The sequence below is a fragment of the Zingiber officinale genome, chromosome 6A, assembly GCF_018446385.1.
Source record: "Zingiber officinale cultivar Zhangliang chromosome 6A, Zo_v1.1, whole genome shotgun sequence".
Taxonomy (NCBI): Eukaryota; Viridiplantae; Streptophyta; class Magnoliopsida; order Zingiberales; family Zingiberaceae; genus Zingiber; species Zingiber officinale.
This window is the reverse complement of record NC_055997.1, coordinates 85511955-85584043: the sequence shown is the minus strand read 5'-3', so window position 1 is coordinate 85584043 and position 72089 is coordinate 85511955. Positions and strand designations below refer to the sequence as shown.

The 72089-nt window shown below is 43.6% G+C and overlaps 3 protein-coding genes, 1 long non-coding RNA gene and 1 pseudogene across 8 annotated transcripts; 4 read left to right on the top strand and 1 right to left on the bottom strand.

Annotated features, from left to right (window-relative positions):
- The first annotated feature begins 3965 nt into the window (after window positions 1-3965).
- Window positions 3966-4640, top strand: LOC121994998 (protein IQ-DOMAIN 5-like). The gene is made up of 2 exons (XM_042548861.1): window positions 3966-4235; window positions 4410-4640. Exons 1-2 carry the CDS (start codon window positions 3966-3968, stop codon window positions 4584-4586), a joined length of 447 nt encoding a protein of 148 aa, XP_042404795.1. The 3' UTR covers window positions 4587-4640.
- A 22-nt stretch (window positions 4641-4662) lies between these two features.
- Window positions 4663-8577, bottom strand: LOC121996787 (annotated as a pseudogene).
- Window positions 8578-28102: 19525 nt separating this feature from the next.
- LOC121994997 (serine/arginine-rich splicing factor SR45a-like) lies at window positions 28103-28695 on the top strand. Its single transcript, XM_042548860.1, has 4 exons — window positions 28103-28113; window positions 28206-28305; window positions 28396-28545; window positions 28636-28695. The coding sequence occupies exons 1-4, from the start codon at window positions 28103-28105 to the stop codon at window positions 28693-28695; spliced, it is 321 nt and encodes a 106-aa protein (XP_042404794.1).
- An 18190-nt stretch (window positions 28696-46885) lies between these two features.
- On the top strand, window positions 46886-56123 carry LOC121994154. Of its 5 annotated transcripts, none has more exons than XR_006115611.1 (4): window positions 46886-47157; window positions 47267-47436; window positions 47511-47678; window positions 56102-56123. It is a non-coding gene; the product is annotated as an uncharacterized LOC121994154 (long non-coding RNA). The 5 variants fall into 5 exon arrangements; XR_006115607.1 differs by lacking the exon at window positions 56102-56123 and adding an exon at window positions 49263-49318; XR_006115608.1 differs by lacking the exon at window positions 56102-56123 and adding an exon at window positions 47997-48056.
- An 11962-nt stretch (window positions 56124-68085) lies between these two features.
- LOC121996786 (24-methylenesterol C-methyltransferase 2-like) lies at window positions 68086-70274 on the top strand. The gene has a single exon (XM_042550900.1). The coding sequence runs from the start codon at window positions 68495-68497 to the stop codon at window positions 69587-69589; it is 1095 nt and encodes a 364-aa protein (XP_042406834.1). The 5' UTR covers window positions 68086-68494; the 3' UTR covers window positions 69590-70274.
- The last annotated feature ends 1815 nt before the right edge of the window (window positions 70275-72089 follow it).

The window sequence follows — 72089 nt, the reverse complement described above, 5'->3', positions numbered from 1 at the left end:
GATCTCCTTTCTATCCTTTGAACGGGGCTCCTTTGTCGATGTCGCCGATCTGGTGAAGGTGATCGGCGGCGGTAGCTCCTTGGCGCAGGATGAGCGATGGGGGGGAGGCTCCGACAGTCGTGGGTGTTGTGAGTAGCTGACCGATGGAGTAAACAAAACATTGGGTCCATACCTTCCCCTTGGGCTTGGGTCGATCAGCCGCAACTTGCTGGACGGCGTACGACCGAGTGTGCTGATGAGGACGGGCGGCTTCGGCTCGCGGTCCTCTGGGGGGCTGGTGGCTGACGGGCTGCTTCCACTTGGCGGAAGCTAGTTGGTCCGTCTGGGCTTCCTTTCTTCTCGCCGCCTGGGCTTCCTCCACATTGATGTATTCGTTGGCCTTATGCAACATATGTTCGTAGTCCCGGGGAGGCTTCCGGATGAGCGAGCGGAAGAAGTCACCGTCCATGAGCCCTTGCGTGAACGTGTTCATCATTGTTTCCGAGGTGACCGTTGGAATGTCCATGGCCACCTGGTTGAAGCGCTGGATGTACGCTCGGAGCGACTCCCTCGCGCCTTGCTTGATGGCAAACAGATTGACGCTTGTCTTCTGGTGGCGCCTGCTGCTTGCAAAATGACGGAGGAACGCCATTCAGAATTCCTTAAAACTTGTGATAGATCCGTCCGGCAGTCTCCGAAACCACCGATGCGCCGATCCCGAAAGCGTGGTGAGGAACACTCGGCATTTCACACAATCTGTGTATTGATGTAGAGTAGCGGTGCTGTCGAACTTACCCAGATGGTCGTCTGGGTCGGTTGTCCCGTTATATTCCCCGATTGCAGGGGCACATAATGCTTCGGCAGTGGATCACGAAGAATGACATATGAAAACTGCCGGTTGATCCGCTCGGGTGACGTGTCCGTTCGGGGCGCATTTCCTTTTCTGACATCCCGAATGGGTGCTTCGTCCGATGAAGATCCCTTGTCTTGATTAGCTTGCGCTACCTCCGAGGGCGTCTGGAACAGAGCCCGATGAAAAGGTATCGGGGCGGGCGGCGCCCCCATTTGGGTGCCTGCCGGTCCCTTATTTTGCCCCCATATTGAGAGCTGCTCCTGCCTGTCTTCGAGTGGGGTTCGGCCCCCCGAGGCTGATGTCGCCTGCTGTGCTGCCCGCTCGGCCTGAGCTTTCTTCTGCTGCTCCACGATTTTTGCTGCTCGCGCCTGGATGAGTGCTTCGAGCTCCTCAGGAGAGAGCGTTACCAGAAGTTGACATCCAGCTTCTTCCATCTTCTTGGCTCGGATTCAGGTGTGTTCCCACAGACGGCGCCAATTTGATCATGTTCGAGCGCTGAGTCGACGGACGTTGGGGACGTGGCACGCTCCGCTGCTGATCCGACTGGTGGTGTAGATCTCCGGCGAACCTACAAAGAAGCCGAGCCGGGAGAGGTTTCCCGGCGACGACCCTCCGACGCTCAAGTCAGGCGAGAAATAAGAGAGGCAGCGTAACTGTGGCTACAGTGAGATCGCGCATACCTTCGTCGACGTCTGGGAGTCCTTATATAGGACCCCGGGGAGGCGTGGGCACGCTTCTTTATGCGTGCACGTTTCCCCAAACATACCTTAATGAGCCCCTGTCAGAAAAGTACCTCTGGCGCCATTCCACAATCGTCCGAGCATATCCCGGATGTGACGGTGGAAGCTTCCACCGTACGATCCTGTGTACGGCTCGGCTGCCAACCCTGCTGCCTGTCGGCGACAGACGTATCGAGGATGATGTTATCCCCTGTCTCTTTTGTCCTCTTGCGCTTCCTGTCTGTTCCAGGGCCGAGCGATTAGGCCGCTCGACGGGCATATCACTTCTGCCTCGGTCGTATGCTCGGATGAGACTGCTCCTGCCTGTCTTTGTTGCCTTGTGCACCGACCGAACGGACAACCCGCTCGGCCCTGAAACCTTTTTACCTTAAGCATCGGAAACCCGACCCCTAGTCGGGTTGTCTTTCATTCGACGGGGGGATTCACGGTCGGTCGACCTGCTTCGTCCGGTCGGTCGGCTTGCTTCGTCCGGTCGGCCGGGTCTCAGGGTTGAATTTCTTGACCTTTGACCTCCACGTGTCATTGACCTTCCGTCCACGAGGATCCCCCGTCCTTACCACCGGATCAATGATCATTTTCATATGTTATATATTTCTATCACCATATCTAAATATCCAAAATCTAAAGTGAGGTTTGTTTTTATTATTTTGTATTAAATTTTCATCAGGATGGCTTATATGAGTGATATAAACTTTGTCCCTAAATTTTAGATTTATTATGCAATAGATTGCATTAGTTTTGAATGTTTTTTTTTTTTTGTGTATTGATTGTATTGTTTAAGTTGATATTGATGTTTGTTAATGTGATTTTGTGTTGTAAGTTTGTTGATATGGATTGTGTTGTAAGTTTGTTGTGAAAATTAATGTTTGTGATTATTTGTATTTGATTATATTTGGATATAAATAAGGAAAATGGACAAAATTTAGATTTGTTTTTATAAAGATTAGCAACGAAATCCGTTGCTAATATATTAATACATTCCATTCATCTAATTAGCAACGGATATTAACGTTCAATCACTATTTAGCGATGAATTTATATAAATCTATCGTTAATGTGTTTACGGAATTTAAATTTCATTTAGGATACTAGCGATGAATAATAATTCACTATCACTAATTAGCGATAGATTTATTTGAATCCATCAGTAAATAACTTACGGATTTATTTAAATTCATCATTGACTAGCAATAAAACTGACGCTATTTTTAGCGACAACATATATATTTCGTCGCTAACAATAACGGTGTTGTATAAAAATCTAAACGACGAAATATATTCCGTCATCAATCCGTTGCTAATTACTTATAGCGACGAAAATTGTCCGTCGTTAAACACTATATTTTTTGTAATGATATACACATAACTTACCATAGAAATGTCAGAAATAGACATGGATACCATAAATACCTTTGCTGAACTACCCTCTTTTATTGTATGTCAACTTTTCAGAAATCTAAATTTCTTAATCTATCAATAAGTTTTGGTGAAATTCTAAAATTTATCGATGGATCTAGAGAGCTTTGATTGGACTCATTTTAATTCTGGTAAATTTCTGCAATGTTTCATAGTCTAAATATGTGTTTTTTTATTATTTTTAAAAAATCAATACTCAACAATACTAGTGTTTAAGTTATGGTGTTGATTTTTAAAAACCAATGCCACTGTCTGCGGTGCTTGTGTTTAAAAATCAACACTATTAAATTGTGATGTTGATGTTTAAAAATTAGCAATATAACGATATTGATATTTAGTATTTAATCTGTGATACTCAGCAACAAAATGATTTTTCAAAAAAAATTTATTAAAAAAATCAGCTCTATTTAGTAATTTTAATTTTTTTTAACTCTTTTATAATTACATATTAAAATTAGATAAAATATTTTAATATTTTAATTTTCATTAACCTTCTTTTATATTATTATATTTTTTATTAAATTTTTAAAAATAAAATTAGTTCTGCTACTGATTGAAATTTAAATTTAATTTAATTTAGAATGAAGGAGGGGAGAGAAAAATAAGCAAAGATATTGCAAGAAGTAAAAGTGCTTGGTGTGATTTTGAGAATTCTGAAATCTCAGTGCGTTTTTGAGAATTCAAAAAAATTTAGATGCTCTACTTTGAGAAATTATCTCATTAATGATTTACTTTTTTTTTTCTAACAATGATATAAATACTTTTTTCCCCCTTGTTTTTTATTTCCTCTACCACCGTTTTAAAATATAGAAACCTGACTTGGATGTAGCTCATAATTATTGTACGTGGAATGCACGTAAAACATTTATCATAATTCACCAAACCCACAGAACGAGCCATCGATGCCACCACGTCCCGTCTCTAAACTTCCTTCATAAACTCACCTCCTCTCCCTCTCCCTCCAACTGTTCGACACCATGGCCAGGCACTGGCGGTTGCTCAACGCCGTCCGCCGCCTGCTCGTGCGGTCATCCTGCACGTCATCCGCCGCCGACCTCGACGCCATCAAGCACAATGTCGCCGCCACCACCATCTACAACCCGATGGTCGTGGAGGAAGGCGAAGATCACCGCCGGTCGTCCGACGCCGCCAAATACGGCTCCGGCGCGGTGGCGGTCTATGAGCAAGTTTCTGACAGAGAGCAATCGGCGGCCACCACTATCCAAGCCTACTTCAGGGGGCATTTGGTAATAATAATATTCTAAGATTTTTCTTTCTCAACTTTATTATTTTACATCGGCAATCGATGGCCATTTAAAATTATGAAATTCCAAAAAAATATACTTAATTTTCAGATTTGGCGCACTTGTTTTTCACTTATGTATTAAAACAATCGACACAATCACTCGAGTTATGTTCAGGCAAGGCGAGCATTTCGAGCGCTGAAGAGCCTGGTGAGGCTGCAAGCGATGGTGCGAGGGGCGAGCGTGCGACGGCAAGCGCGCGTGGCGGTTCACTGCATGCAGGCGCTCGTTCGTCTCCAGGTCCGCGTGCGAGCCAGGCAGCTTTCTCGGTCAAGGGACTTCGACCGTTCCTAAGCCATCAAGTCCAAATCCCCACCGTTCATCTTCATCTTCATCTTCTCTTCATCCCTAGCAACAAATCAATTATTTTTCTTGTTTGAAATGAATGAGCAATCGATTTGAATTAAATCGTGAAGTTGTTTATGTAAGTTCGTTTGTTATTGCGTTTATAATCCTTCCATGTGTACCAGGTAATAGAATAGACCCGCTTCTTGTGAACCAAATGACTCGATTAAACTGAAGAGTTGAATCCTCCGCGGGTCGAATTGGGTTTAACCATGCATAACTGCTCACACTAATATACAATATTGACATAGTAGGAAGACACCCAATTGTTAGGAGTGATCACTGGAAGACACCCAATTGTTAGGAGTGAACTCTAAGACGAAGTTCGATGATGATCGGTATCCTACCCTTTGCTAGTACCAAAATGGCCTCAGCCGTGAGATTTGGAAGCCTGGAGAGGTCCAACACTTGCAAGCTCTGATTGAATGAGCCACCGCCAAATAGAGATGAAATGCCATTTGATGTGATTCTCCGATAACCTCTAAGAGACAATGAAAGCAGTGAACAAACTGCCATTTCCCTGGTAAAATAATCCTTTATCAGTTGTATCACTGCCATCCAACAACAATACTTGTAATTTAGGCAGATAGCTTAAAGCCTTCACAGCCTCATCACCCAGGTTCCGACAATCTCTCAGGTCGAGAACCATCAGCTGCTTGTTATCTGGCAAACCAACAACACCGTTATTGCTCAACAGATTAAACCACCTCAAGCTAACATGCATTAGCAGAAGGAAAGTGGCAGAGATGTCATGAAAGACAAGATCTGTGAGTTGACTCCCATGAGACACCCTGAATTTGCGAAGATTAGGGTAAGAGTGTATTATCACCCTGAAGCCAGTATCTGTAACACAGCAAAAACCTCCAAGACAGATACTTTCCATCGTGGAGCAGCCATCAGACATTAAAAGAAAACCTACATCATTGACTCGACGGAAATAGGTGAACATGAAAACCTGGCTGAGGATAAGAGAAATGTGCTTCAGTTTACCATGTGAGTTTATCTGTTGAAGGCCGGTATTCGTGAGATCCGTTGTTAATATAGGTTCCATGATAGGGGCCTCTTGAAGGTCTAGTGAAGACAGTAATGGGAAGCCCTTTGTAATAAAGCCAACCAAGTGATCTGTGATATAGTCCACCGAAAGACAACATCTGAAGGCTGGGAAATATCGACAGTTTGAGTGATGAAGTGAATTCACTGTTTCATTGAGCAGTTCCATCAACATTGTTGCGGGTATGTATCCAATCTCCAGACAAGAAAGAACTTCAGAGGCATTTGCCCACACTTTGGCCAAAATTAGGATGGTCGAATGAGGAACAATCAAGTGCCAAAGTGAGAGTCTAAAAAAAGAAAAAGGAAAATTAGATCATTTCTTCAATATTATCGCAAGATGTACTAAAAGAAAGCATTTAACACCGCATAAAAGCATGATTATAACGTAATGGGACAGATGGTGCTGTGCACAATCTCAGCACAACCTTCTAAGTCATCCTCAATTATAGTATATGAGAAAAAATAAATTATAAGTTTTTCTTCTCAATTTCTTTTCAAACATTGAAATATGCATTTACATTGTGCAGAGATTTATGAAAAGCAACAACACATAAATGTGCCATTTCCATCAGTAAGTTGTTCTTCTCAGCTTCTTTTCAAAAACTGAAATGTGCATTTCCCTCAACAGGGACTTGCAAAATTGAATGGTGCATAAATGCACCACAAGATCCATATGTTATATTAACCACACATCAGGATCACAAGCTAGTTAACAATATTTATCAGGTCAACTTCTATAAACAGTTTAAAGAAGTATCTAGATGATTTACTTTGTGATCATTTCTATTTTTCTATGGGTATATCTATGTTTTCTTAAACAACAATCTATTTTTCTTTGTTTTCTATTTAAATAATTATCTTTATTTAAGTATCGATTCGTTATTCCCTCTCTCTCCCTCTTTCTCAGTGTGAAATCAGCATCTACAACAAAGTTAATTGGATTAAATAGTTTTAACCCACCTCTAACTGTGAACAACCAGTAAGCAATGCTTCTAGATCAGCAAAAACAAATGAGAGACCTCGACGTTCAGCTAGAGAGCTTAAAGTGAGACCTGCCAAAAGCAAATTCAATTAATACTGGAGATACATTCTTAGATTGAGTTTAAGGATATGATTAGTCAAACACAAGTAGTTGGGACTCATGATTTGTGTTGCACTAAAAATGGAATTTTACATTATTGCATTAGACAATGAGAAAACATGGAACTAATATCAGAGTAAGTCGAACTAAATTTTCTTTAAAAAGTACAATTATTAATTTTTTAGATTCAAGAACATGTACCACAAAACTGCAAATGAGAAAGTAAATTTAAATTGAATTGGAAACGTTTGAGATCGTCAATTTGATTAAATTAGAAAGCTATGAGGTTATCAATCTGCAAACAAGTTGTGAAAAAAAAGTTAGGAGTTTTTTCCTTAGTGTGGTTTTGTCAAAACCACTAATGTTAGCTGAGTTCTCAAATAACTAACAACTCATGACATTGTAACCAGAAACATGATCCATAATAAAGATCAAGAGAAAGTGGATGTATATAACTGGCACTTGCATTCTGGTCATCTAATATTAGCAATATTTACTACTGAAAAATGGCAAGGGGTTTTCTAGTAGCACATCGAGTACTGCTCCACATTGGACTGATAAAACTGCAAAAGAGCAGGACTTACACCCATCTTTAAGAAACCAAGAAGAGCAGGACTTACACACATTTATAAGAAACTACAAAAGAGTAGGACTTACACCCACGTTTGTTGAAGTTATCTTTCAAATGAAGTGAACTGGTATGAAATAAAGAAGCTTATTTGCAGCAATCCCACCATTGTATTCTCCTAGGATGATCATCAGATTCACAAGTATGGCATAAATATTCCTATATTAGCGATAGTTCTATATTGGAACAAGTTAAAATAACTCGAGTGCAAAGTATGCAGGGTTATGCATGCCCTAAATAGACAAACAGAAAAAAAAAAATTGATCTTAGCTCACCTGGTAAAGTGGAGGGATGCTATTCTTAGGGATGTAATCAATTAAATAAAGAATGGGTGGTTGAAATGGATAAGAACTCTGAACTTCTAAGTTGTGATCATTATGCACCTCATAAATTAAAGAAAATTTTAAGAATGTGATATGAAACATCTCACTTTATGAATTAAAACATTAATGTTTTAATTTTTATGGATTGAAATGTTAAACAATTAGGCAATGGTATGTACAAAAAAAATTATGTAGTAAATACAAGCATACTAAGATGAACATGTGGAATCACAAGAAAAGCCAAAATAGAAATACTCATATTAGAAGATAATTAGATTCTATACTTGGATAAAAATTGACCTCGTTAATGGTAAAGGTATAAGAGGTAAAGGACGATCAAAGAAAATTAAGAAATTATGATATTGTAAATAATAATTATACTTTACATTTAGAATTGATATGAATGAACTATATAAATCATGCCTAACGGGTAGTGTACAAGAAATGTATTCCTCAAATCCTTGCGAAACGAGGCGCCAGAGGATGTAGGAGACGGCTAAAATACGAGGACGTTAAAGGAGGGGAGGAAGTACAGTGCGTGAGAGGCGGCGGCACGAAGGGAGTGGCAGGTAGCGGAGGCGGAGCATAGGGAGCGGGGGTCGAGGCGGGAGAGGATGGAAGCAAGGAGGGCTGAGGGGCTGAGGGGAGGCAGTGCTCGAGAGCCGGAGCCGGTGGAGCAGGGTGGTCTGCTCCTTTTTCGCCGTGGTGGAGCGCGGTGCCGCCCTCGTCGAGCATCTCCAGATACGGCGGACTCGGCAGGCGGCAGCAATGAACGCGGCACAGATGGGGGATCCCCGATCCCTCACGTGCTAACTGAGAACGGGTTACATATCGCGCCGGTATCGTTAAAACCATGAAAAGCGCACCGGTATATCAGCTTGCAGAACACATGGAGCAAGTATCAAGCGGTGAGTGAGGCAGCTCCCGTTGTAGCGGTTCCGGTACCACATCTATGTCGGATCACATATCGCACCGGTATTGTCAGAAGACGCTTCCAAACGCAGGGCCCGACAATTGCAGATCTCGGCGCCGCTGACAAAGCATCGAACCTGCGTTCTTACTCTCCGCTTTCCAATATCGACATGGTGATTCTATCGTGATATGATTACGTTAACATAGTAATATATAATTACATCAATAAATAATAAGTATACAATAAATGATAATAAGAATAAGGTTAAAAATTTATGTATCTCCGGTTGAAGCGTCGGACTTGCCGACTGTCTTTAGAGAATTTATTATCACCCACGGTACAGAGGCTATCCGGCAAAATCCTCCCAAGATCCGACAACTGCTCGCGCCGTTCGTAGGTGCACTCCAAGACGAACGGCGCACTCGGACTCAACCTCAGATCGCAGAATCAAGCCTCAGAACTTGGAAAGAAGAAGAAGAAAGCAGAGAGCAGAGGAATACTTTGTTTTTTCCGAAGTGAATTGAGTAGGAGCAAAGGAAGTGTATTTATACACTTGAAGCAGTGCAGAGGAAGCGACGCACGCTTTGCTTCTGCTTCCTCATCTCACGCGCGGGTGCGCTGCTTCGCATCCTCACGCGACGCGGACAGAACCGAACCACCAGGTGCGAGGGACAGAACCAAACCGGACCAACAAAAATAAACCAGGTCACCAAACTGGCAAAAACAGGCCAGGCCGCCCGCAAACGCGAGGTCCACGAGCTGGGGATTTGTACCCACTGCGCGATGATCACGTGCGTCGCGCCCGATTTATGGATTTCCGGCTCGAACCCCCTGAAACCACCTGATTTGGGCTCAGCCCGCGCATGCGTGTAAGTCCCCTTAACATTGCTAAGCATGGATGGAAGGACTCCATATATAAGATCTTCCAATCTTCTTGGTTTAGCAATATGAGACTAAAAACATAAGGAATAATGTGAATTAAAACTCAACAGATTCCTCCCTCCCATATCAGATTCTCTGTTTCGAACCTGTGTTCTTCCTCTTCGCTTTCCAATATCGACATGGTAATTCTCTGTTTCAAAATTTTCATATCCTCTTATTTTTTCGTTCATCGTTGATCAGATGAGCTAGATCATATTTTAAAGATATAGCACACATCATGAGAATATCATGATCGTCCGATCGATGAGAGGACACGAGGACACGAGAATCTTGTAACAGATAATCTGATTTGCCCCTTTTGCTATTTCTCTATCCCTTTCTCTCATTTTATGTTTAGCCTTTTTTTCTAATGTTCACCTCTTTTACAGGCGGATTCACCGCTGGTAAAACCCCTAGATGTATTCTTGGTTTTAATTACTGATCCATTTGTTTTCCTCTGATATCGCCTCCGCCTCGATTTTGTGATTTGTTGTCATTTTTTGGCATATTCATTCCGTATTCTTTTTTATTATTAATTACGAAAAAGTTAAATATTGGTGTTGGTCGTTTTCAAACTCCTAGTGTGAACCTTTGGTTTTCAACAAACAACTTAGGATTAGATGTTTTTCTATTTCATATATTATGTTACATTCTAGATTTCTTGATAGGAGTTTCTTTAGGTGATCATGTATTCCTTGTGTAGAAGTCATTGACTACTATAGGCTACAGAGTTTAGTATACTGTTCTAGTTTCATAAACATAAGTCTATATACTGAACTATATAACAACTTAATTAAAGTCAATGATTTTACATACACTTCTAGGGCCACTGATATGGACATTACGTTATCTCCTACTATCATTAGAGACTTTTTAGGATTACAATCCTCTGTATGTTCTTTTTTATTCTACCTGCTAGGGATTTACCGTTTGGTGATCCTTATTCGCATATTACTCTCGATACGATATATTTGTATTTTTTAGAGGACAGTATATCTACTATGACCCAGTTTAGATCTGTCACCCTTAGGATCCAGGACTATGTCCTCTATAGGGTCCTAGTCATGTGCATTCTGCCTCTGACTACTCGCGATGTAGCCATGATGCACCCATTTCATTCATTCCTTCTTTATGCATTATGTCAGAGGTTAGACATAGACATCAGTTTGCATATATTTCATATTATCATTTATTTAGTAAGTATTACCACTAACCGACAGGTCCATATGCCTTATTGTTATATTTTGACCTCCTACTTAGCATCATTAGGTATTGATGTCACCGCGGGTGATGTTAGAGTCCTAAATGAGTTCGTCATAATAAGAGCTAGGAACATGTCTTTAGCTGGTATCCATATAGATGATCAGGGTGTCCTATCTTGGAGGAGAGAGACCCAGCATCAGCCTGACCTCGTAGCCCAACCTCAGCTTGACCCCGCTGCCCAGCCTCAGTCTGACCTAGTTCCAGGAGAGGAGGTAGAGATACCTGATATCATTGCTAATCTTTTTAGACTGCCTCCACCTCCAGCTCCTGCTACTCTAGACAATAGAGTTACCAGACTTGAGAAGTCTATAACAAGTCTTCGATAGGAGGTCTTCGATCTTCGACAGGACCTTTCCAGTTTTCGAGAGGAGAAGAGGACTCACCATATCGAGCTGATGGATATGTTTCGATCTGGGAGTTCGGGTCGTTCTGCATCATCTTCTTAGTAGATCATCTTAGCTGCACTTTCTTTAGTCCTTATGGTTATTGATTTTGGATGTCTATTCTATGTTGCACCTTGACTGTTGACATGCTATTATGTCTGCTATATTTTGCTACTTACTTCCTTTCCATTCTATTCTTATGCATTGTTTATTTTCTGCATTAACGTCTGACATTATTGATTACATATTATACTTGTCTTTCTTTTATCTTAGATTTTTTTATGAATGCCAAAGGGGGAGGGTAAGGGTTACGTAGAAAAAGACAAACAAACTTGATCAAGCAAATCAAATTGAAAACTAACTTAGATCATTTATTTGTTGTTTCCATATTGTCTTTCAATATTATTTTTTTCCCTAACTTTAACCCAGATTGTCATTGCATCAAAAAGGGGAGATTGTTAGTGTAATTTGCACTAATGATTTAACAGGTTTTGATAAATGATAAGTGGATTAAATTTAGAGTGTTTGTGATCTAATTGGTTTAGGAGTTGATAGGGTTTGGAGGACCTGACACTAGATTGAAATCCAGCTAGGTCTGTGAGACATGATAGCTGGTACGAAGTGTAAAATACTGGAAAAAAATGACGAATATTAATAAGGGAATTTTCTAGAATTTTTGGATATTTTTCGGGAATTTTTCGGAGCTCGTATGGACGAGTTAGCGGGGACCGGAACGGGGCCCAGAAAAGCCTGTTTGGGCTACCCGATTTAAGTGAGGAATTGTTCCTTTAATAAATTCTTTTATTAAATATTTCTTATTTCTTTATTCTCTCTTATATCGCCGAATCCCTCAGCCCCGATCTGCACCTCATCTCTTCCCCGACGCCGCCGACTACTCCAAGCCCTAACCGCTGCCCTCTCCGCCGCCGAAGCCTTCACCCCTCGGTGCCCTAGCCACCCGGCGCCACCCGACCGCCTACTTTCTGCCCACCGGCGCTGACGCCGAGCACCGCTCCTCCCCGCTGCGTACGGTGATCCCGACTCCTCTGTGCCGGCACCCGAGCCTTAGAGCCGACGACCACCTTGTGCCCTAGCCGACTCCTTCCCGACGCCACTGCCCTAGGTTTGGGCCACAGCTTTGCATTTCCTTTCCTCTTCCCTTTGCTGTGGAGTTTACAGCCGCCGACCACAAATTTGCATTTCCTCTGCCCTTGATTCATTCAGCACCGTCGGCCACAGTTTTTCCTCAGCCTTCTCCACTGCACAGTGCTGACCACGACCTCACCTTGTGCCCTAGTGCTCTTTGCCTTTGATCAAGTCCACGGTGAGGTTTTGTTTGGTTGGAAATTTAGTAGGTGCAAGGATTTTTATTTTTGATCTGGTTTGCTTGTGGTGTGCTTTGGTCCAACGATTCACCTGGTTGCCAGTAGCAACGATCTTGGCAGAGGATCATCAGAAGAGGGGCTGTGAGGAAGAGGTAAGGTGTAGTAATTATGTTCATGAGTACTTGGATTTAGGTTTTTGGATTTCTATCTAATGGTTTGTTTAGAGGTAAGGTGTATAAATTTGTTCTGGTATCAGGTTCGTATTTGGGAGAGTTTAAGTTGATTTAGGTTTAGACCTAAATCAAATTTTATAGTGGAACGAATTAGGGTTCTGGTAAATAAGGAATTTTCTTTAGCTATGTGATATATATGTAGCTAAATTAAATGTGGTTATTACAGGACTGGTCGCGAGACGAGTATCTCGATATCGGATTGGACCTTTCTATTTTCGGAGGCGGGTACTTTTGACTTATGTCATTTGATATGCTTAGTAATTAAATTAACATGCTGCATTAATTGTGTTTCTTATCTGTTTCGGTTAATCACTACCCAAATCTTACATGCTTGATTGATTGATTGGTTTTGCATCTCGGTATATTTTACTGTTTGTACATGCTTATAGGGTAGTGATATGCCATGCTTGACCATGTTCAGGACCTAGGTTTTTATACCTTCTGTGTACCTTGATTTGATATGATTCTTTGACCTAGGGTGCACATTTCTATATATATGGATTAGGTCAGGATGTTTATATGGTTATTGCCATGCATCATTTGCATGATTGCATGCCGTGCGATAGTCCGCTCCATTATTGAGCACATCGCCAGTTACATGGATCTGCACACACCACCACTCATGGGTTAGTGGTCGATTCAGTGAGTGTGTTGCAGCTGTTAGGCATCGTTGGTCCGCTCATGGGTAGTGTGACACAACGTGTTATCCTACAAGGATTCCTCCCGTCTTTGAGTACCGGGAGTTGAGAGCATTGCGCTCCCCATCTATGATTTGGGGTAGGAGGATAGGTGTACTCGACAACATCCCGCCCACCGGTCACTCATCGGGAGTAGTGACGACAGAGTGCACTGTTGTCCTACCCACTCGGCCTCACTATGTGTGTGAGATGATCGACTGGCGTCGGGACGGATCATTGGCATCATATGCATGATGCATTTATTGCTGTGTTTGCTGCATTTATATTATGCATATTGTTTGGATACCTATGTTTGACATGCATACAGATTCCTTATCCTCGGTCTGTTGACCTTATACTCTGACTTGGTTAGTACAGTATTCTCCTGTTTATTTTAGATGCATTCTTATCTTTTATCAGGAGACCGCATGATTAGTGCTAGGTGTTGTTTCTTTACTTTGCATATCAACTGTACCTGCTGAGTGTTGGACTCACCCGCCTCCATTGTTGTTATTTTCAGGTTGATGCTGTCAGGAGGGAGTTCCAGTCCGTAGTGCTACTCCGCTGCTGGTTTCTGAGTTGTTTCATTTTAGCTTTTCGCTATCAGACTTTATTTTAGTTTTGTTTTGGACTTACATATGGAATCTTTCCGTTGGATGGACTTTTCGTATGATTTGGATTTACTCTACTACATGCCTGCCTGGACGGCAGAAGAGGTAAGAAAAATCGGATTTGGGCTTTACGAGTGTAGTTGAGTAGGGTTGATTTCGAGTCAGAGTATTATTACTGCGTGGTTGTGTCAGCCAGAGGCTGAATATATATATATAAACTGCGTGGTGATTGATTTTTATTACTGTTATTATTCCAGCCGCATGTGACTGAGTATTTAGTGCTTGTAGAAAATTTTGATTGTCCGCCGTACAGGGGAGATGCTGCCGAAATTTTCTCGGACAGGGACTCTTCTGGGGGCGTGACAATTTAGTGGTATCAGAGCCAGGTTATGGATACCTGCTTTTGGTTTCTGGAGATTTATCGGATACCGGTTGTTGGTATTCAGGATATTTGGGTTAGCCAGGTTTGCGAGTCAAACTGGGCATTATCGGATTTTCGATATGGTTATGTTTCGGATTTCCGTTTCGGATTTATTTGGATTTCCGGCGATATGTACGTTCGGAATTTTGAGGTCAAATTGGGGATTGGACAGCGACGGAACATCTCCAGACAGCAATTAGGTATGTTGTTATTTTATGTTTGTTATATTGGTAGTAATATCTGTAATTTAATTTAACAGATATGAGACGATCCACTCGTATTGCTGCGAGACGTGGTGCTGGACGATCACGTGCGAGGACCACGGGATCTCTGGATATGCCAGAGATGCCCACTGTTAGTGAGCCTGTCGGTCAGGGACAGACTCAGGATGCAGCGGGAGCATCGGGCTCTCAAATCCCGATAGCTCCTGTAGAGATACATATCTTGGCCACACCGACGGTATCCACGCCTACCCTGTTTACAGTACCATCAGGGGTACCATTGGTGTACCCGACATCTGCTCCAGCGCAGCCTACGACGTATTCAGTGCCACCACCACTTGGACCTACAGGACACCGGCACCTGCATTCTCAAAGGCTTGCTCCACATCCGACCTTTTCCCACTGCACTCCGCTTGCCACCACTTTGTTCCCAGGCAAGACTACGGCTTATGCTCCCAGATATACTGAAGACCGGAGTTCCTCCTCCGGTTTATTCCGCTACCACCGTAGTATCGCCCAAGAGCTGGCCTCGCAACACACCACGATATCAGAGTGCACGAGCTAGGATTCCAGACCGCCGAGTCGATGAAGACTCGTTTCACTCTTTCCGGAGATCTCGATCCGAGTATGGCTCACATGGATAGAGACTATGGAGCGACTTTCTTCTATATGGCTTGCTCGGAGTGGGAGAAAGCGGTGGTGCTTACCATTTACTGGATGAAGCTAATGCCCGTGGGTTACTCTTCTATTATTGGTGAGCGAACGTCACATGGACGAGTTCGAGAGGCTTTTGAGAGCCGCTTTTCCACCGTCCCTATCGATGTCTCACGATGTAATTTTATGAGTCCGAGGCGTAATAACCGCCAAAGGACCGAGTATAATATGTAATTCCTCCGTTGGCTCAGTTTTGTCGAGTTAGTCATGGAGACGTAACTCGCATGATGCGCTTTATAGATTGGATGGTTATCTGCATGTATAGCTTGGATTAGGGATTACATCCTACTCGATGCATTGAATCGAGCTTTGATGATAGAGTTAGCTCTGCAGAGAGCATATCCGGACAGGAAAAGAAAGCATACGGGTCGGACATCGTAGGTGTTCAGACTCAAAGCGATGACAGCCTCGAGTAGTCGCAGCACAGTCGAGTTCTTGGGCGCCTCGTAGGCCTCGTAAATCGTATGTCTTCTTGACGCCCGGTTTTCTCAGAATCCGGCAACCACCTTCCGTGATACTCATTGTTTCGATGTGGATCCGAGATCACCTCACCCCACTTGCTCTCGGGACAACTTTTTATTGCAACCGCCAGGCACGAGCCGAGATTGTCACCGAAGGCTCAGCACACGGCCCGGAGGGTCAGGTCGAGGGGATAGTCTAGTCGGTCAGGGCATATCGAGGAGGGCGAAAGCCCAATCTTCCTGGCCAGAGGAGTAGCTTCCGCAGCAGCATTTGGCATGCTTGGATAGGAGTACTCGGCTTCCTAGCACCCCGAGTTTTGCTCCAGACCTTATTATCCGACTCGTGACGACTCACCACCGCATGATCAGTCACCATCCTCTCGCCTTATCTCGGCGATAGTCCAAGACTGGCGCCTCGATGGCGAGCTTACCGGCAAGATTACCACCTCCTCCTCCGCCAGACTGGTCGTGTTCATGCGATTACAGGGAGGATGCTCAGCGGACGGATCCGTTTTCCGCGGTACGATTTCCATTTATGCATTTACTGCTGATATTTTGATTGATACTGGTAGTTCGCACTCTTTTATATCCCGTACTTTTATGCGGGAGATTGGTAGATTACCTACTGTTAGGTTGCGGCGATTGACTGTCTCCCTACCGTCCGGTGATACTTTGGACGTCACCCAGGAGATCAGAGGTTGCCCGTTAGACTTTGGCAACATGATACTTACGGTAGATCTTCTAGTATTGGAGATGGTCGAGTTTGATGTCATACTTGGCATGGATTGGCTGTCAGTTTATCATGCTACCGTTGATTGCCAGACGAGGGTGGTCACCTTCCGGCCTCCGAACCAACCCTCGTGGAGTTTCACTGGCATTAGAGACGACGGCATCTCGATTATTTCGGCGATTCAGGCGCAGAAGCTGCTGTCTCACGGCTGTCATGGTTTTCTGTTGTCTTTGATCAGTACTGAGGACAGTAGTAGTTCGCAACTCTCCGACGTTCCTGTTGTCCGGGAGTACGCAGATGTATTTCCAGAGGAGCTGCCAGGGTTGCCTCCCAGAAGGCCAGTGGAGTTCGCTATTGAGCTGATTCCGGGAACCGCGCCGACATCGAAAGCTCCGTATCGTATGGCACCAAAAGAGTTGAACGAGCTGAAGGTTCAACTCCAGGAGCTTTTAGACAGGGGATTTATTCGCCCTAGTGTTTCACCATGGGGTTCTCCAGTTCTATTTGTCAAGAAGAAAGACGGCACCATGAGATTATGTATTGACTACAGGCAGCTGAATTCAGTGACCGTCAGAAATAAATATCCATTACCACGGATTGAGGATTTGTTTGATCAGCTCAGAGGTACTTCAGTGTATTCTAAGATTGATCTGCGATCCGGATATCATCAGTTGAGAGTCGAGATTCCGATATCCAGCTTTCCGTACCAGATACGGTCATTATGAGTTTTGGTAATGCCATTTGGGCTTACCAATGCTCCAGCGGTGTTTATGGACTTGATGAACCGGTTTTTCTGGAGTATCTGGATCAGTTTGTTATCGTTTTCATTGATGACATATTGGTCTACTCGCTTCCGAGGAGGAGCATGCACAGCATCTTCGCACGATCTTGGAGATTCTTCGACGACATCACTTGTACGCGAAGTTCAGCAAGTGTGCATTCGGCTATCCTCGGTTGGTTTTCCGGGACACGTGGTTTCTAGCAGAGGTATTTCAGTTGATCCTCGAAGATCGAGGTGTCACCGTTGGGAGCAGCCGAAGTCGTTTAGGAGATCCGCAGTTTCGGGATTAGCGGGATATTACCGACGTTTTGTCGAGGGCTTCTCGCGTATTGCTATGCCGCTGACACGTCTTACCGGAAAGGCGTGAAGTTCATATGGTCCGAGGATTGTGAGACCAGGAGCTGAAGCGGAGATTAGTGTCGGCTCCAGTTTTGGTTTTACCTTCTGGAGAGGATGGATTTGTACTTTACACCGACGCGTCTCTACAGGGTTTGGGCGCTGTTTTGATGCAGCACGGCAGAGTAGTCTCTTATGCTTCTCGTCAGTTGAAGGAGCATGAGAAGAACTATCCAGTTCATGACTTGGAGTTAGCTGCCATCATCTTTGCTCTGAAGCTTTGGCGTCATCATTTATACGGTATCACATTTGAGATTCTCACTGATCATAAGAGTCTCAAATACATTTTCACTCAGAAGGAGCTTAATCTCCGACAGAGGAGATGGATGGAGTTCCTGAAGGACTACGATTGTACCATTAGCTACCACCCGGGAAAAGCTAATGTGGTTGCAGATGCACTCAGCAGGAAGTCCAGAGGGACTTTGGCTTGCCACCGGATTTCAGTCACGGACTTGATTCAGGCTTTCTCAGAGTTAGATCTTGAGGAGCAGGGACCGACAGAGCAGGGTATTCTGGTTACCATGGTTGCTCAGTCGTCGATCAGGACGAGGATCCGAGAGGCACAGGCTAGTGATCAGCATTTGCAGTTTATTAGCAGTCAGATAGCTTCCGGGCAGCAGACCGAATTTACACGAGACGAGGAGGGTATCATATACTTCCGAGGCAGATTATGCGTACCTCAGTCTCATCCGGTCTTACAGGAGTTATTACAGGAGGCACACCGTTCTCGATTTGCGATCCATCCAGGCGGGACCCGTATGTATCGAGACTTGAGACGTTCCTATTGGTGGAACGGTATGAAGAAAGACATCGCGAATTTCGTAGCTAGATGTCTTGTCTGTCAGCAGGTGAAGGCTGAACACCAGAGACCTGCAGGATTACTTCAGCGGATTCCAATTCCTGAGTGGAAGTGGGATCACATTACCATGGACTTTGTGGTAGGGTTGCCGAGGACACGACGAGGTCATGACGCGATTTGGGTAATCGTTGATCGATTAACCAAATCAGCGCACTTCTTAGCGATTCGGAGGACTGATTCCCTGGATCGATTGGCAGATCTGTATTGCCGAGAGATTATCAGACTACATGGTGTTCCATTGAGTATCATTTCGGATAGAGATCCACGGTTCACGTCTCGTTTCTGGCAGAGTCTGCAGCAGACCTTGGGCACACAGCTCCGTTTCAGTACAGCTTTCCATCCACAGACAGATGGACAGTCAGAGCGGACCATTCAGACTTTAGAGGACCTGCTGAGGTCATGTGTTATGGATTTCGGAGGCAGTTGGGAGGACCATCTGCCGTTGGTAGAGTTTGCCTACAACAACAGCTTCCATTCGGCTATCCAGATGGCACCGTTTGAGGCGTTGTATGGTAGACCTTGTCGGACACCCGTCCTTTGGGATGAGGTTGGAGAGGCTCAGTTGTTGGGACCTCATAGAGTTCAGCAGGATGCAGAGTTGGTCCGTACTATCAGACGGAGGATGTCAGAGGCGCAGGATCGTCAGAAGAGTTATGCTGATCGGAGACGCAGACCACTAGAGTTCTCTGTGGGCGACCATGTATTTCTGCGAGTTTCACCCACGAAAGGGGTGAAGAGATTTGGCCTCAGGGGTAAGCTAGCTCCGCGGTATATTGGTCCTTTCGAGATACTGGAGAGGATCGGAGCAGTAGCTTACCGACTGGCACTACCACCGTCCCTGTCAGGCGTGCACGATGTATTTCATGTATCCATGCTGAGGAGATATGTACCCGACCCGACGCATGTACTGGCTGATATTCCAGTTCCAGTTCAGCCTGACATTACCTATGAGGAGGTTCCGGAAGGAGCGTCAGTTGCGGAACAAGACTATCCGGCTGGTTAAAGTCGGATGACAGCATCATTCGGACGAGGAGGCTACTTGGGAGCTCGAGGATACGATCCGAGCTCGATATCCCCATCTTTTCACTTGAGGTATGTGAGTTTATTTACCGTTCAGCATTTATTATTATTGTCTGTTATTAGTACTTGCTGATGGTAGATACTGAAATTTGGGGACCAAATTTTTATTAGTGGGGGAGAATGTAAAATACTGAAAAAATGACGAATATTAATAAGGGAATTTTCTAGAATTTTTGGATATTTTTCGGGAATTTTTCGGAGCTCGTATGGACGAGTTAGCGGGGACCGGAACGGGGCCCAGAAAAGCCTGTTTGGGCTACCCGATTTAAGTGAGGAATTGTTCCTTTAATAAATTCTTTTATTAAATATTTCTTATTTCTTTATTCTCTCTTATATCGCCGAATCCCTCAGCCCCGATCCGCACCTCATCTCTTCCCCGACGCCGCCGACTACTCCAAGCCCTAACCGCTGCCCTCTCCGCCGCCGAAGCCTTCACCCCTCGGTGCCCTAGCCACCCGGCGCCACCCGACCACCTGCTTTCTGCCCACCGGCGCTGACGCCGAGCACCGCTCCTCCCCGCTGCGTACGGTGATCCCGACTCCTCTGTGCCGGCACCCGAGCCTTAGAGCCGACGACCACCTTGTGCCCTAGCCGACTCCTTCCCGACGCCACTGCCCTAGGTTTGGGCCACAGCTTTGCATTTCCTTTCCTCTGCCCTTTGCTGTGGAGTTTACAGCCGCCGACCACAAATTTGCATTTCCTCTGCCCTTGATTCATTCAGCACCGTCGGCCACAGTTTTTCCTCAGCCTTCTCCACTGCACAGTGCTGACCACGACCTCACCTTGTGCCCTAGTGCTCTTTGCCTTTGATCAAGTCCACGGTGAGGTTTTGTTTGGTTGGAAATTTAGTAGGTGCAAGGATTTTTATTTTTGATCTGGTTTGCTTGTGGTGTGCTTTGGTCCAGCGATTCACCTGGTTGCCAGTAGCAACGATCTTGGCAGAGGATCATCAGAAGAGGGGCTGTGAGGAAGAGGTAAGGTGTAGTAATTATGTTCATGAGTACTTGGATTTAGGTTTTTAGATTTCTATCTAATGGTTTGTTTAGAGGTAAGGTGTATAAATTTGTTCTGGTATCAGGTTCGTATTTGGGAGAGTTTAAGTTGATTTAGGTTTAGACCTAAATCAAATTTTATAGTGGAACGAATTAGGGTTCTGGTAAATAAGGAATTTTCTTTAGCTATGTGATATATATGTAGCTAAATTAAATGTGGTTATTACAGGACTGGTCGCGAGACGAGTATCTCGATATCGGATTGGACCTTTCTATTTTCGGAGGCGGGTACTTTTGACTTATGTCATTTGATATGCTTAGTAATTAAATTAACATGTTGCATTAATTGTGTTTCTTATCTGTTTCGGTTAATCACTACCCAAATCTTACATGCTTGATTGATTGATTGGTTTTGCATCTCAGGTATATTTTACCTGTTTGTACATGCTTATAGGGGTAGTGATATGCCATGCTTGACCATGTTCAGGACCTAGGTTTTTATACCTTCTGTGTACCTTGATTTGATATGATTCTTTGACCTAGGGTGCACATTTCTATATATATGGATTAGGTCAGGATGTTTATATGGTTATTGCCATGCATCATTTGCATGATTGCATGCCGTGCGATAGTCCGCTCCATTATTGCTGAGCACATCGCCAGTTACATGGATCTGCACACACCACCACTCATGGGTTAGTGGTCGATTCAGCGAGTGTGTTGCAGCAGGGACTCTGTTAGGCATCGTTGGTCCGCTCATGGGTAGTGTGTTATCCGGCAGGGATTCCTCCCGTCTTTGAGTACCGGGAGTTGAGAGCATTCGCTCCCCCATCTATGATTTGGGGTAGGAGGATAGGTGTACTCGACAACATCCCGTCCACTCGGTCACTCAGGAGTAGTGACGACAGAGTGCACGTTGTCACAGCCCTACCCCTACCTCACTATGTGTGAGATGATCGACTGGCGTCAGGGGTGACCAGGACGATCATTGGCATCATATGCATGATGCATTTATTGCTTGTGTTTGTGTTTCTGCATTTATATGCCGCATATTGTTTGATACCTATGTTTGACATGCATACAGTGACTCCTTACCTTTGGACTGTTGACCTTATACTCTGATAGTACAGTATTCTCCTGCTTATTTCAGATGCATTCTTATCTTTTTATCGAGACCGTACGCATGATTAGTGCTAGGTGTTGTTTCTTTACTTTGCATATCAACTGTACCTGCTGAGTGTTGGACTCACCCCGCCTCCATTGTTGTTATTTTCAGGTTGATGCTGTCAGGAGGGAGTTCCAGTCGCTAGTCCCCACTGCACGTAGTGCTACTCCGCTGCTGGTTTTTGAGTTGTTTCATTTTAGCTTTTCGCTATCAGACTTTATTTTAGTTTTGTTTTGGACTTACATATGGAATCTTTCCGTTGGATGGACTTTTCGTATGATTTGGATTTACTCTACTACATGCCTGCCTGGACGGCAGAAGAGGTAAGAAAAATCGGATTTGGGCTTTACGAGTGTAGTTGAGTAGGGTTGATTTCGAGTCAGAGTATTATTACTGCGTGGTTGTGTCAGCCAGAGGCTGAATATATATATATAAACTGCGTGGTGATTGATTTTTATTACTGTTTTTATTCCAGCCGCATGTGGCTGAGTATTTAGTGCTTGTAGAAAATTTTGATTGTCCGCCGTACAGGGGAGATGCTGCCGAAATTTTCTCGGACAGGGACTCTTCTGGGGGCGTGACACGAAGTCCAGATAGGTCAGCAAGACCCGATATCTAGCGAGAAGTCCTGTTGGGTCCGCGAGACATGACAACTAGCTGAAGTCCAGTTGGGTCTGCGGACCTGACAACTGGAGGGAAGACCTGGTAGGTCAAAGGCAAGTCAAGCGACTGCAGTTGGTAAGTAAAAGGTAAGTAACTGGAGGAGAGAACCAGTGAGAACGTGTTCCTGGTTGAGGGAATAATAGGCGTCGGTCCAACTTATGTTCATTTGAGAAACCTAAGCTGAGACCTTGACTAGATCTTGGTCTCGGGGAGACAAGTGTAGCCTCGTAAGGAAAAAGAACCTTCCTCGAATTTTATAGCTTAATAAATATCAACACTTGCATAAAATAATTAAAAGACTAAAAATGATGAGGCACAAAGAAATTACTTGGTTACAACCGGCGAGGTTGTTAATCTAAGGAAGATGTAAAGCTTACTAAAATTCTCCTCTGGGCGGAGAAGCCTCTTACAGCAGTTAGATCTCACAACTAGAAAGTTAAACAAAAGAAATCATTTACAAGTGTTGTATCTAAGTTTCTGGGATCAGGACTACATTTATAGCCCTGACCGGGATGCTTGGAAGGGGATAAACTTTTATCTCTGTCACAACGGGACACACCACGTCGTGTTCCGGATAATTTTTAGTTCCGGGCGCTTGGACCAGAAAGTCAACATCTAGTTGACTTTTTGGTCTGGGTCTTCCGCTCTGGTCCTGCTCGCATTGGTCTGGATCTTCCGCTCCGGCTTCATTCGCTTGGGTGATCTCGGCCATCCGGAATAGGGCTCACTTGAATCTAACTTCCGGTCTTCTCGTCCCTCGGAAACGCTGCGCACCTCCTTCTCGTCCACCCACGTACTCTTCCGTAGCACCTCGTCCTTCAGACGCACTGAGTCCGTCGACTCTCTTCCGTGTCGTCCTTTTCGCTAGCTGCATCTTTCGCTCGACTTCCTGTGCTCCTAAGTTTCTGCACACTTAGACACAGGGGTTAAATACCAATAGAACCTAACCTAACTTGGTTGATCACATCAAAACTACCTTGGGCTACTAACAATTTTTCCTTTTTTGATGTGATCAAACCCAAGTTAAGTTAGGGTAAACCATAAACAAATAGTTATAATTTTTGCAAAAAAAAAAAATTTACAAGTACAGAAATTAAGTACAAAAATAAAAAGATTAAAATTGTGCTACCTCCCCCTAGACTAAATCTTTACTACTCCCCATTTTGATCACATTAAAAGTGGGTACGTTAAACATATTACTTGGAAAGTCTAAAATGTCAAAGGGAAAAAAATAAAAAAAATATGAAGAGTTAAAAAACTTTGATTTAAAAAAAACTCTAATAATAAAAACTTTAGCAAGGGTTAAATAGAACAAATTTCACAGAAAGTTGAATTTTTGACAAAATCAAAAAATTTATATTTTGATCACTAGTTCATAAAAATTTTTAACGAGAAAAAATTTCAAAAGATTGTTTAGATTAACTTGAACAAATTTAAAGCCCTAAGAAAATAATTAATCTAAATATGATTTTGGAACCTAAAATAGGTTTCTTCCTATAGGATTAATTAGAAATTTCTTAGGAATACATTTTTGTGATATTTTCCTAATTTGACCCTTATGATATTTAAAATACCAGTTTAAATTATTATATCTCCTAATATTTTGATTATTTGAGCATGTATGATTTTTCAAATATTCTATTTCTGTTTTCAATTTGTCATTTTCTATTTTTAAATTATCAAACAAATCTAAGGGGCATGCATTGGCTAATTGTCTTTTCATGTATATATTTTATTTTTCTAATTTTACTAAATCCTTAGAAAGAATCTTAATAAATTGAAATGACTTTTCAGGAGATAAGGTACGTACCTGACTTATCTCATATTCTGATGTTTCTCCTTTATCATAGTTTTCCTCTGATGATCCTCCCCCTTTATCGATGCTCATCTCTGAGCTGCTTTCTTCTTCTTTTTGATGGTCTTCCATTAGGGCTAGTCCGGCATATGCTTCGATTTTGGATTCGGATGACGTGTCGTCTCACGTCGCCTTTAGATTATGCTTGGGCCGAATTGGTTTCTTGTTCTTCTCCTTGTCCTTGTTTTTCAATTTTGGGCAGTCATCCTTGATGTGCCCTTCTTCATTGCAGTTGTAACATTGGATCTTCCTTTTGTTCCGATAATGCGTGCTCGACTGTGATTTAAATTTATTAGATTTAATACATTTATTAAATTTTCTTACTAAAAGCACCGTTTCATCTTCGTCGATTGACGCTTCTGAGTCTGGATTGTCCGTTCTTGCCTTCAGGGTAATGTTCTGACTAGACTCCCTTTTCATCTCTGCACATCTAGATTTGTGAAGTTCAAAGGTGGAAAAAAGATTTTCTAATGAGCTAACTTCTAGGTCTTTAGATATATAAAATGAGTCAACTATAGAGGTCCACTCAAGTGTCCTAGGGAATATATTTAAAGTGTGCCTGAATGAATCTTGGTTCGTTACATTTTCTCCGAGATTCATGAGTCCAGTGATGAGTTCTTTGATCCTTGAGTGCAGATGTGCGACTGTTTCACTTTCTTCCTTTCGGAGGTTCGTTAGTTGGTTCCGAAGCAGATCCCGTTTCACGAGCTTTGCTTCGGAAGTTCCTTCGTGTAGTGCTAGGAACTTCTCCCAAAGTTCCTTTGCTGATTCATAATTTCCAATCCGATTTACTTCCTGGGGTGGAAGTACGCTGAGTAGAAGGAACTTGGCTCGTTCGTTGGCTATGAAGTCTGCTTGCTCCTTCTTGCTCCATTGGTATTCTTCCTTTTCATTTCTTATTGGTCTTTGGGAGCTACAAAATCATATTTAATTATCAAAATAATTTCAAAATCAGTTTTAAAAAAATACCTCCATGTGTTTTTTCCATAACGCAAATTCTCCCTCGAACTTCGGCGAGCAAATGCTCGATCCGGCCATCGTCTCGGTTTTTCAGTCGGCGGTTAGTCCTTCTGAGGCGTTCTGGCTCTGATACCACTTGTAGGACCCTTATGGCTAGAAGGAGGGGGGGGTTGAATAGTCCTGCAAGGAAAATGAACTTTCCTCGAACTTTATAACTTAATAAATATCAACACTTGCATAAAATAATTAAAAGACTAAAAAAGATAAGGCACAAAGAAATTACTTGATTACAACCGGGAGGTTGTTAATCCAAGGAAGATGTAAAACTCACTAAAATTTCCCTTTGGGCGGAGAAGCCTCTTACAGCAGTTAGATCTCACAAGTAGAAAGCTAAATAAAAGAAATCGTTTACAAGTGTTTTATCTAAGCTTCTAAAACCAGGGTTATATTTATAGCTCTAGTCGGAGTGCTTGGAAGGTGTCCAGGTGCCTGAAAGGGGATAAACTTTTTATCCTTATCATAATAGGACGCCCCACGTGGCGTTCCGTATAATTTTAGTTCCGGGCGCACGGACCATAAAGTCAACTTCCAGTTGACTTTTTGGTCCGGGTCTTCCGCTCCGGTCCTGCTCGCATTGATTCGGATCTTCCGCTCTGACTCAGCTCGCTTGGTTGATCTCGGCCATCCAAAATAGGGCTCACCCGAACCCAACTTCCGACCTTTGAGCAATCTTCTGCTCCGGCTTCTCGTCACTCAAAAATGTCGCACGCCTCCTTCTTGTCCGCCCACATACTTTTTCGCAACACCTCGTCACTCAGATGCATCAAGCTCGTGGCTCTCTTCTATGCTGTCATTCTCGCTAGCTGTGTCTTTTGCTCAATTTCTTGTGCACCTATGTTCCTGCACACTTCAACACAAGGGTTAAATACTAACAGAACCTAACCTGACTTGGTTGATCATATCAAAATTACTTTGGGGTACTAACAACAAGATCTAATTACTACTACCTTATTGTATTTTACTAATTCTGTTTTGCAGGGTAATTTTTATGCCTAGACAAACTTTCTATTATAGGAAAGAGAAAGGCAAAAAGTGCTCCGGGCGCCCGGGCAAGCTTCATAGAGGGTGCCTGGGCGCCCGAACTAGGAAAATTATCCAGAAGCTGAGTTGGAGCGCAAGACTAGCCGAACCCACATCAACGGTCCAGACGTCTGAAAGTTGTAAATTTGACGGATCAAGTTTTGACGAGCGATCGCCATGTCCAAGTACCTAGAGGGGTTCCAGGCACCCAAAATGAGCCTATATAAAGGCCTTCGACCAGCAGCTTCAGACAATCATCTGCTACGACTTTCATATTTGGGTGTTGCTATGAAAAGGCTTCGACGATACTGAAAGACTGCTATGAAGTTCAAAGAACGAAGACTTTTTCAAGTTTCCTTTCTGTTTATCAGTAATATTTTCATTTCAGTTCTTATATTCAAATCTTTGTAATTCATTTTCGAACTAATAGTAATTGTCTAACGAAAATATTCAATGAGTATAGATCTTGAAGTAGAAGTCGTTAAAAACTTTGAACCAAATAAAAAATTATTTAAATTTTATATTTTTTTTTAGTTACGTATTCTTGATTTTTTAAAAAGTGACGATCGTTATGCATTCCTTTTCCAATGTCTTCCGATCCAATATAATGTGTTTGTTTTTTTTAATAAAAAAAATGCTTTATCACTTCGCTATCTGACTCTCGCTTTGCTTGTCTCCTAAATTTTCCTTTGCCATTTGAAAATTTTTGGTAGCTATCAGGTTGATCTGAGGTCACTGAATAGTGTTTCTCAATCATTCTATTGAGTAGGCCACTCAATTCAATTTCAGCCTGATTTGGTCTGATTTAGGACTGTTGCTTGAGAGGAAACAATCAGAGAAGTCAGTCGCTGTCAAGTATTCCACCTGGCGTCCAGAGACAGACATACACACACTAGTAAACCCATAAACCCATCATTAATAGGTTACCAGGTCAGGGAAAAGCAAAGGACATGAGGAAGTGTTGGGAGGAGGAATCCACCAAACCGCTGCTGTTTAAAATTGTTATTTTGCCTTCTTTTCTTATTTGTTGTTTCTCAATCCAATTTCCAACTGGTATCAGGCATGCACCAAGTTTATAAACTTTAATATTGTATATTTTATATCCATTCCAGCGATATGTTGATGAGGCCAAGGCCAATTTTTTTTTTAACTACAATTGGTACTATATAATCAACCAATACCAATTTTACTTGCAATAAGAAAGATACCATTTTTTCCATCATCTTATTTATAGTTAAATGAAACATGTGGAAGAGAAGGCAATGCTTGGACTCAGAAAGAGCATATGATTATTCATGCCGTTGTTTTGTGATCCCTCAGCTTCATGTTTCCATCATCTTATCTAGAATTAACTTATGACAGAGAAGGCAAACCTAGGATTCAGAAAGAGTAGCTAATGTTACATGCTGTGTGTATCTTGATCCATCAGCATCATGAGACTTTATTTAATCTCCACTATCTGCATGTTTGGTTAAATGGATTGGTCATGTTGTTTGTACAAATATCTAATATTTTGATAGCAATTGTTTTACGCTCACCCATAGTCCGTCCCAAATTATATAAAAGGAGGTAAATGGATTGGCTTATAACCGACCACCAAATGGTCACGGGTGGAAAGAATTTTTTCCCAAGAACATGCACTCGAGTTGTCAAATCTCGATCACCATTGAGAAGCCATGATTGATAGGTTATTGTGCCTGCTATACCACATCAATACAATTTATGTTAGGTTCCGCTTTAATATATTTTTATATTCTAATGTAAAAGCATGTTTCCCAGGGTCAATGCAACAAACCCTGGAAATACACTTTATGTAACAGGTCTGTCCAGCAGAGTTACTGAAAAGGACCTTGAGATGCACTTCTCAAAGGAAGGGAAGGTATGTGCTTTTCATAGAGCTTATTTATCCGTTTAATGGTGATTTTCGTTTCCCAAGCTTTAGATGGAGTCAAGTGCCATTGTTTCTCAGGTGGTTGAATGCTATTTAATTGTGGAACCACGCACTCGTGCCTCTCGAGGTTTTGCGTTTGTCACCATGAATAATGTTGAAGACGTTGAACGCTGTATCATATATCTCAACAATTCTGTTATGGAGGGCAGATACATTAGTGTTGAGAAGGTATGGCTCTGTCACATGTTACTAGTATGGTATTGAGAAACTCTATCATCCGTTCCTATTCTTGACATGGAGGTTCTTGGTCACATCCAGAAGACAATACTTCAGCTCTGTTGCAGCAACAAGATGATGAGTTCATCCTTTCAATTTTAGTCATACAGCTTGTTGAATGGCCAGACCAGCTTAACAGTTTGTCCACGCATCACATCAACTAACATTACAAACTTGACCAACTTAACAATCTCAGCGTTCAACTTCAACTAACTCAGCAACTAAATCAATGAACACTACCAAGTCTTAGCACTCATCTAATGATGCTGCTAGTCAATCCTTGACACAGTCGTTTACCTAAGTGTTGTTTCCGTTGATTTTTAAGGTATTTTTTTCAGCTGATTTTCTATGAACATGCAGCTTAATACTCTTGCAGAGTATAATTACTTGAATAAAGAACATGTGAAGAATTGTCTTGCTTATGTGTTAGTCATTATTCTAAAGGTTATTAGTCATCCGTGATTTACCTCCTTCGTGTTGGCTCTGAGACGAATTAATAAAAACACTAGAAGCGAAAATATTCGTCTTTTTGCTATCATGTGAAGATTGCCTTGTCTTAGTTCCCCTTCAGTTGAGGAGGAAAAGGGCACGGACGCCCACGCCTGGAAACTACCTCGGGTTGAAAAAAAAACCCTGACACCAGTGAGTTCTTTGTTACAACAGATGTTGAGGCTGGACTGATTACAACATACGTTAGAAAAGTTGATGTCAATCTAAAAGCTATGCTTTCACTTATTCATCTCTTATGTCTTTGATTGTCAGGGTTCGTTATGATTATGGAAGGTGATCTTGTCTGAAATTTGAGTCAGATGAAGACCGGGTGAGTTGTTACTAGCATTAACAGAGGGACGACTTAGACACCTTTCTCGTATGCGTTTTCCAAAATGGACTCCCATGTGGTGTTGACGGACGACGATGATTGAGTCGACAGTACCTGAACTCTGTACACACTCAGACAAGGACACGAGCATTAGAGGTCAGAAAACCAGAGAAAAAGTCTCCGGATCAGGTCCTCCGACGCTCAAGTCAGACACTTTTTTCATAGAAGAATAGTGTACGAAGCAGAAAGAAAATAGAAGACAAGTGCAAATGTGCGAAAAAATCTACCTGTGTGAGGGAGAGGACCTCCCTTTTTATATGATAGTGCGTACCTTTTGGAGCCTGACTGGTGTCAGAGAATGTCAGGTGTCAGGACTTGTCGGGTGATGGACGACACATGACCCCCTCTTGTAGGCTAAAGGAAGGTTCCATTCGCAGATGATCCCAGACCGCTGGAATATGCTCTGACATGCAGCAGTTATTCTCTGACAGACAGTTATGATTCCCTGACCTTATTGTCATGTAGTGTCTTCTGTCCTGATCGGGTATGAGTAGGACAGCTCAGGATGATCAGTCGGGTATAACACCTGGCCTAAACCGTGGGGGGTCGGGAGCCGTGGAGAGATCGCCCAAGAGCAGACTGGGAGTTAGCTGACCGAGAGTTTAGCTTACTGAAAGCGCTAGGCCTAAGTACAACTAGGCCGTGAGAGTCCAGCCTATCAAAGTCAGGTCAGGTATCACCCTGACTGTTTACCCAGGTGTCTCAGGTCTGGAATTCCGGTCTGTGAGAACCCAACTGGGAATCAGGGTGCTGACGTTGTCACCCGGTCTTATTTCTTCTTTCCATACTTGTTGACTGCCACGTCTCCTTGACTTCTGATTGTTACGTCCCCTTGACTTCTGACTGCCACATCCCCCTGACTTCTAACTGCCATGTTCCCTCGACTTCTGACTGTCACGTCCCCTTGACTTTTGACAGTCACGCCCCCTTGACTTCTGCGACCCAATCCTTATCGATCCCACCGTTATGCACAATATCAGAAGGCATCATGGAGGATATAGTCATGATGATTATGGATACCATGCATCTCCAAGGTACTCACCTTTCTGGGTTATTCGTGATTATTCTCCTCGCTGTTCACCTTACGGTGCCGGTCGTTCAAGAAGGGAAAGGTCAAGATCATACTCCCCATCTCAAATGTAGGTTACACTACCATTCCAATGGGTATCATAGGTAACATGGTGTGTGCTATTGTAGGTTCTTACAACTGTTTTCGTCTTTCGTTGTAATTGTAAATGAATTTGCTACTGTCATTCTAATATCGGGGAATTGTAAGGGTGCGATTGTTTTGTTTTTGTTATTGTTTGGCTAATTGTTGTTGTAACCAAATGCAATTATTCTTGTGACATGAGTGTTTTAGTTTTGTGGTAGCATACTGATACGGCGTATAAAGGGGGGCGATAAGGGTAGAGAGTTAGAAGTCAAGGGGGCGTGACAGTCAGAAGTCAAGGGGACATGACAGTCAGAAGTCAAGGGGATGTGGCGATCAGAAATCAAAGGGACGTGACAGTCAAAAGTTAAGAAAAAGAAGAAGTTAGACCGCCTCATGTCACCAGCTACATAATTCCTGGTCGGGTGAATCTGATACATAAGATGCAGCTTGGAGTGATACCTGACCTCCCCCAACTGGTCGATTTTCCTCCCCCAACTATGTCTAGTACTTTCAGTAAGATAACTCCCGGTCGACTCTCTAGCGATTCCAACGTGAAAGATGGAGCCCTCACCACAGCTCGTCTCCCTCATCAAGATTCAAGTCAGATGGCTCATCTGAACGGTCATCCTGAGCTATCCGTAGCTAAACCCGAGTGGGACAGAAGGCACTAAATAACAACAATGTCAGGGAATCACAACCTCCTGTCAGGGAATAACTGTCATATGTCAGGAAATATTCTAATGGTCTGCTATCATCTACGAATGGAATCTTCTTTCAATAAATAAGAGGGTACCACGCGCCCTCCCTCACCCGACAGGCCTTGACATCCAACATTCTCTGATATCGGTCAGGCTCTAGAGGTATGCACTGTCATATAAAAAGGGAGGTCTATGTACGCACGCATTCTCACTCGTCTTCTATAGTTTTTTTTTCCCTTCGTACACTGTTCTTCTGGGGAAAAAGTACCTGACTTGAGCGTCGGAGGGCCTACGCCAGGGACTTTTCTCTTGATTTCTGCTCTCTAATATTTAAGGTGCTTGTCTGAGTGTGCGTAGAGCCTAGGTACCATTGGTTTCGTTAACGCCGTCATTCAGTTTCACATTGGGGGGGGGGGGGGCTTTTTTGTGTGCACATATACTAGGAGTGTCTAAGTCACCTCTCCATCAATACCGACGATATCTCAGTCGATCTTTGTCTGACTCATATTTGTTAGGATCGATGGTCGCGGCTAGAGAGGGGGGTGTGAATAGCCGCCCCAAATTCTTCGCGTTTCTTCCTACGATTAGGGTTAGCGCAGCGGAAATGAAACCGTAGAAACAAAAAGGAAGAAGGCAAACCTCAAACTCGATGGATGTAACGAGGTTTGAAGATGATACTCCTACTCCTCGGCGTGTCCGTAAGGTGGACGAAGCCTATCAATCCGTCGGTGGATGAGACCCCGGATAATCGGCTAATATGAACTCCTTCTGGGTGGAGAAACCTCACCACAAAGTCTTTGCAACAGCAAAACAGAGGAGTACAACAATAGAGGAAACAAACAAGAACAATAGAAATTGTAAACACACTTGCTTGCCTTCTCGTCGAAGTCCGTTGATAAAGCAGCAGCTTCACGGCTCCAGCAGCTAGAAAGCCAGCACGAAGCTCACGCGAAGCTTCAGCAAACCGAGAGCTCAGCAAAGCTCAAGTCGCAGTTAGGAGGAAGAAGAGTTGTTTTTGTAGAGGCCCTCGACCTTGATATATAATCTGCGAAGAAGAAGACAGATAAACTAGCCGTTGTGTCGCAACGGCTAGGGCCTGGACCGATCAGGCACACTCCTGATCGGTCCAGGAGTGTTCTGATCGGTCTTGGGGACCGATCAGCCGAGCTACCGAGCTACCGAGCTACCGAGCCCTATCTGACCTAGTCCGGAGAACGAGCTGTCGAGCCCTCTCCGACTTTGTCCGGTCCAGAGAATGAGCTACCGAGCTATGAGCTACCGAGCCCTCTCCGACTCCATCCGGTCCAGAGAACGAGCTACCGAGCCCTCTCTGACCTAGTCCGGAGAGCGAGCTGCCGAGCTGCCGAGCTACCGAGCTACCGAGCTACCGAGCTACCGAGCTACCGGGCTACCGAGCTACCGAGCTACCGAGCCCTCTCCGACTCCATCCGGTCCAGAGAACGAGCTATCGAGCCCTCTCTGACCTAGTCCGGAGAGCGAGCTGCCGAGCTACGAGCTACCGAGCTACCGAGCTCCCGAAATACCGAGCTACCGAGCTACCGAGCTCTCTCCGACTTCCCGTGCCAAGTCTCCAACTTGGTCTTCTCCGTGCCAAGTCTCCATACTTGGACTTTTCCCGTGCCAAGCTCCCTGCTTGGACTTTTCAGTGCCAAGTCTCCATACTTGGATTTTTCCCGTGCCAAGCTCCCTGCTTGGACTTTTCACCAGATGTCTGGTCAACCTTGACCCATCTGGATTTCCCTTGCCTGGCTTCACTGACCAGGACTTTCCAACTGCCTGGCTTCACTCACCAGGACTTTCCATCTGCCTGGCTTCACTCACCAGGACTTCCAAACTGCCTAGCTTCACTCACTAGGTCTTTCCCCTGCCTGGCTTCACTCACCAGGACTTTCACTTTCACCTAGCTTCACTCACTAGGATTTTCACCTGGCTTTACTCACCAGGATCGGCTTCACTCACCAGGACTTTCCGAACTGCCTAACATCCCAGTTAGGACTTCCCAGTCAAGTATCCGGTCAACCTTGACCTACTTGACTCTTCTTCATCCAACCTGATCAGACCCTGATCAGTATCTCTCCGCATAGACAACTGCACCTGCATTGTCCATGTCTACATGTCTTTCTGTATTGTCAAACATCGAAACCATGACCAAGGTTTACGCTTGGTCAACTAGGTCAACCTTGACCTACTGAAAATTGCACCAACAATCTCCCCCTTTTTGATGTTTGACAATACCTTTAAGTTAGGCTAATCCAATAGCCTCAACTTTCTTCATGCCACTAGGTAATGAAACATAAGTTACAACCTTACATTCTCCTTCTAAGAAGACAACCTCCTTCTTAGATAATGAAGGCCTAACTTAAACCCTTCATTCTCCCCCTATTGGCACACATCAACAAACTCTCCCCCTGAAGAGTAAGTTACCGTTGTTCACAACTTCACTCGTTGTGATCAACAAACTCTTCCCACTAACTCCAATGTTCTTCCTTGAACATTCTCTAGACATTCTCCATTCTCCCTTTGACACACATCAAAAGAGTGAATCAAGGTCAAGAGTTTCTTCCTAATGAAAGTCTCATACCTTTCATCAACCCTTTATTTCCCTTGATACTAATGTCAATAGTCAATTTAGTGATAATCCCATATCACCAATCCTTAAAGGTCAACGACTACATAGGTAAACTCCCTAAAGGTCAACTCCCTTGACCATTGCACCAACAATGTCTTGGAGAGTTTCAACCCTTTAGAAATCCAAAACTCAACTTCATTGCTGAAATTTCAGAAATTTCAGACAAAGACACGAATCGGACGCCTGACGGTCACCGCATCGATCAGTCTTCCCGGATCGCTCACTGACCGATCCACATCGGACCGATCGGACTCTTCCGATCGGTCCACAACCTTCGATATCGCTTCAATTTCCTTCCAAATTCGAAACCCCTACAAAAATTCCAGAAAATTCCAGAAATTATAAAACTTTGAGGATACATTCCTCATAACATATACTATTAAGGAAAAATAGTTTTCTATGAAAATAGCTTCCATTTTTCAATCTTGATACAAAGTTCACAAGTCTTTGAAATAGCTCAAAGTTAACTCATCTTTGTATCACCTTGTTCAATGATGAATGCTATCATTAGAAAAGCTTCATCAAGGTTTTTCAAATCAATTTTGAAATAATTTTAAAACCTTCAATTTAGGATCATAATCTTAGGGCTAAATGTACATGACTTGTACACAAGCTTTCCCTATGATCCCCAATTAGAATTAGGCTCATCTAGGTACAAGAACTATGCACCTTGATCCTAACTCACAATCCTAATATCTCACACACATCTAAGGTGTATCAAACACATCCAAGTCAATTTTGATGTGAGATATGAGTTTAGGTTAGCTTAATCTAAGTTCTCATGCATTTTTCTAAATAACAATTTGATCTCCATATCAAATTGTGTTTTAGTCCTTAAATCAATTTCATTGATCATTAATGCACAAGATGATGACATGACATATAATTGTATCATAAATGGAAATATGTGCCAATGTCATGATGTCATGGCATAAAGTATGAAACTTAAATAAAGCATGACATTTAACTAACCTAAGCATTATCATGACATTTTAAATGATCATAAAATAAATATGATGTCATGACATGACATATGGCAAACAATATATGGCAAATAGCACATAAAGGTATAGAAAATATCTAATTCTAGCCTTAGTTGCCATTTTTGATAATTTTGATCATTTTGCCATAGGTTCTATATTCCTAAGTGTAATAGACCTAGCATCTTATACCAAAGATTTTTAGATCACTATGTGCCAATTAGATTGACTCTAGAAAACTCCTCAAATTTGATTGGCACATTCTAATCACCTTAGGAATAATTCTTAATTTCATTTTCAAGACTTGATTATACCTTAAAAAATCCTAAAGTGCCACCTTTTGTCATGATTAGGTTAACTACCTATTCAAGTAAGGTTGGCACACCCTAACTAATCTAGCGTGATGAAATCACGCTCCTAGGAACCCAATACCTATTGGAGCTCATTGGGTTCACTAAATATTCACTAGGGATGACTTCCCTAGCAATCCTCCTAATGACCCTCCTAGGCTTTGAAGCCTTGGTCATTTGGGACTCATCAAGATCAACTCTAGGGGTGACTCCCCTTGTGACTTTGGTGTTGTTCTTCCTAGCCCTATGTTTTGTTCCATAATCGAATGGAACATTATGATAATTGGGTTTGACTACTTGAGACTTAGGTTTGTGACCCAAACCTTTCTCGTCCTTGGACTTGGGTTTTTGACCCCTATACCCTAGAGTCAAATCCTCAAGAGCCTTTTCTAGAGAGTCAAGTCTTGACCTCAAGACTTGATTTTCTTTCTCTAATACCTCAAGCTTTAATTTATCATTTTTCTTTGAGGTATTCCTAGGCATATGTCTAGTAGTTTTGGGATTCCTATCTAGGTTTCCCTTAACCTTAGATGAGTTAATCCTAGGGTTGACATTTCTAGAGTTGTCCTTATTCAAGCTAACATGTTTAGCACCTAAGCACATATATTGATTCCTATAATTAGCATGCTTATCATTATTAGCAATTGCAATAAAACTACTAACATGTGTCTTATTAGAATTGTAATAATGTGCCTTAAAGGTTACCTTAGGGTTTGCCTTAGCTCCCCCTATCGATGTGCTTGTCTTCTTGTCCTTGTGAGGTTGCCTCCCCCTCGGACATTGGCTCTTATAGTGTTCCCTTCGCTTGCATTGAAAGCACACCACGTGCTCCTTGCCCTTGCGTGTTGGGACTCCGGCTTCCTTGATCTTTAGCGCCGGTGGAGTCTTCCTAACTCTTTGGACATTTACTCTTGTAATGCCCATATTCCCTACACTCAAAGCACATTATATGTAATTTACTTGAAATTAAATCGCTTGAGTTACCTAGGGTTGAGGATGGATGTAATCTCTCTTCTTCATCCCTTCCGGAGGTAGAAGCTTCTTCTTGCACCAATCTTGAAGAAGAACTCTCCTCCTCTTCTTCCATAGATGTTGAGTAGCCCTCAACTTCTAATTTCTTACCTCCATGATGTGAGCTACTTGGCTCACTTGATTCCTCTTCATGACTTGAATTGGAGCTCTCCTCATGGAACTTAACCAAGTTGTTCCACAACTCCTTGGCATTGTTGTATCTACCTATCTTACACAAGATATCACTAGGTAATGAAAATTCAAGGATTTTCGTTACCTCGTCGTTGATTGTGGATTGGTGGATTTGTTCTTTCGTCCACTTCTTTTCCTTGAGAAGTTCTCCCTTTCTATCCACCGGAGGAATAAAACCTACTTGTACACAATTCCAATTTGCTAGATTAGTCATAAGAAAATACTTCATTCTTACCTTCCAATACGCGAAGTCACAGCACTCGTAGAAGGGTGGAATCGTGATGTCTTCTCCGAGTCGATCCATTCTCTAGCTTGTGCTTCCCCGGGTGTTAATCCGACGAAGAGCAACCTGGCTCTGATACCACTTGTTAGGATCGATGGTCGCGGCTAGAGAGGGGGGTGTGAATAGCCGCCCCAAATTCTTCGCGTTTCTTCCTACGATTAGGGTTAGCGCAGCGGAAATGAAACCGTAGAAACAAAAAGGAAGAAGGCAAACCTCAAACTCGATGGATGTAACGAGGTTCGTAGATGATACTCCTACTCCTCGGCGTGTCCGTAAGGTGGACGAAGCCTATCAATCCGTCGGTGGATGAGACCCCGGATAACCGGCTAATATGAACTCCTTCTGGGTGGAGAAACCTCACCACAAAGTCTTTGCAACAGCAAAACAGAGGAGTACAACAATAGAGGAAACAAACAAGAACAATAGAAATTATAAACACACTTGCTTGCCTTCTCGTCGGAGTCCGTTGATGAAGCAGCAGCTTCACGGCTCCAGCAGCTAGAAAGCCAGCACGAAGCTCACGCGAAGCTTCAGCAAACCGAGAGCTCAGCAAAGCTCAAGTCGCAGTTAGGAGGAAGAAGAGTTGTTTTTGTAGAGGCCCTCGACCTTGATATATAACCTGCGAAGAAGAAGACAGATAAACTAGCCGTTGTGTCGCAACGGCTAGGGCCTGGACCGATCAGGCACACTCCTGATCGGTCCAGGAGTGTTCTGATCGGTCTTGGGGACCGATCAGCCGAGCTACCGAGCTACCGAGCCCTATCTGACCTAGTCCGGAGAACGAGCTGCCAAGCCCTCTCCGACTTTGTCCAGTCCAGAGAATGAGCTACCGAGCTACGAGCTACCGAGCCCTCTCCGACTCCATCCGGTCCAGAGAACGAGCTACCGAGCCCTCTCTGACCTAGTCCGGAGAGCAAGCTGCCGAGCTGCCGAGCTGCCGAGCTACCGAGCTACCGAGCTACTGAGCTACCGAGCTACCGGGCTACCGAGCTACCGAGCTACCGAGCCCTCTCCGACTCCATCCGGTCCAGAGAACGAGCTATCGATCCCTCTCTGACCTAGTCCGGAGAGCGAGCTGCCGAGCTACGAGCTACCGAGCTACCGGGCTACCGAGCTCTCTCCGACTTCCCGTGCCAAGTCTCCAACTTGGTCTTCTCCGTGCCAAGTCTCCATACTTGGACTTTTCCCGTGCCAAGCTCCCTGCTTGGACTTTTCAGTGCCAAGTCTCCATACTTAGATTTTTCCCGTGTCAAGCTCCCTGCTTGGACTTTTCACCAGATGTCTGGTCAAGCTTGACTCATCTGGATTTCCCTTGCCTGGCTTCACTGACCAGGACTTTCCAACTGCCTGGCTTCACTCACCAGGACTTTCCAACTGCCTGGCTTCACTCACCAGGACTTTCCATCTGCCTGGCTTCACTCACCAGGACTTCCAAACTGCCTAGCTTCACTCACTAGGTCTTTCCCCTGCCTGGCTTCACTCACCAGGACTTTCACTTTCACCTAGCTTCACTCACTAGGATTTTCACCTGGCTTTACTCACCAGGATTTCCCGACTGCCTGGCTTCACTCACCAGGACTTTCTGAACTGCCTGGCTTCACTCACCAGGACTTTCAGAACTGCCTAACATCCCAGTTAGGACTTCCCAGTTAGGACTTCCCAGTCAAGTATCCGGTCAATCTTGACCTACTTGACTCTTCTTCATCCAACCTGATCAGACCCTGATCAGTATCTCTCCGCATAGACAACTGCACCTGCATTGTCCATGTTTACATGTCTTTCTGTATTGTCAAATATCGAAATCATGACCAAAGTTTACGCTTAGTCAACTAGGTCAATCTTGACCTACTGAAAATTACATCAACAATATTAAGGATATGATCACATACTTATGCTGATATCTTTAATGGCCTGTTTAGATAGGAGTAAAAACTTTGGATTCAAGATTTTTAATGCTATTCTTGGCTTAATTCTCATGCACCAAAATCACAATTGTATATTCTCGATCTCCATTTATGACTGTAACAATTATGACCTTAGCTATTATTTGTAAATAAAAATATAATAGTGTGTTTTAATATTTTTTTTAAAAAAATAGAATGTTCTTTTCAGAATAATAATAAAAGTAATGAACACTTTGATTTTTGCACAATTGTTTATGAATACATAATTTAATAATTTTATCAATTAAAAAATATATTATTTAAATTTTAATATAAAATTTCAATTAATAATTTTACATCTTAAAACGCTATAAAATTAAATTTTATATCAAATTTATTTTTTAAAAATCAATATTTAATTTTTAAAAGAAAATTTTATTAAAGTCCTAAATATATTTTTTGTTTATCAAAAAATTTACTGAGCGGGTCCTAATTATATCCTTTGGCATTTTATTGAATCCCACGAGTAACACATATGTTCTAGTCCGTAAAATACAGATTAGAAGATGGGTTATGATCCTCACTTATTTTACATATTAGGTTATTATTTTCCATCAATGATGAAAAGTGACTCATCCTCTAATCCGTATTTTACAGACCAGATCTCAAGGATCCGCGCTCCAAGTAACATTCCACAGTACTGCTTTTGCGTATTTAAATTTCAAAATTTTATAAATATGTAACATTTCTTATTATACGTCTTTCTTCTTTCACGTCCATTAGTTATGGAAAACTGAACTGAAAACCAACTGATTGTGGCAAAAGACGAAACGCTCGTCCTCAGCGTCCCCGTCGTATCCGACCCAAGGTCATCATGAGGGAGGTAAATCGCAGCATCTGAGCGAGTATGTAACGGACAGGGTGTAATACGAGGATAGGAGATTTATTCCCCAGCTGCCTCGAGGATCGATCCTGCGATCTCATTGTGGCAATACCCACCACATACCAACTCAGATGACCTGTGGGGTCAACTAAAAACCCACTGATGATACTAGATAACTTAGAATCACATTAAATCAAAATGAATGTACTCATGTAAGATTTCGTAATGTATCCATGCTCTCCGATGTGAATTCGTAAATTAAAAACTAGTGAAATTTTGAATTTATAAAGATTTAATAAAATTTATCATAAACTTATTATAAAGTTTAGGATAATACTACTTACTAATTAACACTACCAATATTTTTTTAGAAATCTCTTTATATAAAAATTAATGATGCATGTCGGTGAACCTAAAAAACTCTAAATCATTTCAAATTAAAACTAATTTATTCTCAAAAACTTCCTTAATGTATACATGTATTTTCATCTAAATTCGATAGCATAAATTAAAAATAATAAAATTTTAAACTTATAACAGCCTTCATAAAATTCATCACGAGCTAATTATAAGAATTAGGGTAATGATACAGATTAACTAATATCACCAATAAATTCGTAGCACTCCTAGTTTAAAAATATTAAACTTTTAATTTTTCAAATGGTATTGATCCTGTTCGAAATCTGAGTCAAACGGACCATCACGTGAGGTAATGGAATGTTGACTGAGTCGCGATGTCTCGGAGGAGGGTGTGCTGAGATGACTTTTATGTTGACCAAGTCTTCAGAAGTCCTCTGGTCAACGCTATCTGCAGCCAGTGACCGGGTCCCCCCGGTCCCTGGTACCCCGAGGCTCGAGGCGGGTCCAACGGACATATAAGTAACATGCTAATAATATAATAATGAAATAAATGAGAGACGAGTACGAAGACATACCCTGGCTCAGGGGGACGTCCTCGGATGGGACGCTGCTCGAGTGGTCGGGACCTGGAAGAGTGGATGACTGTGCCGGACGAGGAGTTGGATCTGACAACGGGGAGCTGAATGCGGTATGGAGCCAGAGGACGGGCTGCAGGTCGGGATATAATAGCAACACGTAGACCGGGATACGACATCGGCACGCAGGCCGACATATGACTCTGGCACGCAGACCGAGATAAGACATTAGCATGCTGACCGAGACATGACACATAGACAGGAGCAGCACATAGATTGGAGCACAATACACAAGTCAGATCGGTACAAAGGTCAGAACACAGCATACAGGCCAAATTGGCGCGAAGACCAAAACATAATGGAAGTAGAGACGGTAGTATTGGTGCTATTCGGACCTGCGACAACGGGGGCTTAGAGGCCAGATTAGTGCCGAGGGTCGTAAAGCGGCACCGGGGTTGTCGCCGGAGTCACAGTGGGTGGTTGGAGTGTGGCGTCGGCAGTGGAGACGGTGCGAGGAAGAAAGGGCGGCTAGCCTTGGAGGCGGTCAGAGTTAGAGACTGCCCCCCATCAGCGGTGAAAGCGAGAAGTGTGAGAGAGAGGCGGCGCACGTAGGCCGGGAGCAAAGGGGGTGTCAGCACTAGGGAGGGGATGTGACGGAAACTCTCCAAGGTAGCCTCTGTGCCTGAGCCGTGGCAATCTTGGCTGCGACATGGAGAGCGAAAGGCAGCCTCGACAGCGAGTGTGGAGAAGAAGGAAGATGAAGGAGGCAGTGCTGTGGCCGACGGCGCGAGGAGAAGGAAGAGGAAGGGGCCAGCCTCTTCGGCGGCGGCGTTGCGAGAGAAGGAGGAGAGGCAGTCATCACCGGTGTCGCGAGGAGGAGGAAGAGGAGAGCTCGTGTGAGGAGCCGACGATCGACGCCGACGAGGAGCTGTGCGCGGGGGAGAGAAGTTGGCTCTCTCCTTCCTTGGCGGCGGAAGCCCAAAACCCAGGAAAAACCTCCCCCCTTGCTTGCGGCGTGAACAGTGCCCTAATAGGGATGCTACAGTGGAATGACCAACATGCCCCTCTCCTTTCTATTATTTGCTCCCCTACCCTTACAGCATATCCACATCACAAGCCTCCCCCTCAAGTCTAGTCGAAGGAGGTGCAAATCCGACTGATTAGACCAAGCCCAAAATAGAATCGTTGTCAAGCATGGAATCAGATCGCTGGGCTCGTCTTATCCCGTCGAATGAGTAGCTGTGACGATGCCGCACAAGTGACTCAAATAGTATCGAGCGAGCGATGAGAAATAGTGCGGAGGGCTTGCCGAGCAAGCGATCGATCAAATGCTGAGGGAGACCGAGTGATATCGAGAAGATGCTCGAGCGACACTGAGCAGAGTGATCGGGCGATTATGCAAATGACAAGTAAAAAACAAGCGTCGTCCGGGAGATGAATGCGGGGCAAAGCGATAATCGAAACATGGGCAGCAGGTGCGAGACGCGGACGACGAGTGCAAGGTGGAACGGCGAGTGAGTCGCGAGCTATGAATGTTGACCATACCATGAGTGTCGAATAGAGCGGCAAACAACCTAGAATTTGATCGATCATCTGAATGATACTCAGGTGATAGGGTAACTGACGAGCGGGTCGGAAGACAATGGGCATGCAATGTCAAGCGTGCGACCGCAAAAATGTCGTCTGAGTGACAATAAATCGCAATCAGGCAATTGAGAGTCTGATGGACGAGCAAAGTCGTGGGTGCGGCCAAGAAATTACCAACCCCATGACAGTGAAATTGTGACTAGGTAATAGAGAGACTTATGGACGAGTAAAGCCGTGCGCGTGGCCGAGAAAGTGTTGACCGAGCGAGTGCCAATTGAGCGACAGTAAATCATGATTGGCAATAAAGAGAATGATGGGCGAGCAATGCTATGATCATGACCGAGCGAGTGTCGACCGAGCGACAGTAAATCGTTACCTGGCAATAGAGAGACAGATCGACGTGTAAAGCCGTGAGCACGACCGGGAAAAAGTGATGACCGAGCGACAACAAATCGTGACTAGGCAATAGAGAGATGTATTGACGCGTAAAACCGTGAGCGCGACCGGGAAAATATCGACCCAGCGACAGTAAAATCGCAACCGGGCAATCGAACAATGTCGATCTAGTAATCGAAAAATGTTGAGCGGGTCGAAAGACGATGAGCGATATCAAATGCGTGACGGATAAGATGTCGACCGAGCGACAATCAATCACGACCAGACAATCGAACAATGTCAAGAGGTGCAAAGCGAACGCTCGAGCAGATGGCCAAGCGATACTGGTCGGTCGACTAAGAGAAGGTCGGTTGTGTGATCGAAAGAATGTCAAGTGGGTGCGAAGCCTGTGCGCTGGGTAGACATAGAGCCTGAGACCAAATGAAAATAGGAGAAGAGCCCGTGGATCGAGCGCGAATGGGAGCGATGGCTCTGTGAGCCAAGCCAGGCGCAGATCCCAAGAGATTGAAAGCGACCGAGAGCCAAGCATGTGGGTCAAGCGCAAGCGCGAGTTTAGCCTGGGGATGGAGCGTAAACAGGAGTAAAACAATCTGGCGGTTATGCGAATTCCAACCAAGGAGGAAAGTGGGTATCAACTGAGTAGTAGAGGACAACAACAATAGGCGAAATACGAATGATGAGTGTCGAGCAGATCGACAAGTGAGCAGTAAGTGCCGACCGAGCAACAGTGGTGAGCGAAAACGCGAACTGAGAGTGCTGGGCAAGGCGGCAAGTGAACAGTAAGTGCCGATCGAGCAACAACAGTGAGCGAAATGCGAATGATGAGTGTCGGGCAGAGTGACAAGTGATGCAAGTATGATGAGTGCTGAGCAGAGCGACGAGTGAGGTGTGAGTGCCGACCGAGAGGTCATTAGGCGTGAGAGCATGCTCACTTATAACTCGCACTGGGGCGAGAGTCTGGGACACCGACCGAGAAGGTCGTTGGGCGTGAGAGCATGCTCACTTATAACTCGCACTGGAGCGAGAGTCTGAGATCCGACCTGCCGGTCGTTGGGCGTGAGATCATGCTCACTTATAACTCGTATTGAGGTAAGAGTCTGGAAGCGTGAGAGCATGCTTACTTATAACTCGCACTAAGGTGAGAGTCTGGGACCCGACCTATCGGTCGTTGGGCGTGAGAGCATGTTCACTTATAACTTCCACTGAGGCGAGAGTCTGGAGGCATGAGAGCATGCTCACTTATAACTCATACTAGGGCGAGAGTCTGTGACCCGACCTGCCGATCATTGGGCGTGAGAGCATGCTCACTTATAACTCGTACTGAGGCGAGAGTCTGGAGGCGTGAGAGCATGCTCACTTATAACTCGCACTGGGGCGAGAGTCTGGGACCCGACCTACCGGTCGTTGGACGTGAGAGCATGGTTACTTATAACTCGCACTGGGGCGAGAGTCTGGAAGTCTGAGTAGGACTTGATCTGGAGACCTGACCAGGGAACAATCCGAAGGCCTGACCAAGAAGCATTCGGGAGGCCTAATCAGGAATTGATCTGGAGGTCTGACCAAGAAGCAATCTGGATGTCTGACCAGGAAACAATCTGAATGTCTGACCAAGAAACATTCTGGAGGCCTAATCAGGAATTGATCTGGAGGTCTGACCAAGAATTAATCTGGAGGTCTGACCAAGACTTGATCTGGAGACCTGACAGGAATTAGTCTGGAAGCTCGATCGAGAGTTGGTCTGGAAGCTCGCCCGAGAGATCGTTAGCGATACTCCGATCTGAGACCGGTGGTGATACTATGGTCCGAGACCAGTGGCGATAACTCGACCCCAACCGGGGGAGGATAAGCATCCTTGAAATCAATAGAAGCGGAGCCCATAGCAATATGAGAGGACAAAGTCTTTATTATACCTGATGGCGAAGTGATGTCAACCGGCTGGCTCGAATCCCAAATGCCCGCACAACTACTAAGAGAAATAGTTTCGATCCCTTGACTCCCAAATGCCCGCGGAGTCAGGGAGAAGAATAATCTGAGCCCCGACCATCAAAGGGAGTGAAACCCCTAGCCATATAAGGGAGCAGAGTTCGTAGCATAGAAGCAGAGCACCGCCGGTGAAGGGAGCATAGCCTGTAGACGTAAAAAGCACACAAACCAGGTGGAGAATACAGAGCATATAGTAATAATAGAGTGAAGTGCCTATAGCAGTAAAAGAATGCAGAACCCTATGGTGAAGGGTGCAGAGCCTGTAGCAGTAAGAGGATGCAAACTCTCATGGTGAAGGGTGCAGAGCCTGTAGCAGAAAGAGGATGCAGACCCTTATGGTGAAGGGTGCAGAGCTTGTAGTACACCTGATCGGGGAGTTGGGCCCTTGGTCCCTGATTGGAGAGTAAGTCCCCTAGCCTGTAATCAAAGAGTGAGGCCCCTAGATCCTGATCGGAAAGTTGTACTGCGAGTCAATGATCGGAGAGCTGTGTCCCTAGTATAAGAGCGGGGAGCTATGTCCCTAGTGTATGAGTGGGAAGCTGGGCCCCTAGTGTCTGATAAAAAATTGAAGGCCCTAGTCTTTGATCAAGTACTAGGATCTTACTCTCTTATCAGAGAGCTATAGCAGCTCCTACAATCGTAAAAAGGGAGCAAAGCTGGTAACGTACTTGATCAGGGAGCCGTGCCAACCGGCTAAGGGTTTATCTCAATCCCTTGACTCCCGAATACCCATGGAGTCAGGGAAAAAACATAATGGAAAAACTAACTTGTCGGCCAATTGAAGCTCCACTCGATCCCTCGACTCTCGAATACCCGTGGAGTGAGGGTAGAAGGCAATATGTTCGTCGGGATCCTCTGGAACTGTGATAATTGCAGAGAACATCCTGACGTCGTCCATCTTCACGTCCCAGAACAGGTGGATGTGTTCCCACAGACGACACCAAATTGATCATGTCCGGAATCTGAGTCAGATAGACCATCGAGTGAGGTGGATGGAATGTTGACCGAGTCGCGATGTCCCGGAGGAGGGTGTGCTGAGATGACTTCTGTGTTGACAAAGTCTTCAGAAGTCCTCTGGTCAACGTTACCTGCAGCCAGTGACCGGAGTCCCCCGGTCCCTGGTACCCTGAGTCTCGAGGCGGGTCCAATGGACATATAAGTAACAGACTAATAATATAATAATGAAATAAATGAGAGACGAGTACAAAGACATACCCTGACCCAGGGGGACGCCCTCGGATGGGACACTGCTCGAGTGGTCAGGACTTGGAAGAGTGGATGACTGTGCCAGACGAGGAGCGGGATCTGACAACGTGGAGCCGAATACGGTATGGAGCCAGAGGACGGGCTACAGGTCGGGATATAATAGTGGCACGCAGACCGGGATACGACATCAGCATGCAGACTGGGATATGACATCGGCACGCAGGCTGACATATGACTCCGGCACGTAGACCGAGATAAGACATTGGCATGCAGACTGAGACATGACACATAGACAGGAGCAGCACATAGATTGGAGCACAATACACAAGTCAGATCGGTACGAAGGTCAGAACACAGCATACAGGCCAAATCAGCGCAAAGGCCGGAACATAATGGAAGTAGAGACGGTAGTATCGGTGCTATCCGGACCTACGACAGCGGGGGCTTAGAGGCCAGATTCGTGTCGAGGGCCACAAAGCGACACCGGGGTTGTCACCGGAGTCACAGTGGGTGGCTGGAGTGCAGTGTCAGCAGTGGAGACGGTGCGAGGAAGAAAGGGCGGCTAGCCTTGGAGGCGGTCAGAGTTTGAGACTGCCCCCCATCAGCGGTGAAAGCGAGAGAGCGTGAGAGAGAGGCGGCGCGTGTAGGCCGGGAGCAGAGGGGGTGTCAGCACTAGGGAGAGGATGCGACGGAAACTCTCCAAGGTAGCCTCTGTGCCTGCGCCGTGGCAATCTTGGCCGCGACATGGAGAGGGAAAGGCAGCCTCGACAGCGAGTGTGGAGAAGAAGGAAGAGGAAGGAGGCGGTGCTGTGGCCAGCGGCACGAGGAGAAGGAAGAGGAAGGAGTCGGTGTTGTAGCCGGTGGCGCGAGGAGAAGGAAGAGGAAGGGGCCGGCCTCTCCGGCGGTGGCGTTGCGAGGAAGAGAAGAGGAGCAGTAGCGGCGAATCGGCCGGATGGTGGAGTCACGAGGAGGAGCGAGAGAGGAGCAGTTGTGAGATCTCAGAAAAATTTAAATAAATAAGGTTATTTGGGAAATAGCCTTATAGAATTTTTCTGAAATTTTTAGAAATTTTATGGGAATTTTTCGGAGCTCGTACGGAGGGTTTTGAGGGGATCAGTTTTGGGTTCGGATAAAGCCTGTTTAGGATACCCGTTTAACGGTTTAAGTGAGGAAATGTGTTAATATATAAATTCATTTCCTTTATTTCTTTTCTCCCCCAAACCCCATCGCCGATCCTTCTCTTTCCCCGATCTCCTCCCCTCTCTGCCCCGACGCGATCTCGATCTCCCCTCTCTTCCTTCTCTGTTCTCTCTCGCGGACGATCGGCGCCGACGGGAGCAAGGCTTCAGCTCCGGTGATCTTCTCTGCCGGCAGCGATCCTTTAGCTCAGATCCAGCTGAAGCCTTCTCCTTCTCGCTCTAATCTCTTGGTTCTCTCACGGGGACGAATCGACGCCGAGCGTGGACGAACCGACGCCGACGATCGCCGGTGTAGGTAAGCTAGCTTTAACCGAATATTCTTCTTCGTTGAATTTCCGTCGACTCATGCCCTAGCACCATCGGTGATTTCTTCTTCTCTTGATTCTTTCCGCACTATGCCCTAGGTTCATTGCCGGTGCTTTGCATTCGGATCATTGCTTCGTGTGAGTAGAGCTTCGATCAGGAAGGGGGTCCTAGCCCTAGCCTCGATCCTCCTCTGTTCTTGGTGTTGTGCCCTAGCTCTGAAGTTCGCCTCCTTGTCAGAGCAATGGGGTTCCGACAATGAGACAGCGAGGTAAGATTAAGGTATTGATTGATTGGTGATTTCCTTGTTTGATCTTGGGTCTCCTCTGCCTTGCTGTTGATTAGGGTTACGGGATTGGAGAAGAAGAAGAGTGAGGTTTTGTTCTGTGGGGATTTGATTGAAGAGGTGTTTATTGAGCTGTGGTTTGTGCTTGATCAGTAGTGTTTCCGTGCCAGCAGCAATCTCATCTAACATATTGCTTGGTTTCAGCAATCCACAGTAGCTTGATCGAGGTAAGGTGTGTAGGTTTTGTTTTTTTGTTTTAGATGATTGATCTTAGTGTGGATGAATTAGGGTTTATGTATTGGTTAGTTGAATGTAGGTTTTGATCTTAGATGTAGATCATGTTTCGAATTTGGATATTGTTAGATGATCACGTGTTAGATGATTAGGTATGATCTTGATATCTATTGATAATTTATTCATCAATAGGTTGTGTAGATTAATTAGGTTATATGGGTTTAGGGTTTATCCCTAAATTCTATTTAGGATCTATTTAGCTATTTGGCTGTATTCTAGCTTAATAAAAGTAGATGTATTTGTTTACACAGGACTCTGATTCGAGACGGGCGTCTCGACTTCGGATTTGGATTGATTGTACCTTCTATTTGAGGCGGGTACCCTTTGACTTATCTTTGCGATATTGTCTTATGATATGTGCAGTCTATATATACTTACTAGTGTTGGTAATTAGTATTTCCTTGGTTTAGTTTAGTTGATACCTATCATGTTTCTACTGTTAGTTGCTTTACATTAGAACTGGATGCTTTATCTTTTGCCATGTGTATCTATGTTTATAGAGATGGATATGTATATTTATAGTGCTCCACTATACTGGATTAGTTGCTTTACATGTTTGATACATGCTCTTGGTTTCATAATACTTATATCATTGTTATATGTGATGTTCTTGGACTTATGCTGTTTATATCATGGTTATATATGTATGTGTTTACCTTTTTGGCACACACATATATGGAGGAGGCTATGTTCAGGTATGACATATTTAACATCATGCACCATCCCGCATGATTGCATGCTAGGCGATTGACGACTCCATTATTGTTGAGCTCGTCGGCCGACTACATGGACCTCTACACACGTGATCACTACATGGGTAGTGGCACAACACTTAAGGTGTGTATGGTAGGTTGCCCGGTGGTGCTCCGCTAGGACGCTCATGGGTAGCGTGACAGGAGCGTGGTAGCACGCCGGGGTCCCTCCCCGTCATTGTGTACCGGGAGATGAGAGCATTGCGCTCCCTCACTATGTTTGAGGTAGGAGGATAGGTGTACTCGACAACATCCTCCACTCGGTCACTCATGTGTAGTGATGGCGAGTGCACGGTTGTCACAATTTCCCACCCTGGCCTCACCATCAGTGTGACGACCGAGTACGGCAATAGGGGTGACCAGACGTCATTCGTGATCATACGCATGCATCGCATTATTTATGATTGATGCATTTCGGTGATCGTATGATTGACATACGCATATAGGTTATATGTTTTGCTCGACTATTTTTATCTGTATGTTCACGAACAAACCTCGCAGGTGAGTCAGTTTATTTCGATTATGCATTTTCTTATTATTCTTGTTATAGATTGTACTTTATGCCTATTCTTGGTTATTATAGTTTATTTCAGCTATGCGTATCATATCGTTAGAGATCATCGTAGGTCAGATCTTTAGGAAACCGATCGTAGGCTCTATGGTTTAGTGTCCATAGGATGTTACTGGTGGTTATATATTGCTGTACATATCTATTGGATTACTTGCTGAGTTCTTTGAACTCACCCCGTTGTTACTATTTTTCAGGTTGAGGCCGTCAGGAGAGATTCCAGCCGCTAGCCCCTTTATCGCGAGGATTTCCTGTGGTCGGGATCTGTTTTGTTTTTTTGTATCTTATATACTTGTGATGTGGGTTTTGTATTGTGGACTTTGTATCGAACACTTGGGTTTACTACTTTTGGTTTTCCGCTGCGGATATATTTTTCATTACTTCGTGGATTTTGTCTTTCTTCGTTGTAGTGGAGTAGGATGTTTACATATATCTTCGAGAATTCTATATCGTTCTTTCTTTATATAACTGCGTGGATTGTTTATATTATATCTGTGTGGAAATGTTGAATATAACTGCGTGGATGGTTTCTTATTTGTATTGTATTATTCCGGCCGTGTGTGGCCGAGGTATAGAGATATATGTATTCTGGATTCATATTGTCACCCGTACAGGGGAGATGTTGCCGAAATTTCTTCGGACAAGGACTACCTGGGGCGTGACAATATTTTTGGGTATCAGAGTCAAGTTTTGCGATACCTACTTGTCGGGTTTCGGATTTACGATGCTTACTTTCGTGAGCCTTTCTCGGTATTTTCGGATTTGTCCGGATTTCCGTCGATTTTCTCGTTTTGGAATTCCGAGGTATTTTGACAAGGTTCTATTGGTTCTATTTGGGGCTAAGTAGCGACAGGACATCTCCAGACGACAAATAGGTAAATGAGGTAATTTTTCAGTTCTTATACTTGTAGTGATATCTGGGTAACATTTTGTTACAGATATGACAGCTACACGTGTTCCGGTACCGAGACGTGGGCGACCACGTAAGAGGCGATAGATTCTCCAGAGATAGAGTCTCCAGAGAGATCTGCTAGGATCGAGCTTGTTCCATCAGGGACAAACTCGTCAGGATATTTTAGGCACGTCGGATTATAAAACCCTGACGGTTCCGACTTCAGAGGTATATACTTCAACTATACCACTAGTGGTATCCCCTTCAGTATACCCGACACCCCCTCCAGTCGTGCCTACTACTGCGTACTTGAGGTACGAGACGAGGCAGAGATCTGGTGGGACACTCAGCGCTCGATTATAGGCGAGCAACATATTTGGGCGAGATTTAGAGAGGCATTCGAGAGTCAGTATTTTCCCCGGGCGTATCAGATGACACGACGGCAGGATTTTCTGAGTCTTCGGCAGAATAACCGTTCAGTGATGGAGTATAATGCCGAATTTAATCGGTTGGCCAGATTCTGTCCTGAGTTAGTTGCCGAAGATAGATCTCGTATGCTTCAGGTTGTCCAAGGACTGGACGGGCATCTTCAGGTGAAGATTGCCGATTTTGGTAGTTCATCATACACAGAGGCACTGGATAGAGCTCTTATGATTGAGTCTGCTCATCAGAGGGTGAATGCAGACAAGAAGAGGAAGCAGACTGATCGGACTTCCGAACAGATTCAACAGCCATAAGTTACTGGACAGCAGCAGAGCAGTCACCCTCAAACGGGTCAGAGTACTTCTGGGTCATCTGGCCGATCCCAGAAGTCAGGACGATCTTCATCAGGACGTTTTCGGTCTTCTCAGCAGAACTGGAAACTGTCCACCGGTGGCTCTCACTGCACCCGATGTGGATCTTGAGGTTACATCACCTCTGCATGCATTCTGGAACAGTCAGTTTGCTATTATTGCAAACTGCCTGGGCACTTGAGCCGAGACTGTTCGCTGAAGGCTCAGCATGTAGCTTCCGGGATTTCTGTTCCGGGAGGACAGTTTGGTCAGTCCGGGACTCAGCGAGGCAGGCCGAAAGCCCAATCTTCACATCGTTAGCAGAGGACAACTCCTCCTGCAAAAGCTGCATATGGCATGCACGGGCAGGAGCATTCCAGTGTCCTTGTGGAGAACCCCACGGTATTCCGCCTTAGTGTTCTCCAGTACTATTCGTCAAGAAGAAGGATGGTACTCTGAGATTGTGCATCGATTATAGGCAGCTGAATGCAGTGACTATCAGAAATAAGTACCCCTTGCCACGGATTGAGGATTTATTTGATCAGCTCAGAGATACATCAGTGTATTCTAAGATTGATCTGCGGTCTGGATATCATCAGCTGAGAGTTAGAGATTCTGATATTCAGAAGACAGCATTTCGCACCAGATACGGACATTACGAGTTTTTGGTAATGCCATTTGGGCTTACCAATGCTCCAGCAGTATTTATGGATTTGATGAACCGTATCTTTTTGGAGTATCTGGATCAGTTTGTGATTGTATTTATCGATGACATATTGATCTATTCACGTTCCGAGGAGGAACATGCGCAGCACCTTCGCATAGTCTTGGAGACTCTTCGACGACATCATCTGTATGCGAAGTTCAGCAAGTGTGCATTTTGGCTTTCCTCAGTTGGTTTTCTAGGACATGTGGTTTCTAGCCGAGGTATTTCAGTAGATCCTCAGAAGATCGAGGCTATCACTAGCTGGGAGCAGCCGAAGTCAGTCTAGGAGATCCACAGTTTCTTGGGATTGACTAGATATTACCGACGATTCGTTGAGGGTTTCTCCAGTATTGCTATGCCGTTGACACGTCTGACCCAGAAAGGCGTGAAGTTCACGTGGTCAGAGGCTTGCGAGACTAGCTTCCAGGAGCTGAAGCGGAGATTAGTATCAGCACCAGTTTTGGTTTTACCTTCTGGTGATGACGGATTCGTACTTTACACAGACGCATCTCTTCAGGGCTTGGGCGCCGTTTTGATGCAGCACGGTAGGGTAGTCTCCTATGCTTCTCGTCAGTTGAAGGAGCATGAGAAGAACTACCCAATACATGATTTAGAGCTAGCCTCTATTATCTTTGCCTTGAAGATTTTGTGACATCATCTTTATCGTATTACTTTTGAGATTCTTACTGATCATAAGAGTCTCAAATATATTTTTACACAGAAGGAACTCAATCTCCGACAGAGGAGATGGATGGAGTTCCTGAAGGATTATGATTGTACTATTAGCTACCATCCGGTAAAGCTAATGTGGTTGCTGATGCACTTGGCAGGAAGTCCAGAGGGACTTTAGCTTGTCATCGAGTTTTAGTCACGGACTTGATTGAGGGATTCTCCGAGCTGGGCCTTGAGGAGCAGGGACGGACATAGCAGGGTATTCTGGTTACCATGGTTGCTCAGTCGTCGATCAGGATGAGGATTCGAGAGGCCCAGGCCGGATATCAGCATTTACAGTTCATTAGTAGCAAGATAGCTTCCGGACAGCAGACCGAGTTTACACGAGATGACGAGGGTATTGTTTATTTCCGAGGCAGATTATGTGTACCTCAGTCTCACCCGGTCATGGAGGAGTTACTTCAGGAGGCTCATCGTTCTAGATTTGCTATCCACCCAGATGGGACTCGTATGTATCGCGATTTGAGACGTTCCTATTGGTGGAACGACATGAAGAAAGACATCGCAGATTTTGTAGCTAGATGTCTTGTCTATCAGCAGGTGAAGGCTGAGCAGCAGAGACCTGCTGGATTACTTCAGAGGATCCCTATTCCAGAGTGGAAGTGGGAGCATATTACTATGGATTTTGTGGTAGGATTGCCTAGGACTCGACGAGGCCATGATGCGATTTGGGTAATCGTTGACCGATTAACCAAATCCGCACATTTTATAGCGATCCGGAAGACAGATTCTTTGGATCGATTAGCAGAGCTATACTGTCGTGAGATTATTAGATTACATGGTGTTCCTTTGAGTATCATATCGGATAGAGACCCACGGTTCACGTCCCGATTCTAGCAGAGTCTGCAGCAGGCCTTAGGCACACAACTCTGTTTTAGTACCGCATTCCATCCGCAGACAGATGGACAGTCAGAGCGGACCATTCAGACTTTGGAGGACTTACTGAGGTCTTGCGTTATGGATTTCGGAGGCAGTTGGGAGGACCATCTGCCATTGGTAGAGTTCGCCTACAACAACAGCTATCACTCAGCTATCCAGATGACACCGTTTGAGGCGTTGTATGGTAGACCTTGTCGGACACCCATCCTCTGGGAAGAGGTTGGGGAGGCCCAGTTGGTAGGACCTCAGAGAGCTCAGCAGGATGCAGAGTTATTTCGCACTATTAGACGGAGGATGTCAGAGGCTAAGGACCGTCAGAAGAGTTATGCTGATCGACGACGGAGACCCCTGGAGTTCTCTATTGGTGATCATGTGTTTCTGAGAGTTTCACCCACGAAGGGGGTGAAGCGATTTGGTCTTCGAGGTAAGCTAGCTCCACGATATATTGGGTCATTCCAGATCTTGGAGAGGATTGGAGCAGTAGCTTACTGTCTGGCGCTACCACCATCTCTAGCCGACATTCATGATGTATTCCATGTATCTATGCTGAGGGGATACGTATTAGATCCGACACATGTTCTGTCAGATATATTAGTTCCTATTCAGCCTGACGTTACTTACGAGGAGGTTCCGGTACGGATTTTGGACCATAGAGAGCGTCAGTTGCGGAATAAGACGGTCCGACTGGTTAAAGTCGGATGACAGCATCATTCTGACGAGGAGGCTACTTGGGAGCTGGAGGATACGATCCGAGCTCGATACCCCCATCTTTTTACTTGAGGTATGTGGGTTAGAGTATCTTCAGCATTTATACTGCATGGTTATATTTCAATGTTTGCTATTGGTTATAGCGAAATTTGGGGACCAAATTTTTATTGGTAGGGGAGGATGTGAGATCTCAGAAAAATTTAAATAAATAAGGTTATTTGGGAAATAGTCTTATAGAATTTTTCCGGAATTTTTAGAAATTTTCTGAGAATTTTTCGGAGCTCTTACGGAGGGTTTTGAGGGGATCAATTTTGGGTTCGGATAAAGCCTGTTTAGGATACCCGTTTAACGGTTTAAGTGAGGAAATGTGTTAATATATAAATTCATTTCCTTTATTTCTTTTCTCCCACAAACCCCATCGCCGATCCTTCTCTTTCCCCGATCTCCTCCCCTCTCTGCCCCGACGCGATCTCGATCTCCCCTCTCTTCCTTCTCTGTTCTCTCTCGCGGACGATCGGCGCCGACGGGAGCAAGGCTTCAGCTCCGGTGATCTTCTCTGCCGGCAGCGATCCTTTAGCTCAGATCTAGCCGAAGCCTTCTCCTTCTCGCTCTAATCTCTTTGTTCTCTCACGGGGACGAATCGACGCCGAGCGTGGACGAACCGACGCCGACGATCGCCGGTGTAGGTAAGCTAGCTTTAACCGAATATTCTTCTTCGTTGAATTTCCGTCGACTCCTGCCCTAGCACCATCGGTGATTTCTTCTTCTCTTGATTCTTTCCGCACTATGCCCTAGGTTCATTGCCGGTGCTTTGCATTCGGATCATCGGTGATTTATGTATTGGTTAGTTGAATGTAGGTTTTGATCTTAGATGTAGATCATGTTTCGAATTTGGATATTGTTAGATGATCACGTGTTAGATGATTAGGTATGATCTTGATACCTATTGATAATTTATTCATCAATAGGTTGTGTAGATTAATTAGGTTATATGGGTTTAGGGTTTATCCCTAAATTCTATTTAGGATCTATTTAGCTATTTGGCTGTATTCTAGCTTAATAAAAGTAGATGTATTTGTTTACACAGGACTCTGATTCAAGACGGGCGTCTCGACTTCGGATTTGGATTGATTGTACCTTCTATTTGAGGCAGGTACCCTTTGACTTATCTTTGCGATATTGTCTTATGATATGTGCAGTCTATATATACTTACTAGTGTTGGTAGTTAGTATTTCCTTGGTTTAGTTTAGTTGATACCTATCATGTTTCTACTGTTAGTTGCTTTACATTAGAACTGGATGCTTTATCTTTTGCCATGTGTATCTATGTTTATAGAGATGGATATGTATATTTATAGTGCTCCACTATACTGGATTAGTTGCTTTACATGTTTGATACATGCTCTTGGTTTCATGATACTTATATCATTGTTATATGTGATGTTCTTGGACTTATGCTGTTTATATCATGGTTATATATGTATGTGTTTACCTTTTTGGCACACACATATATGGAGGAGGCTATGTTCAGGTATGACATATTTAGCATCATGCACCATCCCGCATGATTGCATGCTAGGCGATTGACGACTCCATTATTGTTAAGCTCGTCGGCCGGCTACATGGACCTCTACACACGTGATCACTACATGGGTAGTGGCACAGCACTTAGGGTGTGTATGGTAGGTTGCCCGGTGGTGCTCCGCTAGGACCCTCATGGGTAGCGTGACAGGAGCGTGGTAGCACGCCGGGGTCCCTCCCCGTCATTGTGTACCGGGAGATGAGAGCATTGCGCTCCCTCACTATGTTTGAGGTAGGAGGATAGGTGTACTCCGACAGCATCCCGTCCACTCGGTCACTCATTAGGGGTAGTGAGGGCAGAGTGCACGGTTGTCACCCACCCTCGGTCTCACCATTGTGTGAGACTACCGAGCATGGCAAGGGGTGACCAGATACGTCATTCGCATCATACGCATTACATTATTTATGATTGATGCATTTGGTGATTGCATATGATTGATATGCATACAGGTTATATGCTTTCTTGTCTCTGCCCTATATTACCGACACACCTCCTCTGGAGGTCTGATTTATTTCAGTTATGCATTTTCTTATTATTCTTGTTATAGATCACTTTATGCCTATCACGGTTATTACGCTTTATTTCACTTTGCATATCATTATCGTTAGAGATCATCGCTGGTTGTCTCGTTAGGAAGCATCTGTAGGCTCTATGGTTTAGTGTACTGTACCATAGGATGTTACTGGTGGTTATATATTGCTGTACATATCTATTGGATTACCTGCTGAGTTCTTTGAACTCACCCTGTTGTTACTATTTTTCAGGTTGAGGCCGTCAGGAGAGATTCCAGTCGCTAGCCCCTTTATCGCGAGGATTTCCTGTGGTCGGGATCTGTTTTGTTTTTTGTATCTTATATACTTGTGATGTGGGTTTTGTATTGTGGACTTTGTATCGAACACTTGGGTTTACTACTTTTGGTTTTTCGCTACGGATTTATTTTTCATTACTTCGTGGATTTTGTCTTTCTTCGTTGTAGTGGAGTAGGATGTTTACATATATCTTCGAGGATTCTATATCGTTCTTTCTTTATATAACTGCGTGGATTGTTTATATTATATCTGTGTGGAAATGTTGAATATAACTGCGTGGATGGTTTCTTATTTGTATTGTATTATTCCGGCCGTGTGTGGCCGAGGTATAGAGATATATGTATTCTGGATTCATATTGTCACCCGTACAGGGGAGATGCTGTCGAAATTTCTCCGGACAGACACTACCTGGGGCATGACAGCAGTGGTGGTGGCCGACGTCGACGTCGGCAAGGAGGAGAAGGGCGGTAGTAGGTTTCTCCAGCGGCGGCGTCACGCGGGGGAGCAAGAGGGAGGAAAGTTGGCGGCGACAAAAGCACCAACGAAAAAAGAACCCCCCTTGCTTGCGGCGTGAACAGTGCCCTAATAGGGCTACTACAGTGGAATGACCAACATGCCCCTCTCCTTTCTATTATTTGCTCTCCTACCCTTACAGCATATCCACATCAGGTATAGATTCATCAATTAATTTTAAATAAAACTAATTAATAAAATTAGATGACTCTCATGAAAGTTTATTTTAATATATTCATGTGGCAAAAGGTGATTCGCTCGCCCCCAGCGCCCCCGCCAACCCGTCCCTAGGCCAACGGAGGAGGTAAATCACTGGTGGCTACTAGCCATTAGTGCAAATGGCCAAGACATAGGGGAAGTCATGCTCGGTCACGTCGAGTTTCAACCCCAAGATCTCATGTGACAACACCTCATGTCTTAACCATCGCACTGCCCCGAGAGGACTTATTTTAATATATTCATGCTTTCATATATGAATTCGATAATGTAAATTAAAAAAAAAATTGAGCTTGAAAAGAAAATTTTAAATATGGAAAAAAGAAGTGGTATAATGAAAAAATGCTATATTTTTTTTAGAATTTTAAAAATTAATTATGTGGTATATATATTTTTTATATACCAAGTATTCAAAATTTACAAATCGACTAATGCTAGGATAGATAATTCAACCCCACATTACACCTAATCCTGTCTGAAATCTAAAAAGATGACTAGTTAAGAACGTGACTATGTGATTGACTGGATGAAGACTCCGTGCTGTTCTATAAAATCAGGAGCGTTAGTGTCGGGCTAGGAAAGGGATCCCGACGGTAGTCCTTTGACCCTCGCCAATCTTCAGTTTAGTGGAGAATAGTAAAAAGCAACAGAGAGCATGTAGAATAATGGAGTATCACATATCTCCACCTATGGATGAAGACTCCCTTTTATAGTGTCACTATAGCGTCTATACATATGTCCCAAAGCATGTGCACATTTTCCAATGCATCGTAGGAAAAGAGAAGTCAAAAAATATCCTTGACACCTTTCTTTAAATGTGCACATAAATATCTGATGTGACAAGTTAGAAGCTTCTAAAGTATTATTTGTTTGCTGGACATTCTCTGTTGTCGGCAGCACACACTTCCAAAAGAGTACGATGAGATATATATATGGGTCCACTATAGGCCGATCCGAGGCCACTTGGTCGGGACGTCGCCATCTTGACTGTATAGAGCAAAGCTGCTAACCTGTCCTTCTCCCGACTTTCCTGTTGTCGGAGGACTGCCTTTTGTCGGACCGGACATGAGGTCTGATCGACTAGGACGGTGGATCAGGAAACTTACTATTTGCCTCTTAACCTCAGCCATCAGTTGTGAAGGACGGTCGTTCGGACAGTCATGTTCGACCGACATTGAAGGTTCGTTCGACCAACCTAGCCTGATTTGTAGTCCTTGGCTTTTAACATTTTTTATTTTGACCTCCACGTCAATCGATCTTCATTGCTTTAACCCACTTTTGGGGGTCCATCTTCATTGTCATATTACAAGCCTCCTCCTCAAGTCTAGTCGAAGGAGACTGCAAGTTCGACTGACTAGATAATTAATATTTAACTCTTCTTTCCAACCAAGCATTTTAGGTTTTAGAGCAGCAACTTGGCAGGTACTCAAGAAGGCCTCTGATTATCTCTTTGCTTGGGCTATAGTTGGTGTTGTTTGGTAAGCACATGACCTTGATCATGTTGTCTACTTGATCGGCGGTAGTGGTGGCTATCGGGAGAGGGCGATCGACGACGGATTTCTGGGGGAGCCAGTCGGCGCTACTTTGGGTTGAGATGGTAATAATCCATTGTATTATGAGTTACCAAGCAATGGTAAGAGTAGAAGAGCAGGGTCCACTGTCGGGGTTAAGTGAATTTTGCCCACTCAGCTTCCACATGCTGGACTGCATGGGCTCGAGGCTCCTAATGTTGCTATGCTACACCCGCTCGAGGCCCTATTTATGGCTAATAGGTGTGGGCCACTCTGGGATAGCTGTCGGCTTCAGAGCTACTTCTTTTTTCTAAGGTGACTGGGTCTCTTCAACGTTGATATACTTTGTAGTTTGTTCGAGCTGATGGTCGAAGTCTCTTGGAGGCTTCCTGATAACTGAGCAGAAGAAGTCATTATTTGTAAGTCCCTGTGAGAAGGCTCTTACCAAGATTTCTTGAGTGGCTGATGGGATGCCCATAGTTATTGGATTAAATCTCTTGATGTAGGCTTGCAACGCTTCCTTAGGCTCTTGTTTCATCGTGAACAGGTTGACATTCATCTTCTAATAACGACAGCTGCTAGCAAAATGCTGAAGAAAAGCTGCTCGGAAGTCTTTGAAGTTATAGATGGAGCCAATCGACAGGTGTTTCAACCACCTTTGCGCCAATCTAGAGAGCGTGGCAAGAAATACTTGACACTTAATTAACTCCGTCGGTGTATTGGTGGAGCATGGTTATATTGTCGAATTTCAGTAGATGGTCCTTGGGGTCAGTTGACCTTGTATACTTCCTGATCGTTAGAGGTCTGAAGTGAGGTGGCAATTGTTGGTGCAGTGAGCACCAGATGATCGAACCTGAGTTTTGATTATAGCAAAGGGTTCAAAGTTAAGTTGCAGTGTTATCTAACAATTTGAATGAGCTTGTAGGAAAAGTCCTAAGTGTACTTAGACAAAAGTCCTAGCTGCGGTTAGGCAGGTGGAAAACCTTAGAGGGTGGTAACCCTAGGTCATAGGGGGTGGTAACCCTATGCGGAAAGTCTTGGCGGGTCGAGAGCTTCAGGCAAAAGTCTTAGGGGGTGGTAACCCTAGGTGGAAAGTCCTGGTGTCGCGAACCAGGTGGAAGACTAGACGGGCCGGGAAGCGGAAGTCTAGTGGAAAGTTTGGAAGCTTCGAGCTCTGAGCAAAATTTCAGTCGATCTGGAGGATCACACTGGCAACAGGTAAATCTCCTAAGTGGAGTAGGTGAGGACGCGCTCCCTGTAGAGGGAACAGTAGGCGTCGGGTCGACCTAGGGTTTCCGGTTGGAAATATGAAGTCAGACCCGGACAGTTCGATGACTGTCGACTATCATTTGTTTTATCATTTCTGTGCTAACTTTATTTTGCAGGGTATGTGTTTGGGACTAACACATTTTGTAGGAACAAAGAAGTAACTTAGGCCTCGGATGAACAATGTTCGAGGCGCCTCCATGGGGCTTGGAGGCGCCTCAGGTGCAAGCCGAAATCAGCTGTTCAGAGGAGCTGGAGGCGCCTTGGACCAGGGCTTGAAGGCGCTTTGAGGAGGCTTGAAGGTGCCTTAAACCTGATAAGGTGCGACCAGGTTTGCGCTGATCCACCCGTGCGACTCGGCGGCCTGGAGGCGCCTTGGACAAGCTTGGAGGCGCCTCCAGCACAATATAAAAAGGGGGCCGAGGCAGCAGCTCAATACAACACCTACCGAGCAATCCTTACGCTACAAGCTGCTAACGAGACGATCCCGAAGTGCTGCAAGATCATCCCGACGACCCGGAGCTTCAGTTTTTCATCTCTTTGTTGTCGGTATTAAGTTAATCATTGTTTTTCTGTACTTAGATTGTAACCATTATTTGTGATTATAGTTGTTGCCCAACGTAAACGCTCAACGAGCGTGGGCCTTGGAGTAGGAGTCGTCACAGGCTCTGAACCAAGTAAACGACCTATGTTCTTCTGTATTTGCTTTTATTTATTTCCGCTGCGTTTTCACTCGACACGTTTTAAATTGAACGAAATAGCCACGAGCGCTATTCACCCCCCCTCTAGTGCTTCTCGATCCAATAATTGGTATCAGAGCGGGGTTGCTCTGAATTGTACAACTACCATTCGAGTATTTTTTTTCGTCGCTTTCTCGTTCGTATAGGGTAAAAATAAATAATATTTTTAGCGCTATTCACACCTTTCGTTTTTTCCCTCCAAAATTATTTTCGAAAAATTCATTTTCATCTCTTCACGGTTTATTAGTATTGATAAAATATCGAATTTGGCAAAATTTGAAATAATATTTTTTTAATATTTTTAATAATATTTTATTATTTTTTCTCGAAATTCATGAATTCCTATTTCTATCCTTCTACCACACTGCTAATCCAGGATTAAGTCCCGTGACAAGTTTTTTTGTTCACTTTTTCATGCAAGATTCAATGGCTCTCCAAGAAGGCTATAGCATCACTCGTCCACCGCTCTTCTCCGGCGAAGACTTCGGCTACTGGAAAGGCCAAATGGAGTCGTACCTGCAAACCGAGTTCGAAGTCTGGATGATCACCAAGACTGGGCTCGAACTACCAACTGATGGCACCGGCAAGCACTACCATTTGAGAACTGGGACATGAACATAATCAAGAAAGTCAAGGTAAATGCCAAAGCAACGTATACACTTCAGTGTGGATTAATGAATAAGGAGCTGAATCGCGCCAGCCCATTCTCAAGCGCCAAGGAGCTGTGGGAGAATCTGATTCAGTTACACGAAGGTACCCAAGTAAGTAAGCATAATTTAATAGACAATTTATTTAAATTAGATGAACAGTATGATACTACTTCGGCCGAGGAAGGTATTACGTTGGTTGCAGGTACAAGCAAGACAGAGGAAGCTAAAAAGAAACAGATGATGAAGGCAACATGGTTCGAGTCTTCAGACGAATCCGAGACTGACGAAGAAGAACCGGCAAGCTTCCTCGCACTACTGGTACTAGCATCTGTGGCGGAAACTGAGTCCGAATACGAGACAGATACCGAGAGCGAATTCGGATCCGAGTCCGAGAAAAGCCACGGATCCGTATCCGTTTCCAAGGGACCCAAACCCGCTGTAAGTTCTTTAATTTCTAGTATTAACTTAGATGATACGGAAACTTAATTCCTTACTTATTAAAGAAATTGGCTAAATTCAACGTCCGGGTCAAGTCACTCCAAAAGGAGGTAATAGCCCTTAAGGAAGCGACTGACTCGAGTTCTTTAAATGATCCAGTTCAAATTGGAAGTTTAACTCAAGTTCAACAACTTGAGGAAGAAAATTCCAATTTGAAAACTCAAGTTAAAGAACTTAAAGACATATTGGAACGGTTCACGTTGGGTTTCAAGAATCTTGATTTGATTCTTGGAAAACAAAGAGTCGTTTACAATAAATCCGGACTTGGATTTAAGCGAAAACGAAAATATAAATCATATTTGTCAATTATAAATAGATCAAATAGAAATATAGTCCAAGCATGGGTCCCCAAGTCAACCTTGGCTAATCAAGTTGGACTTGGTCAATACTGGGTCCTCAAGGATCAAGTACATTACCTTGATAGACCTTATCGAGACTATGATCTAGGGGGAGCAAAAAGAAAAATTATCTTAACCAATAAATAAATTATCTTAATAAATAATTAATTAAAATAAAATTATTTTAATAAATAAAAATCATCTTAACAAATAAATAAATAAATTATCTTAATAAATAATTAATTAAATTAAAATTATTTTAATCTTAAAGGAATATGATTAAAGAAAAATCAATAATGGAGGCTCCAGAATAGCTGACACTTCCAAAAGGGAACCTACCCGATAGGGTAACTAGACGCAACCTACCCGGCATGGTAATTAGGACCAGAATAAAAAGGGCTAAGTTTAACTTGACCCACGGTACTGGTAAAGTATTGGATGATAGTACGTTAGGGAAGCTTAGTCTATGCATGTCTAGGAAGATATGACTTCGACCTGGTGCATTTGGCTAAGTGGAACTGACCGAAGCTACCCTTTATGGATCGTAACTAGTTAAACCAAAGTTTTGTACTAAGTTCAGTGGATAGAATTATTTGGAAAACCTCGAAGGCATGATTACTCTAATGATGTCCAAGTGACTCACCATAGCCCAGAAGTTTATCCAAAGAATGTCTATTTGTTGAGTCCAAAACTAAACCTGAATCTAACACAAAGTTAAATCAAACCCTATAATTGAACCTAATTCATCTCACAAAATTATAGGATTCCCTGATTTGAAATTTAGATCGGGTGAGATGACTAAGAATTAAATTAAATTAATTCAAATCAAATTACTAAGTAATAATTCAAATCTAATTAATCATTCAAATCAAATTAATAATTAATTATTCAAATCAAATTAGTAATTAATAATTCAAATTAATAATTAATAATTCAAATTATATTGATAATCAAAACTCAACTTAAATTAAAAATATTTTTAAAACACTTTTATAAATATTTTAAAAAACTTATTTAAAAAAGTTTTAAAAACTTATTTTAAAAAAATCTTTTAAAACTTAATTTCAAAATTATTTAAAAAATCTTTTAAAAAATTATTTTAAAAAATCTTTTAAAACTTAATTTCAAAATTATTTAAAAAATATTTTAAAAAATTATTTAAAAATATTTTAAAATTTAATTTCAAAATTATTTGAAAAATCTTTTAAAAATCATTAAAAAAATCTTTTAAAACTTAATTTCAAAATTATTTGAAAAATCTTTTAAAAATCATTAAAAAAAACTTTAAAAACTTAATTTCAAAATTATTTGAAAAATCTTTTTAAAATCATTTTAAAAAAGAAAATCTTTTAAAACTTAATTTCAAAATTATTTAAAAAATCTTTTAAAAATAATTTTAAAAAATCTTTTAAAACTTAATTTCAAAATTTTTAAAAAATCTTTTAAAACTTAATTTCAAAATCTTTTAAAAATTATTTTATAAAGACTAATTAATTTCAATCAAAGTATCAATTATTTTAATTTCGAAATTCAAATTCATTATCAATAAAATTTTAATTCTCAAATCATATTTTCAAATTTGGATTGCAAACTCAATTAATTTGTAACATATTTAAAAATAAAAAATCACTGAAAATACAAGTTTATATGACAATATATTTAAATAGTGATATAGTTAAATTAATTCCATCTCACACTCACTAATAAGCTAAACAAGTTTGATAACCTAGAATGGATGAGATGAAAAATGAGGAATATATATTATGTTTTTTTTATGCTTGGATTCTAGGACCCTAAGGACTTATTTTGGTATTAATTAAGGGGGAGTGAGTGGTTTCTTTAAAATTGTGTGGTTTTAATTATTTTTAAAAGTTAAACTCTTTTAAAAAAAATTAAAGCAAATCCAATTTTTTTTTAAAAAATATATCTTTTAATTAAGTTTTAAACCTTTCATCATCTTATACTTAAAATTATTTTTAAACCATGTTATTTTCAGAAAGCTACATAAAGTTCATTTTAACAATATTATTTTTCAGGAAAAATTACTAAGTATTTTTACATTTCTAATTTTCTTTCAAAACAATCATCTTCAAAGCTGAAGTTTCTTTTTGGCTAAGTATTTTTCGAAAAGGTTTTTTAACTTAACAAAATATTTTTCAAAAGCTTTTCAAAATTTAACTAAGTATTTTTTTTTACAAAAAAAAAGGTCTTTCAACTTTAGCTTTTCAAATTTGACTAAGTTTTTTTAAGCAAAGGATTTGACTATGTTTGTATGACAAAATCCTTTTTTAAGCTAAGTAATTAATCAAATTTTTATCAAAATCTAAGTACTTAACTATGCTACCCTTTAGGGGGAGCTTAAAATTAAATAGAATATTTCTCTCTCTTCTTAATTGTTTTTTATTTATGTTAAAGGGGGAGAATAAAGTCAAAGTTAAGAAATCAAGAAATTATACATAATGAAAGGGGGAGCATAAGCTTTAAATTTTATTTATTATGCATTCTTTTATTTAATGTTATGTTTTACTTAACTTTGAACCAAGGTTGCCATAATAAAAAAGGTGGAGATTGTTGGTGCAGTGAGCATCAGATGATCGAACCTGAGTTTTGATTATGGCAAAGGGTTCAAAGTTAAACTGCGATGTTATCTAACAATTTGAATGAGCTTGTAGGAAAAGTCCTAAGTGTACTTAGGCAAAATTCCTAGCTGCGGTTAGACAGGTGAAAAACCCTAGGGGGTGGTAATCCTAGGTCATAGGGGGTGGTAACCCTATGCGAAAAGTCTTGGCGGGTCGAGAGTTTCAGGCAAAAGTCCTAGGGGGTGGTAACCCTAGATGGAAAGTCCTGGTGTCGCGAACCAGGTGAAAGACCGGACGGGCCGGGAAGCGGAAGTCCAGTGGAAAGTCCGGAAGCTTCGAATGCTGAGCAAAAGTCCAGTCGATCTGGAGGATCACACTGGCAACAGGTAAATCTCCTGAGTGGAGTAGGTGAGGACGCGTTCCCTGTAGAGGGAACAGTAGGCGTTGGGTCGACCTAGGGTTTCCGGTTGGAAATCCGAAGTCAGACTCGGATAGTCCGATAACTGTCGACTATCATTTGTTTTATCATTTCTGTGCTAACTTTGTTTTGCAGGGTATGTGTTTGGGACTAACACATTTTGTAGGAACAAAGAAGCAACTTAGGCCTCAGATGAAGAGTGTTCGAGGCACCTCCATGGGGCTTGGAGGTGCCTCGGGTGCAAGCCGAAGCCAGCTGTCTAGAGGAGTTGGAGGCGCCTAGGATGAAGCTGGAGGTGCCTTGGACCAGGGCTTGAAGGCGTCTTGAGGAGGCTTGAAGGCGCCTTAAACCTGATAAGGTGCGACCAGGTTTGCGCTGATCCACCTGTGCGACTCGGCGACCTGGAGGCGCCTTGGACAGGCTTGGAGGCGCCTTGGACATGCTTGGAGGTGCCTCCAGCACAATATAAAAAGGGGGTCGAGGCAGCAGCTCAATACAACACCTACTGAGCAATCCTTACGTTACAAGCTGCTAACGAGACGATCCCGAAGTGCTGCAAGATCATCCCGACGACCCGGAGCTTCAGTTTTTCATCTCTTTGTTGTCGGTATTAAGTTAATCATTGTTTTTATGTACTAAGATTGTAACCATTATTCGTGATTATAATTATTGCCCAACGTAAACGCTCAACGAGCGTGAGCCTTGGAGTAGAAGTCGTGACAGGCTCCGAACCAAGTAAACGACCTGTGTTCTTTTGTGTTTGCTTTTATTTATTTCCGCTGCGTTTTCACTCGACACGTTTTAAATCGAATGAAATAGCCACGAGCGCTATTCACCCCCCTCTAGCGCTTCTCGATCCAACAACAACTGATCGTCTAGGATTTCTAGGGAGAACTGCCGGTTGATCTGCTCAGGAGAGTCGTCGAGTCGGGGTGATTTGTATTTTCTCTTATCCCGGACGGGGCACATTCTCGGATGATGATCCTTGCGTCCTTTGGGTCGACCATACTCTTCGGAGGACGTACGAAATAATACCCTGTGATAGGAGATTGGCGTGTTCGGTGCTTTCTAGAAGGCGCCAGTCGATTGGTGATTTGGCTTGCGACTGATAGGATCTTCTGCTTGGGCTCTTAAATCAGCTCGCTGACCTATCGCTAATACAACTGGGTCATTCAGCGCTCGGCAGTTGATTGCCATCTATTGTCGTTCCACCATCTTTGCAGTTGGGGTATTTATTAGAATTTTCAGTTCTTCTTGGGTTAACGTCACTATATTGAATCGTCCATCGTCTTCCATCTTCACATTTTGGATTTAGGTGTATTCCCACAGACACCACTAAATATAATTTTGTCCGAAATCTGAGAAGACGGCTAGTTAGGAATGTGACTTTACGGTTGACTGAATGAAGACTCCGTGTTGTCCAACAAAACCAAGAGCGTTAGTGCCAGACGGGCGGGCACGTTCTCGGATGACGATCCTTGCGTCCTTTGGGTCGACCATACTCTTCGGAGGACGTACGAAATAATACCCTGTGATAGGAGATTGGCGCGTTCGGTGCTTTCTAGAAGGCGCCAGTCGATCGGTGATTCGGCTTGTGACTGATAGGATCTTCTGCTTGGGCTCTTAGATCAGCTCGCTGACCTATCGCTGATACAATTGGGTCATTCAGCGCTCGACAGTCGATTGCCATCTATTGTCGTTCCACCATCTTTGCAGTTGGGGTATTTATTAGAATTTCCAGTTCTTCTTGGGTTAACGTCACTATATTGAATCGCCCATCGTCTTCCATCTTCACATTTTGGATTTAGGTGTATTCCCACAGACACCACTAAATATGTTTTTTTTCCGAAATCTAAGAAGACGGCTAGTTAGGAATATGACTATGCAGTTGACTGAATGAAGACTCCGTGTTGTCCTACAAAACCAAGAGCGTTAGTGCCAGGCCAGGGAAGAGATCTCCAACGGTGGTCCTCCGACGCTCAAGTCAGTGCTCGGTTCAGTGGAGAATAATATAAAGCAGCAGAGAGTGTGTAGAATAATGGAGTATCGCATATCTATGCCTGTGAATAGAGACCCCCTTTTATAGTGCCACTGTAACATCTATGCACTCATCCCAATGCATGTGCATATTTTCCAAAATGTCTTAGGAAAAGATAAGTCAAAAAGTATCCCTAATACCTTTCTTTAAGCGAGCACACAAATATCTGATGTGACAGTTTAGAAGCTTCTAAAGTACTATTTTTTACTGGGCATTCTCTGTTGTTGGCGACACACACTTCCAAAAGAGTATGATAACATATGCATGTGGGTCCGCTATAGGCGGACTGGAGGTCGCTCGACCGTGACGTCGCCAATTCGGCCATACAGAGCAAAGCTACTAACCTATCCTTAACTCGACTTTCCTGTTGTCGGATGGCTGCCTTTTGTCCAATCATACATGAGGTTCGATTGGTTAGGACGGTGGACCAGAAAACTTACTATTTACCTCTTAACCTTATCCGCGAGTTGCGAAGGATGACTGTTCGGATGGTCTCATCCGATCGACATTGAAGGCCCGTTCGACCAACCTTACTTGATTTGTAGTCGAGCCTTTGACCATTTTAATTAACTTTGACCTACACGTTAGTCGATGTTTATTACTTTGACCCACTTTTGGGAGGGTCCATCTTCATCGCCATATCAACACCCATCAACTAAATTCAGAAAACACGAAAGCTCTGACGTTGTGCTCTAACTTTACTAATAATTTAATTGTCGTAAGTATACCTGCATGGAACTTGAATCCGGATTATTTAAGAAATATATCCTCTCATGTGTGTCTAAATTTATTTATTTAATTTAATGAATTATTTAAATTTATTTATTTTATTCACCTTCAATGAATATAATTAAATTTTTACCAAACTAAACACCTCCATAAAAATGAACTATTTATAGTCCTAACTAATACCACTAACGGATTCTGAAAACTCTCCTATTTAGACGTACCAAAATTTAAAAATTTTAGAAATTAATTATGGGTCATCCGTATATTTTGGTTAAAATTGGTTGATTGTTAAAAAACAGCAACATACTGAAAATGTGTGACCGTGATATATATTTTTAATATTTTAAAATTTCGATATGTTAAATAAATAATATGAAACCTGCCAACATTAAAGTATGTAATATTTGCTTCGAGATGCAAATTTGGCAATTAGCGAAACAGATTGTGCGTCGCATATGGAAGTATGGGTGTCACCAGGCTGCGGCGCATACGCGGAACGCACTTCGCCGTCGTGCCACACAGGTCACCGGGAATAAACAGTCAATAAAATATGTGAGAATCCCAGGAACAGATCTCGGCGGTCCCCCGCTCCTCGCTCACCCTCCATATTCGGTGATACATCATCCTAGTCGTCCATCTTGGATGCCTTTCCAACTCATTTGACTCGATGTTCAAGACCCGTGATCCCCGCAGAAGACGTTGCGCTTGTGTGGTGTTAAAACTGTTCCGGCGGACTTTCTTACCGCCCTCTTCTTCTCCTCGACTTCTCCTCTTCCAGTCCATAAATACTAACCCTAATCCGTCGCATCCTTTCTTTACTAGACGCCATTTCGACGAGAGAGGTAACGAGCAATGGATCTCTCGACGGCGATGTGGACGGCGGTGGTAGTCGGAGCTGCCGCCGTTTACTGGTTCGTGTGGATGATGGGCGCTGCGGAAGTGAAGGGCAAGCGGGCGGTGAACCTCAAGATGGGATCGATCGCAAAGGACAAAGTTCAGGACAAGTACAAGCAGTACTGGTCCTTCTTCCTCCGCTCCAAGGAGGACATTGTCGCCGCCTCCGACGACGACAAGGTGCCGGCCTTCGTCGACACCTTCTATAACCTCGTCACCGACATCTACGAGTGGGGATGGGGCCAGTCCTTCCACTTTTCCCCTTCCCTCCCGGGCCTATCCCACCGGGAAGCCACCCGCAAGCACGAGGAGCGCGCAGCTGACCTCATCGCAGCTCGACCCGGCCAACGGATCGTCGATGTGGGATGCGGCGTCGGCGGCCCGATGCGCGCCATTGCCTCCCACTCCGGCGCCCACGTCGTCGGCATCACGATCAACGAGTACCAGGTCGGCCGCGCCAGTGCGCACAACCGCAAGGCTGACCTCGATGGACTCTGCGAGGTCGTCTGCGGCAACTTCCTCGAGATGCCCTTCCCCGACGCATCCTTCGACGGCGCCTACTCCATCGAGGCCACCTGCCACGCCCCCTGCCTGGAGGACGTTTACCGCGAGATCTTCCGCGTGCTCAAACCAGGCGCCCTGTACGTGTCCTACGAATGGGTCACCACCGGGCTGTACCGGCCGGACGATCCGCGCCACGTCGAGACCATCCGCGGGATCGAGCGCGGCGACGCCCTCCCAGGACTCCGCGCTCAGAACGAGGTGGCGGCGATCGCGCGCCAGGCAGGCTTCGAGGTGGTGGAGGAGCGCGACCTGGCGCTGCCCCCGGCGGAGCCATGGTGGACGCGTCTCCAGATGGGTCGCTTCGCCTACTGGCGCAACCACCTGCTGGTCTCCGTCCTCGCCGCCTTGCGCATCGCCCCGAAAGGCGTCGTCGACGTCCACGAAATGCTTTACGAGACGGCGCGCCATCTTAGCGATGGCGGCGAAACCGGCATCTTCACTCCGATGCACATGATCCTCTGCAGGAAACCCCTCCTAATCAATCAGTAATCCCTCCATCGAACAAGCTCACTACGCAGATTCCAGAAGCAAGAAACAAAGGATAGCGATCATTGCTTTGGCTTATTAATTTCAAGTGTGTGTTTTTTATCTTCAAATTCAGGTCTTCGGTCATTTTCCTACCTATCTATCTTCATTATTTAGATGATCTTTGGATCGCGTTCGCTATTTAATGCCAGATTTTACACAAAACTGTATCAAGTTCTCCGTGGCCACAAACATTTTGATTTCAAAATCTGATATTCGGGGGACATTTGTGGAAACAGGGAGACTGCTGTTCTGGTGCCAGTGCGGCAGCGATGTCAGAGTCTCTTAGTTGTCAATGGCGTCCATTTGCCTTTTTGTAGTGTCCTTTATTAAAGCCAAAAGCTACGACTGTTTGCGGTGGGGGCTTGTCGGCTTGATGACGGTCCTTTTAAAACTATTTATTTATTTATAATCCGCAGAGAGCTCTTGCTTTTTAAGCAGAGATGTAGCCTGATTTATCTTTGTCCGTGTAGTTTATCATGTCAACTGTCAATTTAGTCGAAGGATCGTGAGGTTTAAATTGTGTGGTAAATGGCAGATGCCGAACCTGTTTGCCATCTGAAATGTGTCTTCAAGGAGAGTTACCGGGATCCCTCCCCACCTACTGCAATGTAAATATTATGTGAGCAAAAAATTATATTTGTCTTTACTTTTTTCCGTGACTCGTGTTGGCGATCCCGTTGTAGATCCACGTGGATGAGATCAAGTCAGCAGCAGGTAAATGATACTTGTCTCTATTTTTCTCTTTCTCCGCCTCTCTCTTCTTCACAAAATTATACTTCCTTGTTGTAGTGGCTTTTTCTTAGAATTTTTCCTTTTCCTCATACCTACGATTTCCAGTCTTCATTCTCCGTTTCTGACCGTCTTCCTTCTTCCTCCGCGACGACCTCTGCGACGACCGACCTCCCTTTGTGAAAGATAAGTGTGTTTTTGTTTCCGCATAGTCCTAATTTTGTGGAGAAAAGAGAGGCAGAGAAGGAGAGACCTCGCTGTTAAGACTGTTAATTTCTGAGCAACCAATGACCTCATCCTTCCTCCTCCATCGACTACCTCCGCCACTAACCTACCTCCCTCCACGACCCTCAGCCCTAATTTCTCTTTCTCGTTCAGAGCCAAGCAGCAACAAGGTGAGAGCAGTTTGTGTCCTATTGTATACAGATTCGCGCCTTTTATATATATATTGAGATAATCTATTGTTGAACATCTAGATATTGGCTCATGTTTAGAAAGAATCATTGTAATTAAACTATACATACATGTATCTATAAGTGTTTAGAAAGAATGTTGATAGGAGAGTTTGTAAAAAATTATTTAGCAGGATTGTTTTTGAAATGTGTAGAGGTTATGCATACAAATACAAATAATTTCGTTCAGACATATTGTTCACTTTTCAGGGTCTGTTCTCTATTTCTTTTCTGGTTTATGTTATTAACTTTTCTCTTAATAAATGTAGGTGAAGAAACTATCATGGTAGAAGGAAAATTTGATTCAAATGAGATGAAGGATAACACTACCCATGCGTAGGGATGGCAATGGGGCGGGGCGGGGGCGGGTTTGCCATTCCCATCCCCGCCCCGTTTTCATTTTTTCGGGTTCGGGGATTCCCCGAACCCGAATCCACGGGTTCGGGGATTCCCCATCCCCGCCCCATTTCTAAAAGAAAGCATGATTTCGCATCCTAACTTACTGAACTTTAAACTACCAATATAATTATATACTCATCCTAGCTTACTGAACTTTAAACTACCAATATTCACGTTTATTAGATCTACTTTAGTTTTTAAACTTGAGTACTTGACTCGAGATAAAATTGATAATATGATAATATGATATAATTAAATTATAATTCGATATAAAAATCATTTTTCGGGGCGGGTTCGGGGATGGGGATAGTATTCCCATACCCGCCCCATCCCCGCCCCATCCCCGAAAAATCGGGGATCCCCATCCCCATTTCGGGTTTTCCCCGCGGGGCCCCAAACCCGCGGGGAAAATTGTCATCCCTACCCATGCGGATCAAGACCCATCTTCATCTATCGTCGAAGAAGTCAAGCTACTTGAGATTGGAATGATATTTTCCTCTGAAAAAGAAGTTCGTACTTTTTATAATTCCTATGCTACCAATGTTGATTTTAGTATTTCAAAATTAGGTGGTTGGAATGGAGATGATGAAAAATAAAAATATTTTTCTATTGGATGTGTCAAAAATCGTAAGAAAGTATCTCAAGCTAAAAATGTTTTACACCCTCGACCTTCTAGTAAGACAAATTGTAAAGGTAAGATTAATGTAACTGCTCGAAATGATGGGAACTTTGTGATAACTAGTGTAGACCTTGAACATAATCATCTCTTGAGTCCTGTAAAGTCACAACATTTTAGATGTAATAAAGTATTGGATTCAGCTACGAAGAGAAAATTGGAATTAAATGATCAAGCTGGAATAATTTTAAGCAAAAGTTTTCAC

Coding starts and splice junctions, on each gene's coding strand:
- LOC121994998 (XM_042548861.1), top strand. CDS start 3,966: ATGGCCAGGCACTGGCGGTTGCTCAACGCCGTCCGCCGCCTGCTCGTG. Junction 4,236..4,409: donor CCTACTTCAGGGGGCATTTG/GTAATAATAATA, acceptor AGTTATGTTCAG/GCAAGGCGAGCATTTCGAGC.
- LOC121994997 (XM_042548860.1), top strand. Junction 28,306..28,395: donor ACTTCTCAAAGGAAGGGAAG/GTATGTGCTTTT, acceptor ATTGTTTCTCAG/GTGGTTGAATGCTATTTAAT. Junction 28,546..28,635: donor GATACATTAGTGTTGAGAAG/GTATGGCTCTGT, acceptor GGTCACATCCAG/AAGACAATACTTCAGCTCTG.
- LOC121996786 (XM_042550900.1), top strand. CDS start 68,495: ATGGATCTCTCGACGGCGATGTGGACGGCGGTGGTAGTCGGAGCTGCC.